The sequence below is a fragment of the Momordica charantia genome, assembly GCF_013281855.1.
Source record: "Momordica charantia cultivar OHB3-1 chromosome 1 unlocalized genomic scaffold, Mcharantia_2.0 BLBB01000001.1, whole genome shotgun sequence".
In the NCBI taxonomy this organism is placed as follows: Eukaryota; Viridiplantae; Streptophyta; class Magnoliopsida; order Cucurbitales; family Cucurbitaceae; genus Momordica; species Momordica charantia.
In genome coordinates this window covers 6,859,192-6,931,280 of record NW_028275157.1, presented here as the reverse complement: position 1 = coordinate 6,931,280, position 72,089 = coordinate 6,859,192, and the positions used below count along the sequence as shown (strand labels likewise).

The following is a 72,089-nucleotide window of genomic DNA, read 5'->3' as shown; positions in this document are numbered from 1 at the left end:
GTCTTAGAATACTAAGTGGGAGCAAAAGGGAATGTGTTATATACCACATGTATTTTTTTATATACAATGCATATATGACATATTTTTTCCCACGTTTCTCCTTTAGATTCACACTGTGAGTTCCATGCTCAGCCTCGTGTCGCCCTGGGCGCGGCCTCCTTTACAGAAGGTGTTTGCATGGTTCAATCTCGAGGTGAACGTAGATAGTATTCATAGTACGTGGGAGAATGACGTGTGACAACACATCTTACGGTTTCCACCATTGGTTTGCACCGTGAGATTTCATACATGACCTGCGTGTCGTCCTGGTGCAATTATCTCTATGGATGGTCTATTGTATGGAAACGAAAGCAAGGCAAACTCCATAAATGGATAAGGGTTTCTTAGGTTTTGCTCCAATATTTTCCTTCCCTACGGCATGAATCATTGAAGCGGACCTCTGAGATCCAAAAATGGTGGGTCACACTTACGGGGAGTTGTTAAGCTAGTTAACAATTCCCTAAACGAACAAACGATGACTAAACGTTGTAGGAATAAAAGTTATTATGGTGTAAGATTTAGTTGAGAACGTCTCAGTTCAGTGAAGGAGTAGTTGTCTGCCCTACGGTGGCTATTGCTTTAAATCACTTAAGCATCGTTGTAAAACAGTTTAGTTAGGGTGCTTAATTACTTTTGCTAAAATTTGATTGGGTTTAAAGGACAATGCATGAAACTGATATAGGTTTGTTTTTATTTTTAGCATGTCTACTTTTATAATTGCTTTGTTAGCTACTGAAAAACTTAATGGCGAGAATTACAAACAATGGAAATCGAACCTAAACAATATACTTGTGATAGATGATCTTAGGTTCGTCTTGCAAGAGGATTGTCCTCAAGCTCCTACGCCCAACGCCACTGTAACAACCGAAAAAAATATATAAATATATATATATTTAAATTATTATTTTTTTAGTTGTTTTCTTTTATTTTCTCAAAGATAAACCTTTTTGTTTTAGAAATTATTTTTGAAAGATAATTTGTTCTTAGAATTTGAAAAAAATAAAAATAAAGAGTTTTATTAAATCTTTATCTTTTTATCATCCTTTTTAAATAAGGATTCATTAGAGTTTGTTATAAAAGTCCTTAAACCCTAGGTTTTATTTTATTAAATTGTTAGACCTAGTTTTCTGTCAAACAGAAAAAAGAAAATAAAAGAAGAAGAGTTTTGGTATTTTCTCTCAAAGATCGGTAAGATTTTCTTCCTCATTATTTTAGTTTTATTCTTCTTAATTTGTAGTTCATTAATTCAGTTTATTGGGAAAAGTTTTGAGGTCTTTGTTTTTTTTGGAATAAAAGATTTTAAGGACTTTTTGCCCTAAAAATTTTCCAGAATTTTTGGTTTGAATCTTTTTGTTTATGAGATTGTTTTTGGGCTATTTTGAGGCTCTTTTTGCATAAAAAGTTTACCTATTTACTATAGTTTATTGTTCTGATTTTTACATGAAAAGTTATATGTTTTTACCAAGTTTTAAAGGTTTTCTATACGATTTTCAGATGTGATATTTCTATAAAAATTGGTAAATTGTTAATTGTTTTATAGAAAATTCTTGGAAGTTTTATTTTATAAAACAGAAAATTTTTCAGATTTAAAATCCCCAAATTTTCAATTGTTTAGAAGGTTTTTAAGCTGGTTTTATTGAGAAACTTTTTGTAAATTTAGTTCGTATTGATTTATATCGATTCTTGTAATTTTAAAGGTTGTTATTGTTGATTTTAGAGGCTTTTTAACCTAGTTTTCAGATCTGGTTTTGTAGCCCCAAATTCATACTTTCCTAATTATTTTACATAAAAAAGTGTTTTGAATGGAAAAATTGGGTAGATAAGATTTGAGTTAGGAATTGGTTGAATTTAAAATCCTTGGATAGGATTTAAAAATTGATTTTGGATATTGGTTGTTTCTAGGCCTCTAAGTTGACAACTACCAAGGAAGAAGTAAATTAGATTCGTAGGATTTCTGAAGGAGGTAAGTAATTTGTCATATCCCTTCGAAAAAGTATTGTAAGTAATTTGTCATATCCCTTCGAAAAAGTATTGTAAGTAATTTGTCATATCCCTTCGAAAAAGTGTTGTAAGTTATTTACCGTATCCCTTCGAAAAGTGTTGTAAGTGATTTGTCGTATTTCAAAAACTAAAATGTATTTTGGATTTGATAGGAAGATTTGAAATTGATATCTTGCATATGAAATTGAAGTTTTATTATGGATTTGAAAACTAATTTGGCAATTGAAATTATGTTTATTTGCAAAGTATTTGAAGTATTCTTAAATGATTTGATAAAGTTTTGTTTAGATTTATTTAAAGGTTTGAAATTGATATTTTGTTTATTTGTGAAATATTTGAAATCATGTTTTAGAGGATTGATAAAGTTTGTTTTAAATTATTTCAATGTTTTGAATTAATTGAATATTGAAGTAAGTATTTGTTTTGCATTTTATTTGAAAGATATTTTGATTGATTTGATAGGGCTATCCGGATATGCCATGATTTTGTTTTGAGGAACGTTTTGCTTATTTGGGATAGTAGCCTAATTTGAAATTGATGGATTTCTGTTCTGGCTTATTTGTGGGAAGGCACTTTTGTGGTTTGGCATTCCTTGGGAATGAAGATTCATGTGTGTGTTATTCACTCACATGGCCTCACACTTAAGTAACTATGTTCTGGTCGATATTATTTCGACAACTCTGTTCTGGTCGATATTAATTCGACAACTCTGTTCTGGTCGATATTAATTCGACAACTCTGATAGAAGCTTCTGATTGATTTGGTGTTACCGACGGGTAACCACATATGTTCTGTAGGCTACCCAAATAATACAACCTTCCACTCTGATTTTGAAAGTATGAATGAATGTAAGATTGTTTTGAATGTGTGAATGATTTAGTTATTCGAAAGTTTGAAAGTTGTACCAAATGTTTTAGAAGGAATTTTGAAAGTTTTGATTGGAAGAGAGTTTGTTTTGAAGGATTTTGAGTTTGATCAAATGAAAGTTCATTTTGAATGAATGAAAGTTTGTTTTGAAAGAATGAAAGTTTGTTTTGATTGACTGAAAACTTTACCTTATTTGAAGACTTTGTTTCTGAAAATTTAGTTTGTTTTGAAAGTTTTGAAAATTGTATTAAATATTTGAAAGGACTTTAAAAGTTTTGATCTGTTCGTATTTTTTTACGAATATTTTGAAAGGAAAATGAATTTTGAAATTCGATATGGAAATTGCTTATTGAGTATTTTTGTACTCATCTTTGTTTTCCTAAATGTTTTTCAGATGAAGGATTGAATGATCGTTCTGGTAGAAGGTGAAGTTTAGCATACTGGCATGAGTTTGAAAGTCATCCTCCTATTTAGTTAAGTTAGTTTAGAAAAATTCTGTAAAGAAATTGCTTCCGCTGAATAATTTTAGTCCTTAAGGTTTCTTGAAAGTTACGTTTCCGCATTTTGTCAGAATGACCGTATTAGAAAATATGGGTTGTTACAGCCACTGTGGCGGTGCGCAACGTCTATGACAGATGGATCAAGTCCAATGACAAGGCCAAGGTCTACATCTTGGCGAACATATCTGATGTGCTTGCTAAGAAGCACGAGGACACGGTCACCGCTAAGGAGATCATGGTCTCGCTGCAGAGCATGTTTGGACAACCGTCCTCACAGGCTCGGCATGAAGCCCTTAAGTTCATTTACATCTCCCGCATGAAGGATGGCTCCTCAATGCGAGCACACGTTATCAACCTGATGGCCCACTTCAATGTGGTAGAGTCAAATGAGGCCGTCATAGACGAGCAGAATCAGGTCAGCTTCATTCTGGAATCTCTTCCGAAGAATTTCCTGCCATTCCGCAGCAATGCGGTTATGAATAAGCTAGAATACACTTTTAGCATGCTCTTAAATGAGCTGCAGACCTACCAATCTCTTATGAAAAGTAAGAGACAAGAAGGGGAGGCAAATGTTGCCACCTCAAAGAGGTTCCACCGAGGTTCGTCCTCTAGAACCAAGTCTGCGCCCTCTTTTTTCTGGAAGTAAGACTTTCAAGAAGAAGAAAGCTGCTGGTAAGGGGTCTAAACTTGACTCCGCTGCTGCCTCTGCCAAGAAAAGCAAAGCCAAGGCTACAGACAAGGGAAAATGTTTCCATTGCAACGTAGACGGGCATTGGAAGCGCAATTGCCCGAAATACCTGGCCGTGAAGAAGAAAGCTAACGAAGGTAAATATGATTTACTTGTTTTGGAAACTTGTTTAGTGGAGAATGATTACTCTGCTTGGATACTTGATTCAGGAGTCACTAACCATGTTTGTTCTTCATTTCATGGAATTAGTTCCTGGAGGCAGCTTGAAGCTGGAGAGATTACTCTTAAGGTTGAAACGGGAGAAATCGTCTCAGTTATGGCAGTAGGAGAGCTTAAGTTGTTTTTTTAGATAAGAAATCATATATTTTAATAGATAATGTATATGTTGCTCCTAAAATTAAGAGGAACCTGATTTCTATTTCTTGTCTATTATAACAATTGTACAATGTTTCTTTTTCTATCAATGAAGTGTTCATTTCAAGAAATGGTGTTAACATTTGTTCTGCCAAATTAGAAAACAACTTATATGTGTTAAGACCAATCATAACTAAAGCAGTTTTAAATACTGAATTATTTAAAAATGCTAAAACTAAAACTAAAAGGCAAAAAGTTTCTCTCAAAGAAAATACTTATCTTTGGCACTTAAGATGAGGTCATATTAATATCAATAGGATTGAGAGGTTGGTTAAGAGTGACATTCTAAGTGAGTTAAAAGACGATTCTTTACCACCATGTGAATCTTGTCTTGAAGGCAAGATGACTAAAATACCTTTTACTGGAAAAGGTTATAGAGCCAAAGAGCCCTTAGAACTTATACATTCAGACATTTGTGGTCCGATGAATGTTAAAGCTTGATGAGGGTATGAATGCTTCATCTTTTTTATAGATGATTATTCAAGGTATGGTTATCTATATTTGATGCAACACAAGTCCGAAGCTCTTGAAAAGTTCAAATAGTACAAGACCGAAGTTGAAAATCAATTAAGTAAAACCATTAAAACACTTCGATCTGATCGGGGTGGAGAGTATATGGATTTGAAATTCCATGACTATATAATAGAACATGGAATCACGTCCCAACTCTCAGCCCCTGGTACACCACAACAGAACGGTGTATCAGAAAGGAAACCGAACCCTGTTAGACATAGTTCGCTCAATGATGAGCTAGCTCAGTTGCCTAACTCGTTTTGGGGTTACGCAGTGGAGACTGCAGTTTATATTTTGAACGTAGTTCCATCGAAGAGTATTTCTGAAACACCCTTTGAGCTATGGAAGGGTCGTAAAGCTAGTTTACGTTACTGCCGTATTTAGGGATGTCAGCACACGTGCTCATGACTAACCCAAAAAATTAGAATCTCGTTCAAAAGTATGTCTATTTGTAGGTTACCCTAAAGAGACGAGAGGTGGTCTATGATGGGATGTGAATCTCGTAGCGGAAAACGGATCGAGTTCTTGAATGTTGAAGAACAAAACCATATAATTGAAAAGGATGAAATACAGGGGAAAAAAACGTTTTCCCTTTACCTTTGAAGAACTTTTCTTCAATGAGTCCTCCGAACACCACCAAATGATCTTCCTTACTATCCTCAGGATGCGACGATCTCGCTTGTGGAAGCGTCGATTTGGAATGTGATTGAGAGAATACTGTATCTTTCCTTGGGCTTAGTTGTTCTGGTTTTGCAGAACTTTTCTACAAAAAAAAAAAAAAAAAAAACTATGACGTGGGGAGTGACGTGCCCACTCCCGTGTAATTTTGTAGGGGAGTTTTTATTATATGTAATATTAATAAAATTAATTTTAATAAAACTAATAATTAACATATATAATGATTGATATATATATATATATATATATATTTATATATATTTATATATATAAATTAAATAAATAATTAACACTTAATTATTTATTATAAAAATAGAATCATATTCTATAGCATTTCTCTCGTACAACCTATAGTTGTAATGTACATCTTATGCACTTTATTTTACACCTATAGTTTTAATATGAACCATATGTATATAAATTTCATTCAAATAATTTATCTCATAATATATAGTTTCAATTAGAATTAACCATAACACTAGCTAAAATATAACTTAAAACACATAAATGAAAGGTTTAAAACTGAAAATATAATAAAAAGATGTTTAAATCCGAGAATTGAAGTCTTGGTTACCCTTCAAAGTCTTTGTAACCTCCCAATTGTAAATGAAGTTTAACTTGAAGTAGTTTGAAGTGTAGTTCCATTAATTGATGGACGACTTGCAATAAATGAAGCTTGAAATGTACTTAAGTTCATTTAATGCAACTTGAGTTCCTTGAATTGAACTTGGCTTTATTGAATGAAACTTGAGTTAAACTCCACTTTAACTTTAGCTCCTTTAAATGAACTGAGTTCATTTAATGCAATGTCCCCCTTAAGCTCTACTTGGAAGATATTGACTTGAAAAGTTCCATCTCTCTCTTGATCATCCCTAGCCGAGCTCACCAAGTATTGAACATGAGAAAGTAAAGCTTGTTGTAGCTTCTTGGCTCTTGATCTCGTTATGTGTCCTTGAGGCATGACAATGATGCTTCCTTGGTTCACATCAAACGCTATAAAAGACTTTTTATAGCGTCTTTGGAGGGTCGTGACAGTCGATGCTATTAAAAGTCCATGACTTTTGATAGCGTTTTCCATGGGCTATAACTAACACTATAATAAATTAAGAAATTATTGCATATTTATGTTGTTATGAAAACATTTAATAGCGTTCTAATTTAATGCTATTATATGTTTAGATAGCTCTTTTTTTGTGGTATCTTAAACATATAATAGCTCTTTTGTTGTGTTATCTTAAACCTACGATAGCTCATTTTTTGTGTTATCTTCAATTTTTTTAAGTGCTACATATGACTATTAATAGTTCTTATAGCTCAAAATTTATGCTATCTTAAACTTATAATAGCTTTTTATTTATGCTACTATATTATGTATATAGCTTTTATATTGCATTATTATATATTTCTATACTTTTTTTTTCCATTGCTATAATTATCATGGTCGACTTCTTATATCATTTAGCTTTTGCTATGTAAACTATGTGTAGTTCAATCAAATTTACTTCAAAACTAGTTAATAGTTAAATAAACATAGAAAATCACTAACTTGACACATTAAATATACCATCACATCCTTTATATAAATGAAGTTTTATTATCTATTACTATCACAAAATAAAGCATTCATTATTCAATATTTCACAAGATAAACAACAGACAAATCCCATGATAATAGCAAAGAAATTGTTTCCAAAATTGAACCCAACATTCATCAAATTGCATAAGGTGACATTTGAACGATTTATATATAGATTCTTGCACCCATGAACCACAATTGCATACAAATTCTTATAGCCTCACAAATTTCTGAAAGCCATGAAACTAAAACCTTCATCTATCCCATTATGGCCCAACCAAACTTAATTGATGGTGGTTTTCATGAAACTTTAGATGCTAGTGTTAATGGGACAATTTTTACACATTAGACAATTATGCTCAATGATAAGGAAGAGAAATTATGGAATCATATTAAAACCAACTAAGCATACATAGAGACAACAGTCATATAAGAAAATTTAAACTAGAGCTTCTCTGAAAATTTCAATATCGAATTGATATTAAATAGTTTGAGAAGAAAGGTAGAAAACTATAACGTACCGAAACAAAAATAAGCACCATTAATCAATACAAAAAATTTCTCAACAAAAACTATGATGGGTAAGTGAATCTAAAGTTTCAATATTCAAATGATTAGGAGGACAAAACTTTGAAGGTATGTGCGATCAGTGTCGAGACTTTGTTGTAAGTGACTCAATCTTATTTTCCTCGTTACAAAATAATTGAGTTAAACAACAAAGCCTCATTCCAAATTAAAAACTTTCACCCCAACGGAAGTTACTCTTGGTGAATGAGAGTGTATAAAAACAGACCTTGTAGTCTTAGACATTTCAGTATACTTGAACTTGGACATAAAAGACTAAGTAAACACTAGACTTCTCATGCAAATAAATCAACCTTAAATCTGGCAAGAGTTTACCCAATAAGTGGTATTATCTCCAAGAGTAATGGAGGCAAGAAAAGCCCTATCCATTGTACTGGCAGCAACAGCCAAAATCCACGACGTATTGTTGATGATCGCCCGATACAGTCAAAATCAATGAATGCAAGAAATAGCAACAACACCTGAGATAATTTCTTTAACTTTATGGAAGCATTAGCAAGATTAACAGTAGTTGGTCAACTACAAATGAGATAAAAAAACACGTAAGCTATTATCCAAAATCCAATAAGAATGATCAAAAGAATAAAAGTATCAGCATAGTAAGCTATTGTCCAAAACCTGATTTGAAATGAGATTTTGTTATCAGTTCTTCTTGTCGTCATATTAAATAAAATATCAACACAGTAAAGTTTTATGAACTTGGATTTTTCCAATATAACATCTCCAAAATAGTAAAGTTTTTGAAATGCTGTGATGTCCACCAACAATGAAAAAAATGAGAAAAGAGAGAGTATCTATGGAGTAAATATATAATTGAAAGAGAAATTGATAGAGAATAGATAGTGTACCAATATAAATAAAGAGTCACACAAAGGTACCACTTTAACCATCTATTTGTGACCATAGAGCAGAGCATCAACTTCGAACTTTGAAATGGAGAGCAAAATCTCAAAACACTTGCGACATATCTTCAAAATTTGTGTTACTATTTATGTCTATTTCTTATAATTAACAAGTGTTCGATACGTGCCTATAACAAGTGTCCACTTTGTCCAACTAGCGTGTGACACTCATATATTTAGCTAACAAGTCCCCGATACGTAAATATCTATCTTTACATGACAGAATAGTGCTATAAAATTTAAGATACGGTAGTCCTGGAGAAACTTCTACCATTTTTTCGGTGCAATAGCTTTCTAGAAGTCAAAAAAAAAAAAAACACATCAGCTGAAATGAAAAACATGAAAGGAAAATGAAATAGCATACTTTTTTTATAGTGCTTATTCAAACTCAATCTTAAAAAATCCTTTCATCTCTTCCCAATTACAATACCCAAAAAGCAACAACAGCACCACAAGAATCCTTTCACCTCTGAGAAATTGAAGTGCTAGCTTGAAATTCAAATAGATGTCCTTAGTTTTCTCAACCTGAATTCATTATATGAGTTCCTTTGATAGTTGAGACTATCAAGTGACAATTTGCGATCGCCTTAAATATTAATTTACTGCAATAAAAAAGCTCAAATAAATTTACCTCATTCTCATTGCAGCATTTAATGGATTTAGTGCACCATTATTATGATGGGATTGTTTTTATAGAGTTCAAGACTTGGATTAAATGTAATTACAATCACAAAGAAAAGAAAGAACCTAAAACATTTACAAAGTAGAGCAATATATTAGAGGAGAGAAAAAGGAGAGATAGGAACTTATAAACCCAAAAGAAAAATGTAAAAATTCCACCATTTCTGCATATCAAAATGAGATGACAAAACTAAATGCTTTAATATCACAAAAGAATAACAAACACCAAGAATAGTTCAATTGGAATTTATTAGGACCACAAAGTTCAAACAATAATTTACATCACTTTGCATGACCCTTTGTTAAGAAAAAGGGGAGTAACTCTGATTCATCTGAGCAACTCGAGACCGATCTTCATTCTTTTCTATTCGAGTATGGTTTTAGAAGACTTCAAATGCTTACTCCAAGGTGGCCTATAGAAGAAGGATTGAAGTGTCAAGAAAAAAGAAAAAAGTTCAATCATTGTCAACGACTCATGCACCAATATATTTCCATTGGTTCACACATGCAACGAACTTTTCAATTTCATTAGTCCAACAAGGAAAAGTTGATATCATATAGATCCATTAATGCATATTTTCAAGATGGTCGTGATCAACAAAAACTTCAAAGACAAGATTTGCGATGTCCTGCTATAAGAATAATAAGAGCTCCCATTATTGAACAGTAAAGCAATCCAATCATCTCATCAAAAAGTTCATAGCATCATCACTTGGAAAATATATGGTCAATGGGATTTGCTTTTTTGACCTTTTTTACATTTCAATCCATTGTTGAACTTATGATTGATTACTAGAAGTGGTGTATTGTCTGTCTGGAATCCTTAAAGGTTTGTACTAGGCATAGTCATTAATATTTTAAAACTTTCCTTTTTGCTAAATGTATGTGATGGTATTAAGTATGAATGAAATTATATTGTTTTATTGCATGAGTAATCGTTTGCTAGTGGAACTTTACTGGATGTGAAATATATTTAAGGTTTTGGTTTTCAAAATGACATGAAATAGAGCTCCATATCCTCTCTCTCAATGAACCCTATAGAAGCCAAAGTCAATTATGGAATTCTTCTGTCTTCGTGAACATCATAGAAATCACAAAGCCAGAGCTGAAGCCAAAGTCAAATCCAAATCCAAAACCATAAATTACCAAACAAATAAATAGACAAACATCTGTCGATGAAAATTTAACAAATCATATTCTTCAATTGGCTTGGTTTTAATTCGGTGGCTACCTTCAGCACAGCCACCCATAAAATTATGGGCTTGTATAAGTTTGGTTGTATTAATTGGTTGGTGCTATGGTAGAAAGAGACTCGAATAAGTTGTTGCACTTTTTTTTTTTTAACTTGGTCATATCTTGGGTGTCTAATCATGGTTTCAGTTGGTTTTGGTTTTGGTTTGGCTTAGCTATTCAGATTTCTCAACCGACTGTTTTGTGTTGGCCCTCATTTTTCTCATACAAATTTCAGAATCCCTAAGCCTGAGCCTCTATTTTCTTAATAATGTTATTCCCCTCCTTTATCTCTATGATTTGTCATCCTTCGGCCTTACATATATAACAAAATCCCTGTCTTCTTTTTGCCATAATCTTATTATTCTGATGGTGCCTTATTTGTTGATTCTAGTAAAAGATCGATAATGTACAGAATGCATATTGATCTTAAAAGAAATAACTTATTACAAATTATCTCTTATTCGTTGAAAAATCTCTCGAAAATAAATTTTATTATTAAACTTATTTATCACAACCGAACAATGTGTTTCTAATACTATTGTCCATCGTTAATGTTATATATTTTTTGAAGTTTAGATATTTCTAAATTTAGTCATAAAATAGAGACCAAAGGAGCACATTAAAAATATAGGAATCTCAAGTTTGATTGAAACATGGAGATTGCAAATATAGAATTTATTTTATGAATGATGGATAAACATCGTCGCTTAAGGGAGCAGAACACTCCAACCCACAAACAACCCAATCAATCACCCATACTGAGAGAAACCTTTCCACCTCTTAAAAATCATAAAACACAAAGTAGAAAAACCACGAAGTAGAAAAATCAGAACACCAACTGGACAAACATACCCACATCATCTGGAAACTCCAATAAAGAAAACAAATCTAAAATCGGGGAATACAAGAACAACATAGGCGATGATTAGTAGTAGAAGTAGAAAAATAGCGAAACGAACTTCAAGAAAATGAAGAGGAGTCTGACAGCAGATACAGCAGGGTGAACCTCTGACAGCGACAACGTCAAGATTTGGAGAACCAATAAAAGTGAATGAAGAGGAGCAACTTCGTGAACACGACGATATGGGTGCCGCTGACGACGGTAGCGTGCAGATCTTGAAGGAAAGTCTGGAGGCAGCGATATGGCATGCAGATCTAGAGCAACGATAGAAGGGGTGACCACACAGTGTCTCACAAGGGCTTTTATTTTTGTTTGGCTTTTCACGAGAAGATGAAATGAGGAATAGAAATTAGTGACGCTAACAAATTTTAATGGGGAAACATTGAAAAAATTTGCCGCCCGTGTTTTACATTTTCCATCCACTCTTTTATTTACCTTTCAAAGCCTAAATTTAAAAATGATATATTAAAAAGCTATAAAAAGGTACATTTCTCCTCAGCTGCCAACTACGGCTGATTCACGTTTAGCCCCCTGTTTCGGAGGCAGAACAGTTTGTTCCAGCACAATCAGAGGAGGAAGACTCTAAAAACCCCACCTATGAAAACCCACCACCCGCCACCCCTACCAATCCCTCTCGCCCAATAACTGGTCCCCCGCCTCCGCCAGTTCTAGTTGCCTCGCCGACAAACACCAAGAATCTATCCTCCCCTGGCCCAGCTTCCTTCACAAGAACTGCCAAACGGCCAAGCGAGTGAGCTTCTAACAGCCTAACCTCTAAAAAGGCAAAAGCCACAACTGCTACAAAACCTCCAAAGCCCAAGGATGACCTATCTTCCTCCGTGCCTGAAGGTCCCATCGAAGGTAATATGGTAAAGACCGCGTCCTCATCTGAGAGGAAGCGGTATTTTTCTGTCCAATGCAGGTAACCACTCAACAGCTTCCACCGGGGCGAAAAATAGCCAATGTCATTGCTCCCGAGGATGCCGCTTTCAAAAGGTTCAGTACACAGGCCGCCGTAAAGGCGCATGAACGGTTGCGAAAGAGGGTCTTTTTCTTCGAGAAAGGATTCCAGTTGGATCTCATGCCTCCTTTCGTCAGTTATCACCAGGAACAAGTGGGACTACTTTTGCACCCCCCCGGGTCGCTGATTCCGCGTTTGGTAAAGGAGTTTTATGCGAATCTTCGCCCCGACAGCATTGGATAAACAATAGTATGAGAGGTAGAGGTTGTCTAAAGCCCATAAGAGATCAATAAGACTTTCCACCTTCGTTCTAGTCCGGAGGCAAAATTCAACAAGATGCTGGAGCAGCCTACTGAGACTCAGCTAGCTCACGCGCTGTCCATTGTGGCCTACCCTGAAGCCTCCTGGAGTATTGCTCCGCAAGGAGCTCGTTCTCTACCCTCCAACTTGCTGAAGCCAGAGGCCAATGTATGGCTTTACTTCCTCAAGTGCAAGATCATGCCTACCACACATGACTCGTCCGTGACGGAGAAGAGGGTTCTGCTCCTAGCATGTTTAATGGAGGGTGTCAGCACTGACGTTGGCCAGCTCATTCACCACGAGATCGCCCAGTGTGTCTCCAAAAAGTTGGGCCGACTGTTCTTCCCCAACCTTATCTCCAAGATGTGTATGAAATTCGGAGCCCCTATGGTCAGTGATGAGGAAGAAATAACAGAGAAGCGTATTATGGACAAAACACTTATGGACTGCCTCATGGCCAATGACACTGCGCGACACGGAGCTATTCCCATTGGAGCCATCACTCATCAGGCGAGAATTTTGGGGGAGTTGGCAGAGCTAAAGTCTATGGTGGCGGCATTAGTCGAGCAAATTACAGCTTGCGATGTTGAACTCAAGAGCCTCCTAGATAGCCTAGCCAAGTCGAATGCTCCAGGCCCCTCTGCTCAACGCCGTGCAATGGAAGATCTGCTGGAGCACACATCCAATTTGGAAGGCACAGAGGGTTAGGAGGGCAGTGGCTCGGAAGAGGAGGAGAGCAAGAGCAATCCTATATAGCCTGTAGAGCCCCTCTCTTCGTCTTCATCTCTATAAAACCGGAAACTCAACCCATCAACAATCAATCAACCTTTTCAATTCTGCATTTACTTTCTCCCAAATTTAAATTTTGTTTTTTTTTAAGTCTTTTCATTTTTGCTATCTGTTAGTCTTTTTATAGTTTGAAGCATTTTTTTATTATTATTATTTTCTTTTGTGTTTGTTGTCGCTAGGAGTGATGTTGTCATCATGCTGCCCTCCTCATATTTTATTCTGAGTGCTTAATGAAATTGAAGCATGTTTGTTCTTGCATCTGCTGTCTGCGCGTCTTTGTTCTTGCCCTACTTTCTTAAGTAATAATGCTGCCAGTAGATGTTTAGTTCTATGCTAGAGCATCCACTTGCGGGCAGCAACAGTTTTTTGTTCTGCCCTAGCTTAGGTTTCAGTACGAAGGCCCCCGCAACATCTTATGAGTACAATTCTAAAACAGAGGCCACTTAGTTGCTAGGCTTCAATAACTTACCTATCCATGCCAACCACTACCTTAGTATCACCATAGAGTCCATCCTTCTTTTTCACACCCTTTTTATGTCCCTTTACACCATCTATATCAGACTTGTGAAAAATGTCCCTCCTGTTCCATTTTTCTTAGTTATAAGTTTGGGGGTATGCGGGAGCATGCTATATCTTGCTATCAGTCGTATTGGGGACAATGCTACATCTAAGTTTGGGGGTGTGCGCGCTTACTTTGTTTTTGTAAGGATAAGCTTGTAATGTATAACTATGAATCCTTATAGTCCTGTATTTCAGCCCAAAAAAAAATTCAAGGAGGCTGCACGGCTAGGAAGGGCTAGTAGCCTATAGTTGAAAAGCTAGAAGAGTAATAAAACGATAGTGGTGTAGGCGAGTGAAAGGGAGTTAAGAAGTGTATCCCTAGGTGAATTGATATTTTTGAAAAGGAAAGTAGGATGATGCTAGAGCTATAGGAAAGAGCTTTTGCTAGAGCTGGAGGAAGGATTTAACTGCCCTCTTGTAGGTGTTTTTAGTGAAAGCAGATTTTTGTGCTATAGCAATTATTGGCAGTAGGTGTGAAAGCAGAAAGTAGTGCTTGATGCAAGATGTGCGTTCAATAGATGCAGGTTCCTTACACATTTCAGGGGTGTTACAACTGATCTTGCTTAGGGACAAGCAAGGTTCTAAGTGTGGGGTGTGATAACTCTCAGATAGAGAGTGTTTAACGGGCTATTCAGGGCATTTATGGTGCGAAAATGTGAGGATATCTAGAAATAAACCTAAGAAAAAGGGAGAATACATTGAGTGGGCTCTATACTCTTGAAATTTGTAAATCACCTTGATTTTCATGATTAAATGCTTAATAGTTATTAGTTTTTGTAGGGGCAAATAAGTTCAGATTTGGAGAGTTATGCTGCCAAGTTCGCGAAAAACATGTTAAGTATGGAAAAGAACCGCTAGTCAGCAGCATACAACTGGTCCGGATGCTCCAGAGCGCGTAACAGTGCAGTAACTCTTTGAGCTGGAAATTGTTACTACGTCCATACGGCTTCCAGGAGGTGCCCTAATTTTAAAGGACCCAGTATTTAAGGAAAAGGGGGGGCAGCCGCAGAAAGAGGGACACACCCTTGGAAGTTAATCATTTTGGGAGGATAGAAAAAAAGAAGTGATTCTCTCATTGACAGAGGAATTTTTATCGAAGAAGGAGCTGAAAGATACTGGTCGTGCTTTTGGGTTACACTGTACACTTGAGGAAGCTTGTTATTCTCTGTTTTCTCCCTTGACAATGATTTCATCTTCACTCTTTGTTATTTTCTTTTGCCATTTTAATAGGAATTAACCTTCACCTTCGTGGAGGGGATAGTCCCAACGCTTGCTGTTTATTCATTGTTTATCTTGTTCCAACTTCAAATGAATGATTAATGGAAGTGTGCTTAATTTTTGTCTCACTACGCTTGTGTGGCCTACTTGTTTAGTGTGTTTTCTCGCTTGAGGTTCGGAAGAGCCCTTGTTGAGTAGCTTAGCTTTCATTAGTTGTATTAGTCCTTGTTAAGATAGGAGGGTGGATACCTAGGGATGGGGTTTACCATACAGTGCCTATAGACCGTTTGCTATGAGTATATCTTAGTTACGGTGTGAATCGGACTAAAATACATCTAAGGTATCTTGGGAAAGAGCCGTGAAGGTTTGGGCAACAGAGTTGAAGTGATGAGTAGTGATAGCGTTTCGAACAAAATAGTAGCGCTAAGGGAATCCCCCTCCCCGATTTACTTATCACTCGTTTCTCCCGTGTATTTCTAATCTTCCTTGCCGATTGCTGTTGGGTGTGCTGAGAGTTCGCAGCAACTAATTTCTATTGCTTGTATAATTTCGTTAGTTTTAGCAACTGAGTACCCCATTGATTATTTTTCTTTTGTTTTGTTTTGGTGATTCTAAATTCCCAAATCCATTTCTTTATTTTGTAATCCCTGTGAAGACGACCTTGTTTTATACTACAACGGATTGTTTTGGTGTATACTTGCACCAATTTTCTTTTAGTTGTGAGGACGCGAAAAGAGAGCCTATGTGGGAGAGGGAGAGAAGAAAGAGAGTGGAGGCTCGATTAGTATCGGTTCTAAAATTTAAGAACCGACCAATCGCTGGACTAGCTAGAAAATAAAATTTTGACTGATCAATCAAATTTAAAAAATTTACAAATAAATTAAACAAAAAAAGCTTCTATATATAGGGAACTGCACCAACGCAACAATTCTCAACAAACAAGCTACAACTTTAAAACTAACAGTAGATATTTTTTATATTTTATTTTCCCTCGTGTAGTGGGTCGTCCCACCATTTGCCACTCCATTATTCTTTCAAATTTTTTTTATTCTTCTTCAAACTATGAACGTATTTTCTTTCTCCTACCTCCTTGAATTTTAATGATCGTTGCTGTACAACACCGGATAATTTTATTTCCTTATATTAAAATAAAAATATTATTTTAAAATAAAAACATTATTTTAAAATAATTTTCAAGGTCGTTGGAGCCTTGATGGTTACGGCAGTCTGGCCCCTAGGTCGGTTGTCAGGCATGACTTAATATTCCTCAAGTTGGTGGGATGAGACAGCTTTACTCAGCTCAGAAGTTTTGTAAGGTCAGAGTTGGATTAGTTTTCCGCTTTTGGTAATCCCAAGCTTAATAGATATGTCCACCTGTCCATTTTTAATTTTACTTCCAACATAAGTTGATTTGCAACACAACCCAACTCAACCTTTATATTTTCCAGTTGGGTTGGATTGCAGTGTTGAGAGAAATGGGGAAGGGAGACGAGGGCAGACGAGGGCAGACGAGAAAATCTGGTAGAATTAGTAAATCGATGAAGAAAATCTTGGAGAGAACTTTGTGTGGTCTCGTCTTCTTGAGTTCCAGTTGCAGCGGCACGTTGAGGGTGGATCTCGAGGAGGAAGAACATAGCAAAGAGGCAGACGGCAAATGGGACAAAGTGAACATGAAGAGGGGTCGTCGGAAAAGAGAGCAGTGCAGAGATCCGGGTAGATGGTAGTAGTGGTGCTAGAAGACGAAATAGGGGGATGGGGAGAGCAAACGGAAGAGGGAAGTGCTGGGGAAGATGAAACAGAGGTGAGGGAGACAGCCAATATGGGAGAGGGAGAGGGAGAGAAGAAAGGGAGTGGAGACTCGATTAGTATCAATTCTAAAATTAAAGAACAGACAAGTCGGTGGAGTAGCTAAAAAATAAAATTTTGACTGATAAAACAAATTTAAAAAATTTACAAATAAATTAATCAAATTAAATTAAAAAAAAAGCTTCTACATATCAGGAACTGCACCCAGGTGCAACAATTCCCAACAAACAAGTTGCAAGTTTAAAACCAGCCGCAAGTTACTTTTTTAATATATATTTTTTATATTCTATTTTCGCTCATGTAGTGGGTCGTCCCACCGTTTGCCTCTCAATTATTTTGTCAACTTCTTTATATTCTTCTTTAAAATATGAAGGTATTTTTCTTCTCTTACCTCTTTGGATTTTAATGGTCGTTGCTGTACAACAACGATCTTACTATAAATAATTTTATTTTTTTATTTAAAATTATTTTTAAAATAAAAACATTATTTTAAAATAATTTTCAAGGTCGTTGGAGCCTCTTTGACTGATGGTTACGACAGTCCGGCACCTAGGTCGGTTGTCAGGCATGACTTAAGATTTCTCAAGTTGGTGGGATGAGACAGCTTTACTCAGCTCAGAAGTTTTGTAAGGTCAGTTTGGATAGTTGGATTAGTTTTCCGCTTTTGGTAATCCCAAGCTTAATAGATATGTCCACCTGTCCATTTTTAATTTTACTTCCAACATAAGTTGATTTGCAACACAACCCAACTCAACCTTTATATTTTCCAATTGGGTTGGGTTGGATTGCCGTGTTGAGAGAATGGGGAAGGGAGACGAGTGCAGACGAGAAAATCTGGTAGAATTAGTAAATCGATGAAGAAAATCTTGGAGAGAACATTGTGTGGTCTCGTCTTCTTGAGTTCCAGTTGCAGCGGCACGTTGAGGGTGGATCTCGAGGAGGAAGAACATAGCAAAGAGGCAGACGGCAAATGGGACAAAGTGAACATGAAGAGGGGTCGTCGGAAAAGAGAGCAGTGCAGAGATCCGGGTAGATTGGTAGTAGCGGTGCTAGAAGACGAAATAGGGGGATGGGGAGAGCAAACGGAAGAGGGAAGTGTTGGGGAAGATGAAACAGAGGTGAGGGAGACAGCCAATATGGGAGAGGGAGGGGAGAGAAGAAAGGGAGTGGAGGCTCGATTAGTATCAATTCTAAAATTAAAGAACAGACAAGTCGGTGGAGTAGCTAGAAAATAAAATTTTGACTGATAAAACAAATTTAAAAAATTTACAAATAAATTAAACAAAATTAAATAAAAAAAAGCTTCTACATAAAAGGAACTGCACCCAGGTGCAACAATTCCCAACAAACAAGTTGCAAGTTTAAAACCAGCCCCAAGTTACTTTTTTAATATATATTTTTTATATTCTATTTTCGCTCATGTAGTGGGTCGTCCCACCGTTTGCCTCTCAATTATTTTGTCAACTTCTTTATATTCTTTTTTAAACTATGAAGGTATTTTTCTTCTCCTACCTCCTTGGATTTTAATGGTCGTTGCTGCACAACAACGATCTTGCTATAAATAATTTTATTTTTTTATTTAAAGTTATTTTTAAAATAAAAACATTATTTTAAAATAATTTTCAAGGTCGTTGGAGCCTCTTTGACTGATGGTTACGGCAGTCCGACCCCTAGGTCTGTTGTTAGGCATGAGTTAAGATTCCTCAAGTTGGTGGGGTGAGACAGATTTACTCAGTTTGGAAGTTTTGTAAGGTCGATATGGATAGTTGGATTAGTTTTCTCGTTTTGGTAATCCCAAGCTTAATAGATATGTCCACCTGTCCATGTTTAATTTTACCTTAAACAGAAGTTGATTTGCAACACAACCCAACTCAACCCTTATATTATCGAGTTGGGTTCCGTTGAGAGAAAGTGGAACAGAGACGAGGGCAAACGAGAAGATCTTGGAGAATTAGTAAACCGATGGAGAAAATCTTGGAGAGAACTTTGTCTAGTCTCGTCTTCTTGAGTTTCAGTTGCAGTGACACGTTGGGGGTGGATCTCGTGGAGGAAGAGCATAACAAAGAGGCAGACGGCAAGCAAGACGAAAGTCAACATGAAGAGGGCTCGTCAGAAAAGAGAGCGGTGCAGAGATCCAGGTAGATGATAGTGGTTGTGCTAGAAGACGAAATAGGGGGGATGGGAGAGCAAACGGGAGAGAAAAAGGGCAAATTTTAGCGGACGGTGCTGCTAGAGTTGGCGGTGAACTTGCTTTGGGAAAAAACGTATTAGTAGCTTTTATGCCATGGGAAGGTTACAATTCTGAAGATGCGGTACTAATTAGCGAACGTCTGGTATATGAAGATATTTATACTTCTTTTCACATCCGGAAATATGAAATTCAAACTCATGTGACAAGCCACGGACCTGAAAGAATCATTAACGAAATACCGCATCTAGAAGCCCGCTTACTCCGTAATTTAGACAAAAATGGAATTGTGATGCTGGGATCATGGGTGGAGACGGGAAACGCGGGGAAGATGAAACAGAGGTGAGGAGGACAACCTATATGGGAAAGGGAGCAGAAGAAAGAGAGTGGTGGGAGGCGACAAACCCGAAAAGAATTATATATATATTCTTTATATTTTTTTATTTAATACCTTGTTTGGTTCGGTTCGGTTTGGGTTTAATCGACCCAAAAAACATTCAATCGAAGAATCCAATTGAAATTTTTTATTACAGAAAAAAATCAACCAAACCCTTACGGATTGGGTTTGGTTGTCTAGGTTGTTTAGGTTATCGAATGTTTTGAACACTCCTAATTAATGGCATTGAAGTGGATAATTACACAAATACATGATATATGGTGGAAGTTTCACTCTAGCAGTTAATGGCCAAGAGAACGCGCACAAAAACCTATTATCAGATCTCCTGAAGTATCATATGTTATTATTCCATCATTTGTTGTTCGCCTAATTTCAAAGAATTCATGTATGTATGCTTAATTTGTTTAGCATTTATAATGTAATTTATTGCAAATACAATATGTAAGAATATATTAAATCTTTAACCCTTAGAATAACTTTTTTGGTAGAGTATATGTATGTTTTATATTTTATATACATTTTTAATAACAGGCGTGAATTTGGATATAAAAAAAATTATTTTTTATATATCGTTAAATACAACGTATTTGCTTCATCTTGATGGTTAGTATTCACAGGAGTGACTAAAGGGATTCAAAAAATCGAGCCAACCAATCAAAACCTACAAAAATAAGGTTTGTTGATCAGGAGGCTCGATTGGTATCAGTTCTAAAATTTAGGAAACGACGAGTCGGTCGATCGGAGTAGCTAGAAAATAAATTTTTTACTGATTGATCAAATTTAAAAAAAAAACTTTAAAAAACCTAAAAATATTTTTTGTAAAAAAAAAAGGCATCTACATATAAAAATACTAGGGAACTAATTGTGCACACGCAGAAATTCCTAACCAACAAGCTGTTACTTCAAAATCAGCAGCAAGTTTCTTTTTTTTATATATACTTTTTATATTTTATTTTCCCTCGTGTAGCGAGTCATCCCACCGTTTGACACTCCATTATTCTTTCAACTCCTTTTTACTCTTCTTCAAACTATGAAGGTATTTTCTTTCTCGTACCTCCTTGGATTTTCATCCATGCACCCACCCACTATACTTCAAAATTTCAAGTTTCATCTTCATTTATTTATATTTTTTAGACTGCACACTTCACAAAGTCGCAACGCCCCAACGTCGGTTGTTGCCATATAAAACATTATTTTAAAATAAAAACATTATTATAATGGTCGTTGTTGTACAACGCCAGTCTTGCTAAAAATATTTTTTTCTTTATTTTAAAACAATTTTAAAATAAAAACATTATTTTTAAAATAATTTTTAAGATCGTTGGAACCTCTCCGACCGACGGTTATGGCTGTCTAGCCCCTAGGTCAATTGGTAGGCCTGACGTCAAATTCCTCAAGTTAGTGGGGTGATACCGCTTTACTCAGCTCAGTAGTTTTGTAATGTCGGTATGGATAGTTGGATTAGGTTTCCTCTTTTGTTAATCCCAAACTGAAGATATATGTCCACGTGTCCATGTTTAATTTTACCTCTAACAAAAGTTGATTTGCAACCCAACCCAAACCTTATATTTTCAGGTTTGGTTGGGTTGGATCACAATGTTGAGAGAAAAGGGAAGGGAGACGAGGGCAGAAGACAAAATCTGGGATAATTAGTAAACTAATGGAGAAAATCTTGGAGAGAACTTTGTCTAGACTCGTCTTCTTGAGTTCCAGTTGCAGCAGCACGTTGGGGGTGGGATCTCGAGGTGGAAGAACATAGCGAACATGTAGATGGTGAATGGGACGAAAGCGATCGAGCATGAAGAGGAAGGAAGAGGGTTCGTCGGAAAAGAGTGTAGTCAGAGATCCAGGAAGATGGTAGTGGTGGTGCTGGAAAGATGAAATAGGGGGGATGGAGGGAGCAAACGGGAGGAGAGGCACTGAGGAAGACGAAACAGAGGAAAGGGGAGGGCCTAAATAGGAGAGGGAGAGGGAGCAGAAGAAAAGGGGTGGAGGAGGCGACAAACCAAACAAAAATGATGTATATATTCCTTATTTTTTTTTATATTTAATAGCTTGTTTGGTTCGATTCGATTCAGGTTGAACCGACCCAAAAACATTCAATCTAAGAATTGAATTGAAAATTTTTATTAGGGAAAAAATCAACCAAACCCTTACGGATTGGGTTGGATTGTCTAGGTTGTTCAGGTTATCGAGTGTTTTGGACACTACTAATTAATGGCATTAAAGTGGATAATAACACAAATGCACGGTATACATCTAGAAGTTTCACTCTAGCTACTAATGGCCAAGTGGACGCGCCAAAAGCCTATCTATACTATATTAAGAAATTCGAAATACTTCTGTCGTAACGTCATCGCGACGCGGAGCGACCGACATCATCCACTGAAGGGTCTCTTTCGAGATAAGGATTTGGAGTCGTCACCAATCATCTACGAGGTGTGATTGGTCACCTAAAAATAAAGACAAGGTCTGCGAAAACAGATTGTTGGTTCGGGAGTCGACTGAGCGCAGGGAAGGTGTTAGCACCCTACGACACCCGTTCGAAAACGGTACCACATTTTGTCAAAAAATTATCCTATTATTTTATTTGGTCCAAAAAAAATGTTTTTATTTTATTTTAAATGTCCCATATTATATCAATTCACATTTTGTTATAAGATATGAATTAATAGGTATGGGTGGCACGAAGGCCATTAGAAAAATTTTGACACCTCGACAATATTGGAAGGTTTCAATTATCGACTTGAACTTACAAAATGAGTGTTGACACTCTAACATCTAACCAATGTGCCAACTCCTTCGGATATAATCTATGTTCCTTTCTAATATAAAAATTTTGTATTTTTGAATTTTGTAAAAAAAAAAAACTCTAAACAAAATTTTTTATTTAAAATAATTATTTAGGATAAAATGAGACATGACTTGAACTTGGGTCATTGTATTTTAAAAACTTAATAATTTACCACTATGCCAATAACCTAAAATATATACATTTTATTCTTTTATAAAAAGAAAAGTTTTAATTTTTTTTAAACTAAAAAAAACATACGAATTTTGTTAAATTAAAACAAAAATTAAATAACTTTTTTTATTTATTTCGAAATTAACGAGATTATTTAAAAGAAAAATTTTTTTAGTTAAAAATAAAGTCAAATTTACTTTAAACAAAATTTATTTGCTAAAAAAAACAGTTTTTTTTTTTTTAAGATTGTTTTCAAAATCATAACCACCATAAATCATTAAAAGAAAATTAAAAAAATGAGATTTTATTACAGAAATACTCTGTTTTTATCTCTCTTTTTTTTAAATACTGCAGTAATTAAAAGATAAAACAAAGTTGACCAAAAAAAAAGTAAACCTTGTTAAAAAATTTAAATAAAAACTAACTTTTAAACTTTGAATTGAAATTTAAAAAAATCTAAATTTTTTTTAAAACAAGATTTATTTTATAAAACTCCTTTTTTTAAGGTATTTTTACCAAGATTTTAAATTAAAATCTTTTATTTAAACAAAACTAACATTATATTTATTTCAAAAAAAAACTATTTTATTTGAAAAAAAAAACCTTTTATTTAAAAAAAATTAAAATATCAAAATTCTTATTTTCTTTTCAAAAAGATATTTAAAATTTCTTTTATCTTAAAAAATAGGTTTCTTATTATAAAAAAGTTCTTTCCAACGTACCGTAGTGCAACGGGCTTGGAAGAAGTTGGAGTTCGTGATTGGAGGTCCTGCCACTTGTGTCGTCGGAGCTCGTGGGTATGAAGGAGAAAATGTGGTGGTGGGATAAGAAAGGAGAAGAGATTGAGTGGTAGTTATGGAGGAAAAAGACGAGTTTTATAGAGGGAGAGAAGAAGAAAAGGTGAGGGTGTGAATTTCTGTACTGTGTCCTCCGTGTGTTGTGTGCCCTTTAAATACACAAAAAATAACATAACAGTATCAATGAGATGGTTAGAGAAGGATGGGGAAGGAAAGGAAGGAGAAGATGTCACGTTACGTGCCTTTGACCAGGAAAAAATGAAAGAGGAAAAAACTGTTAAAAATCAAAGGTTTTGTTAAAATAAAATCTTTTTAAAATAAAATTATCTACTTAAAAACAATCATTTTTATTTATCTATTTTTTATTTTAATAATAATACAAAATCTAAATAAATCATTTTTCTTATTAATAAAATTAAACATTTAAATAAATCTAACATTTTAATTTTAGTTAATTTAAACTTTATATTAAAACTAATAATAAAGTAAACGTATGTTATTCTTTAATTAAAATAAATTCAATAAAGTATAATACAATAATACAAATTAAAATTAAAAATAAGTCGGACGTGTCTACAACTGCCTTTTAATTTTTTACGTTGGAATTTTAAACATTTTTTTTCACGGTAATGATTACAAAATTTAATTAAAATTATAAAAGATGATATGGCATTCAATTAATTTGCAACCAAATACAATTTTGATGGTTCATGGTTTCAGTATTGTTAATTATCAGGGAGCAGTTACAAACATCCTAAGTCATCCCGATCTAGAAAATATACGCAAGGATGGTGCATCCAGCAAGCTCTGCTAATACGACAGAACGGAGGGGTGTGAACGCTGATAATGGCACTCAGCGAGACCTCGACGCAAGAATAGTCGAGGACCAGGTCCGAGCAGGGCAAGAGGGAGATCTGCCGTGCAGATCTGCCCGCCATGCGAACCAAGAGTTACCCCCTGCTCATCTGAAACCCTCAAAGGCCAACCGAAGCCAAGGATGGACCTCGAGAAAGACCTCCAGAAAGGCCAACCAAGCAGCAGACCCTGAAGCTTTGTCTACTCTCCAGCACAAGTTGGATGATATGCGCCATCAGTTGCGCACAATGGAAAAAATGTACGTAGAGGCAACGCGTGCTAACCGAACTGCGTCTCCCTCTAGGGTCCTAGGCGCATCCGGTGAAAAGGGAGCTCCGTCTGTCCAACCTGGTGGTCGCGAGCCCATTCCTAACAATGAAGGGGTGGATTATAGCCTGCGGGATAATGATCTGAGAAAACATTTAACTGAAAAAAGAAGAGAGCATCTCGGGAGCCGGAAGACTCTCCTTCCTACTCCCGAGAGTTCTCGAACTCAAACCTAAAGGCTCGATCAAAATACAAGCCTCTGACACCAGAAGCTGTGATCACCAGGGAAGAGTTTGACCTGATGAAGCACAGGTTCGATGAACAGGTCGAAGCACTTAAAGCTAGGTGCTAGAAGAAGGAGAGCTTGTTTGACGATGGCGACTTGGGAGAGTCGCCATTCACCTCAGATATTATGGAGGCCTCAATCCCTCCGAAGTTCAAAACTCCCACGATGAAGCCTTATGATGGGTCTAAGGACCCTAAAGACTATGTTGAGGTCTTCGAAGGCCTCATGGACTTTCAAGCGGCAACAGATGCAATCAAGTGCCGCGCCTTCCAGATCGCGCTCACCGGTAGCGCACGCCTGTGATATCGAAGACTGCCGGCTAGGTCGATCTCGACCTACTCTCAGCTGAGAAAGGAGTTCATCAGTCAGTTCTCTTCTCGGCATTATGACAGAAAGACGGGGACTCACCTCGCCACTATCAGGCAGAAAGAGGGAGAGACGCTAAGAGAGTATGTCACGAGGTTCCAGGAGGAGCAGTTGAAGGTCGCGCACTGCTCCGATGATTTGGCCATGTGCTACTTCCTCACAGGCCTGGCCGATGAGACCTTAACAGTAAAACTTGGAGAAGAGGCAACAGCCACCTTCGCCAAAGTATTACAGAAGGCGAAAAAAGTCATTGATGGACAAGAGCTCCTCCGAATAAAAACTGGCCGACCTGAGAAGCGGATCGACCAGAAGAAATTGAACCGAGAGACGAGGAGGCCTGATGTTAAGTCCAAGGATAAAGGACCATCCTCCTCTAGTAGCCGAATTGAGTATCGCAGGTCGGACGGTGGCACCAACCGAAGCCGACCTTACGAACGTTATACCCCGACCACCATCCCAATCTCTGAAATACTTACAAATATTGAGGAAACTGGGATGGAAAAGCTCCTCAAGCGACCTGAGAAGCTCCGAGGAGACCCAGAAAAACGTAACAAAGACAAGTACTGCCATTTTCATCGCGATCACGGCCACAATACGTCAGGATGCTGAGAGTTGAAGCGCCAGATTGAAGACCTCATTCAAGACGCCTACTTCAAAAAATTCGTGGGCAAGCCGAGGTCTAACTCGGTCGAAAAGAAAGAAGAGAGGAAGCGTTCAAGAACGCCGCCTGGCCAGGATGACCGACCTGCGGTCATCAACACTATTTTCCGAGGGCCGAGCGGGGGTCAGTCCGGAAACAAGCGGAAGGAGCTGGCTCGCGAGGCGAGGCGCGAGGTATGCATCATCAGGGAGCAGAAGCAAACTTGCTCCATCACTTTCGGTGATGCCAATCTGGAGGGGGTCCATTTACCCCATAATGACGCGCTCGTGATCGCCCCCCTCATTGATCACGTCCTGGTCCGAAGAGTATTGGTTGATGGAGGCGCATCTGCCAACATCTTGTCCCTCCCAACATATCTAGCATTGGGATGGACCAGGTCACATTTGAAGAAGATTCCAACACCCTTGGTTGGATTCTCTGGAGAATCAGTCTCCCCAGAAGGGTGCATTGACCTGCCGGTAACGATCGGGCAAGATGCTGCCCAAATAACGCAGATGGCCGAGTTCGTGGTAATCAACAGTAGATCGGCCTACAACGCTATTTTTGGGAGACCCATTATCCACTCATTTCGAGCTGTCCCCTCAACATTGCATCAAGTCCTAAGACTTTTGCAGAAAACTGGGTATAAGCCACCTCAGTTCGTCCCCTGCGCATCCAAAAGCAAATGGGCAGGTTGAAGCAATAAACAAGATCATAAAGCGAGGACTCAAGCTAAGGCTGGACTCCAAAAAGGGAAAATGGGCCGAGGAGCTACCTGAAGTTCTATGGTCATATCGAACCACCCCAAGGGAGTCAACTGGTGAAACTCTATTCTCGCTAGCCTTTGGCTCTGAAGTCGTGGTACCAGTAAAGATCGGCATACCAACAGACAGGGTAGAACAGTACGAGCCAACAAGGAACGAGGAAGAGCTACTCCTTAACCTGGACTTATTGGAAGGGAAAAGGGAAATGGCCCAGCTGCGCTTGGCAGAATATCAGAACAGAATGGCCAGACATTACAATACCCGAGTTTGACCTCGAAGCTTCCAAGTTGGACATTTGGTCTTAAGGAAAATTCAGAGTCATGTTGGCACCCTCGACCCAAGTTGGGAGGGACCGTTCGAAGTCAAAGGTATAGTCCGACCTGGAACTTATATGTTGGCCGATCTGGAGGGAAAGGTGCTTACGCACCCATGGAACGCGGAGCACTTGAAGCGATATTACCCCTGAAATGTTAAAATAGTCCCAAAATGGGATTGTAAAATTTTCAAGGGGCGGAACTTTTAACAAATGGAGTGATTTAATTTCATAACTCCGAGTTCGATAAGAAATTAAATGGGGGCCACGGACTCCCATAAAACTTAAAATCGGCAACCTCAAAACCCACGGGTTCGAGGTGCGATGTCAAAATCAATTCCAAAATTCAATCCTTTGAACGCTCAAGTTAAAGGTGCGATGTTGAAGGTTCAAGAAATTCAATCCTCTAAACCTACGGGTTCGAGGTGCGATGTGAATGTTAATTATGGACTCAAAGTTCAAGGTTGGTTGATATTATCTTCGGACTTCCGAGTTCGATGAGAAATATTAAAGACCATTTAAAGAAACTCTCAAATTCAAACCTTAAGTAAAAAGGTGGGATGTGGAAAGAATTAACTTACGCTCAAACCTTTAAATTAACAAATTAAGAGGTGCGAGATGGAAATTGTAAGTTTACTTTTTTTACTTTTTAAAGGAAAAATTAATAGAAGAAACAGTCAGAGCTAGAAGTAGAACTGCAATTGAATGTAGGGAAAGAAGAATTCATTAAGTGGAGGACAGAGCCAAGGCTTATATACCTTGCAGCTCTGTCCAAAGGCTTACAAAAACAAAAAAAACAACAATAACGAAGCTAATGAGGAGACTCAGCCGCTCCCGAGATGAGAAGATAGCTCACCTTGAGAGCCTAGAAGGTTGACCTCCTGAGATCCGTTCTGCTGAGAAGGGACTCCTTCTTGAGTGGTGCCGACCTCAGTGGGTTCCTGACTTGGGACCTCGTCTTCATTCAGGTCGGAGTAGTCAGAGTTCAGATCTATGATATATTTGTCCACCAGGGATGCAGGACCTGGGGTGCCGTTAGGCCCAGAAGCCCATTTCTCAACGTACCTCTTCTTCAGATCGCCGAGGTCGACCTGGAGGTGTGGCATATCAGCAGCAATCCCCTTCATCAAAAATTTGAAGCCTGCATTGCTGAAGTCTTTGGCAAACCCATCAAAATCTGGGTGTTGCCTGAAGGCTGCTTCAAGGAGAGCTCTGTTGGTAAGGCGCTCCTTCTCCCCCTTCAGCTCAGCATTGAGACGCCCAATTGCAGCGTCCTTCCCTTCAAGGGCCTGGAGCATGTCGTCCTTCTCCATAAGGAGTTGGAACTTTTCCTTCTCCAACCCTTTTGTGATGGCGTGGGCAGCTCGGAGGTGGGTCTTATGCCTCTCATCCTCCCTCTTCAGCAGCTCGGTCTTGGCTTCAACCTCGGCCCTTAGTATATCCACCTAGCTCCGAGCCTTCAGCAGCTCGCCCTTGAGCGTAGTGGCAGCCTCCAAGGCAGCAGAGGAGTACTCCCTCTCCTTCGCTGCGAAGGCCTCCCTTCCATCCAGCTCGGCCTTGATCATGACTGCTGAATGGATGGAGGCGGTGAACGCCTGTAAGACATAGAAGGCGAGAATATGTTAGACCAAATCACAAAATAAGTAAAACCAAGTGCTAAAGAGCAGGTCTTACCTCGACGGCGTGGTCGATAGTCCGTTGCAGCACGGACCCTGGGTCGCTCACAAACTTGGATGCTCTCCTTACACAGCGATCCAAGCAGGCAGCCGAGATGCGTGACACCTGATCTTTCACCCCGGAGCTCGACAGTTCCATTCTGAACCGCATCTTCACGTCGAATGTCCCCCCCATCCGAGCTTCCGTGTCATCTACCAGGTCGGCGTGGCTCTAGGGCAGGGGGCTACGAGGTCCAACCTCCGAGGAGGAGGTGCTCTTCTTCTTTTTCTTCCTCCTCTTCAGAGGAGAGCCCTCTCTCACCTCACGAATAGGTGACACGTCCATGGCTTCGGACTCGCTCCTCGAGCGCTTCTCCCTGGAGCGCTCTCCAGTAGAATCCAACTCAATCATCGGAGTTGGAGCTGCAGAAGATGGACCCGTCTGGTCCTGAGCTGCATTCTGATCCACAGCAGGAGTAGATGGATAAGAGCTCTGAACTGTCTTAAGGGCGTGAGCACGACCCTTAGACTTGCGTTTCACGCTGCTCGTAAATCCACACACCATGGCTACAATACGAATAAGACGAAATGTTAGAAGTAAAAACTTGAAGCTAAAATTGAGACTGAGATCGAACACGGCTTACGGAGCTCGGAGTTTGGCCTCGAAGCTTCAATTGGACGAACTAAAGGATTGTAGTCCAATAGCCCTGATTCTAGCAGCAGCTTGTCGGTGACCAAGGTCCCGATCTTCCGGCCCCTTGGGAAGTTGTCCTTGTAGAATTTGAGGGTGTCGAAGGTGGCTTAACCGAGCTCGGGAATCGGCTTGATCGATACTGCACAAAGTAAACAAAAAGTTCGAGTTAGATGTGAATATCAAGAAACTAAAAGAAAATGAAAGTAAGAAAGACTCCATACCTAGGTTCTCAAACCTAGTGGGAACATCAAAAAAGGCACGACCTGATTCGTCCTTTGCCAACCACTCTCCAGAGGCAAAGAACCACTTGCCTACCCATCCTTTGATGGAGGTCGGCCCCTTGACTATACCACCTGCGCCCTTCCTTGCGCACATATAGTACCGACCTGGTTTTTTGGCTATCCTCTTGGCCTCAAAACACCCAAGAAGCTGGTCGACACTTAGCAGCTCGGCTTCATCCTCGTTCAGAGCTCGCAACCAAAAAAGAATGGCTAAAGCAAAAATGACACCCCACCCATTGGGGGCCACTTGAGCAGGAGCTAGTCCAGTTCGGTTTAAGAACTCCTGAGCAAAGGGATGAAGGGGAAGTCTGAGGCCGTACTCAAACATCTTCAAATAAAGAGTGACCCATCCCTCTAGAGGATTGTCAGCTCTTTCCCCTTCCTCCGGAATCCTAAGGAGGATGTCATTCGGAACGTTAAACCCCCTACGAAGGGGTCCAAGATAGTGCTCGGGCATCCTAGAAGGGTACTCCAGACCCTGGCCCGAGGTGGAGGTATCGCTATCCTCTCCGTCATCTGAGAACCTAAAGTTCTCTATTTCTTCCAGCTCGGACTCTAACCTACGAGCTAAGACCTCCCCAGAGTCACTTGGCTTGGGGGGCGAACTACTTATTGTCCGACCTACACTACCCAGGCTATCACTACTGGAGGGGGAAGACAAGAAAACTACCATGTTTGAAAGAAGAGTAAGAGCAAGGAAGAGTGACTGACCCAGAGAAATGTTTCGAGCTAGTTTCAGATCGAACTCCAGAAATTCAGGAAACGTAAGGTTTGACCTGAAGTTTCGGGACTATTTATAGTTGATCGGAAAAACCTCTGCGTCGTACACGTGTAAGGAACGAGCAGCTGGGATCTTCTCGAGATACACAACGGCGAAACGCTTGAGTGCTCCGACAACCTGGCAGGTCGAAACATCTTCCTCAACGGTCATATTCCTTCTACAAATGAAAAGTCGCCACGTGTCCAAAATAAATTCGAACGAACTTCTCTGTCACATCGAGATCGAACCTAACAGAGAGGGGGCCAATGTTTGGGGGTAAACATACCCGAGACACGTGGAGGACCCTTATTAGTGTTGAAGAAACCAAATAAAGATTGATTAGGTCCACCTCGACCCTGCCGAGGTGGCCGGGTTTGCCGTTATAAAAACTATGGGCACCAAGGTTCGACCTGACAGGTCCGATATGAGAAAAAAAACATATAACCGCCGATCGTGTGTACTGTCGGATCCATTACCTATAAATAGAGGACTTCATTTCACGCTCAAGTATCGAATCTCACCTCGAACTAAATAAAGAATCTGATCTATACTGACTTGAGCGTCGGAGTGCTTATCCTCTTGTGCAGGTCCACTCTAGGATTCAGGTCGGAACCAGAGACCGGGTTCGAGCTCGATTCGTGCAAAATCGTTGTGCAAATTCCTGCATAAACACTTAGATTTCAAAAACATTTTTAAATCCTTACCAAAATTCCAAGATACACTTGGACTAAAAAAACCCATGTTCGAAAATGAAATAAAAAAAAAATATATGTATATTTATTTTCGAGTCGGTAAAAAAGAAATCAAATGTATTGAAGGGGGCGTAGGGTAATAATTCCATATTGATCCGAACCAATCCATATGCTCCCATTTTTAATAAGATTCCGGCTAGAAGCATACAAGTACTGTAATGTGCCTCTCCGTGGGTATCTGATAACCATGTATGTAAGGGTATAATCGGTGATTTAACAGCAAAAGCAATAAGAAATCCGATATAGAATATTATTTCGAGTGCTACAGATACGATTGATGAGCTGAGGTTTCAAAATTTAAAGTTGGTTCATTAGAACCATATAAACCGATACCCAGAACTCCCATTAACAAAAAAAAAATGGAATCTCTTACAGTGTACAAAAATCTTTTAATAGAGTTTTTTATTTTAAAGATCAAACTCAACCTTCATTAAATTAATCTACTTTTTTTAACTTAATAGAAAAAAAAGACATCTCACCAATAAAATAAAATATATCAAATTTAAATTTAATTTAGAATACTTAATAATATTTTGATCAAATGAGTTAAAAAGATAAATCATTTTAAACACTAATAAATTTATAGAATTTAAGGAGGTAGAATGTAAAAAGTTTTCCTACGACATAAAATTAAATTTTTTTCTTTAATTATCGATACTAATAAATATATAGCATTTAAAAGGTTAGAATGCAAAAAGTTTTCTACACATAAAATTAATTTTTCTTTTATTGTAATTCATACTAGAATTTCAAGAGTTTTAGAATTTCAAAAGTTTTTGTAACTTTTTATTTTCTACTACGATAGAAAAAAACTTTTTTCCACGACACTTTTCACTACTTTAATTTTACTTCTCTCAAAACATCTCTAACAAATTATTCAATCTTGAAAATATCTCAAGAGGTTGGTGGCCTATTCATCAAGTTGCAAAAGATACATGTGTCAAATCTATATATCTCCAATACCAAGTTAGGTTTGGACGTTACCATTTTACAATTCATTAAAATTGTACAATCTTGGAAAAACATTTTTTTGACCATTATGTCCCTTTATCAATTTCCAAATTTGCCTTTTTTTTATGTTTTTAATAACTTTTATTAATAATAATGTAGAAATTATGAATATGAAGAGCTTGAATATGAAAAGTTTGCCTTATTTATATCAAATAATTTATGATTTTATATTTAATTGGAATAAATAATGAAATTTTGGAATCTTTTCAACTTATTTATCTCAAAGGTTTAAATCCTACACATTGTCATATTGTACACTCTCCTAGAAGGTCAATGTGTAGATTTACTAAAAGATATAGAAATAGAGTGACAGATGTTTTAGCTCGCTTAGCCTTGAAGAACGAAGATCGTTGTATCTTGCTCGAAAATTGGCTGGAGGATATTTCTTTCTTGTGGAAGAGGAGTCTGTTACTCTTTCTATTGTTTATGCTTAAAAGTAGTGTCATATTGTATAATGACCTATCATATTGAGTATTTCTATACAAAAAAAATGATAAAGTACCGTTTTTAAGTAGACGTTATTGAATCCTACAAAGTGGTATGATCTCAAATATCAACCGTGGACAATATTAGATACTATTTTGAAATAAAGGTGTCTACCTCTTCCATAAATCTTTATGAATTGTTTCGTAATTAATATTCTTATTATTTTTATTTTAAAAGTTATGGAACAAACGTTTTTTTACAGTATTACCCTTCATTTTTTAATTTAATACTATTTATGTATAGATTTTAATTTGCCTTTCTTTTTCTCTTCCTTTTTCCTATTCCATTTTGTGGAGTTTCTTCTTTCTTTCTTTTTCTTTTTGCCTTTTAGAATTCCATTTCAGGTTTTTTTTTTCCTGGAAGGCTCCATTTCAGTTTTTATTTAATATCATATATACTCTTTATTTAATATCATTTTCAGTTTTTTTTCCTTTTTATCTTTTGAAATTCTATTTTAATTTATTAATGACCTTATTAAATTATTAAAAAAATCCTTTCAATCCTACAGTTCTTCTGTCCTTTATTTAAGGATTTCTTATTTTTTATTTTTATCTTTCTAATACATGCATTTAAATTAAAATGAACCAGGATAATAATATGAAAAATAAGGAAAAGAATTTTGAAAATTTTGAATAAAATTGTTTTCAATTTATTCTTAAAATTAATTATAAAATTAATGATTTTATATTTAATTATATAATTAATAATGAAATTACAAAAGTTATAATGTTTTTTAACGGTTAAACAATGTTAAAAAATAATAACAATATAAAAATATATTGAAATGAATAATTAGATGCATTCATAAATTGAAACGACAAAAATATGAAAGTTTGAATTTAAAAAAAAATTAATTTAAATCATATGAAAAGTTTATTCTTTTAACTTAAAATAATTTGATAATTACCCCTTTAATTATATTTCACTTTTGAATAACAAAAAGTTTTAGAAATGCAACAGATTTCGTAACTCTTTCATTTTCTACGAGTATAAAATGGAGCTTTTTCTTCACTCATTTCCTTTAAAGATTTTAGCTTCTACAACTATAAAATGGTTTTTCTTTCTCATTCATTTCCTTTAAAGATTTTAGCTTTTTCTTGTGCTAAATCATTTTCACATTTTAAATATTATCACCAATCAACTAAGGAAATTTTCTAATTTTTCTCTCTCATTCCTAATTTTCAGATTGAACTCAAATGTTGCCATCAATAATGGCTTTCTCAATTATCAACTGCTATTACAATTCGCCTAAACCGTCGTTCTGTCAATCATGTTAAATTGTATGTTCTTATCTTCCCAAAGTGTCTTCTTTTTTTTTCTTTTTCAATTTAAATTGCAAAGTATTGTTGTCTAGCAATTATATAATATTATATTTTAATAAATAATTATTAGTTTGATCTTAAACAATAATAAGAGACAAAGATGTGCTTCAAGAAAATAGTATGAAATATTCACTTATATTTAAATTAAGTTACAACGTGCACCGCATGTGTTAAGTTACTAGTTATGAGATATCCTAAAATATCATATATTATTATTCCATCATATGCTGTTCGTTTAATTTCAAAGAATCCAAGTATGTATGCTCTAATTTGTTTAGCATTTATAATGTAATTTATTACAAATACAATATATAAGAATACATTGAATCTTTAACCATTACAATACCTTTTTAGGTAGAGTATATATATGGTTTATATTTTTTTATTCATTTTTAATAACGACGCGGTTTTGGATATAGAAAAAAGAATCATTTTTTATATAACGTTAAATACATCAGATTTGCTCTAGCTTGATTGTTAGTATTCGTATGGGTGACTAAAGGGATTCGAAAAATTGAGCCAACTAATCGAAACCATAAAAAATAAGTCGATTGATCAGTCATACGAGGCTCGGTTGGTATCAGTTCTAAAATTTAAGAACCATCCATTCGATCGATCGGAGTAGCTAAAAAATAAATTTTTGATTGATAGATCAAATTTAAAAATTTAAAAAAATAAAAGATAAAAAAGCCTCTACATATAACTATATTAGGGAACAATTCCCAACAAACAAGTTGCTTCCTTAAAACCAGCAACAAGTTTCTTTTATATTTATATTTTAGTATATTTTTTATATTTTACTTTCCTAGTGTAATGGATTGTCTCACAGTTTACCTCTCCATTATTCTTTCAACTTCTTTTTATTCTTCTATAAACTATGAAGGTATTTTCTTTTTCCTACCTCTTTCGATTTTGTCATTGTTGTACAACATCGGTCTTGCTATAAATAATTTTATTTCTTTATTTTTAAAATAATTTTAAAGGTTTCTGGGATCATTAAGATCCAAGGAGGTAGGAGAAAGAAAATACCTTCATAGTTTGAAGAAGAATAAAAAAAAGTTGAAAGAATAATGGAGAGGCAAACGGTGAGACGATCCACTACACGAGGGAAAATAAAATATAAAAAATATATATAAAAAAAAGAAACTTGCTACTGGTTTTAAAGTTGCGTAGAAACTTTTTTTTTTGTTTAATTTTGTTCAGTTTATTAGTAATTTTTTTAAATTTTATTGATTGTCAAAATTTTATTTTCTAGCTAATCCGATCGATCGACTGGTCTCTTCTCTAATTCTAGAACCGATACCAATCGAGCCTCCTATGACTGATCAACCGACCTTATTTCAGTTGGCTCAATTGTTTGAATCCCTTTAATCACCCCTACCAATATTATCCATCAAGCTCGAGCAAATATATATTTAAAGTTTGATCTGTATATCCAAAACCACACCGGTTATTAAAAATGAATAAAAAATATAAAACATATGTATCCTTTACCTAAAAAGTTATTGTAATGGTTAAAGATTCAATATATTCTTATATATCTATACTATATTAAAAATGGAGGATGTAGGAAAACATTTTTGGACACTTTTGTCCCTTACTAATTTTACTCATTTACAAACTAAGCCATTAATATATTATTATAAATATTAAATTAATTATTAGTTATCAATACTAATAAATACATAGAATTTGATAGAATTTGAAAGGTTAGAATGCAAAAAGTTTTTCTACAACATTAATTTTTTCTTTAATTATAATTCATACGAGAATTACAAGAGTCTTAGAATTTCAAAAGCTTTTGTAACTTCTTATCTTCTACTACAATAAAAATATGCTTCTTCCACCATATTTTTCACAACACTGGAGTTTCAGTACTTTATTCTTGGTTCTGTCAAAACATCTCTCAAAGATTATTCAATCTTGGAAACTTCTTTAGATGTTGGTGACATATACATCAAGTTGCAAGAGATGTATATTCGTCAAGTTGCAAGAGATACATATTCATCAAATTGCTACGGATGCACGTGTCAAATTATATATCTCGAATACTTGGCTTGCGACGTACCATTCCACAATTTTATGAAGTTCAATAATAGTATTTGTCAAGCAATTATCAAGAGTGATGATATCTACTCTAAAAGACCAGTGTATAGTTAGGATTTGTATTTTTTTTGTTACTATTATTATTTTATTGTTATTTTATAATTAATGTATTTTTTTTATTTAGAATGTTTTTCGTTTGAGCAATTTTATTTTACAAGCTCACGTTCTTATTGTTGAAAAAATAATTAATAATATAAGTTAATACATCAAAATATGTTAATTAATTAAATAGTAAATTAATAAATTAATTATCAACAATAACTTGTATGGAATCTTAAAAGGTGAGATACAAAACTTTCGATCCTTTCATAATGATATAATTTAAATAAATTTAATCATAATATTATTTAAATCAATAAATTAATTTATCTCAAGTTAAAAAGTTCAATAAATAACAAAATGTTAGCTCTAAAAATGAATCTTTAGTAAACAAACAAAATATTTTAAAAAATTAAGGGTCCATATCAGGTAAAACAACATTTTCAAAATAAAAATATTAAAATACCTATATATTTTTTTAATTAATATATTAAAAATGATGAAATGTAACCTAAAATTCATTAAAAAAGTGGCCTGCGATAATTAATGTAAGACATTTTATATATTTTCACTTTCAACTTATTTTATTAATAATTTATTATTTTTAATCTCATATTTTTATCATTTTACTAATTAAGAATAATAAAATAAATTATTTTTATAAATTCAAAGTACATATTAAATTTATTTCTACAATATAAAATAAAGTAAAACAAAAAATGCATGAGTTAAGAGTTAGAATATGAAAAGTTTATTTACCTATATTAATTTAATAATTATTACTTTTAATTATATTATATTTAATCTTAAAATAACAAGAATCTCAAAATGTCAAATATGATGAAATTTTATTTAAAAATACAAAAGTCTTAAAATCTAAAAGAATTATAATTTATATATACAAACTTATAAATACACAAGCTTTACAAAATTTATTTCAATTAATAATATGAATTTGAACTAAAAATTTTGAATATGTATAGTGTTACCGTTTATTTACTATAAATTTATAGATTTATCTTCTATCATAATGAATTTTAGAATTTTAAAAAGCTTTATAACTCTATCTCATTCTCTTATTATAAAAAAGAGTTATTCCACCATTTTCCACTAGCAATATGAGTTTTATTTTGTCTATTTTTTTTACTTTAGTTATCTTTCATTTCCTTCGTTTTATAAGTCTAAGTAATCGCAAGAGCAATTCAAGATGTTACGTAATATATACTAAGAGAGCACGCATGAGTTAATCTATATTATGAATTATTGATTGGAGATGTTACAATTCAATTTTGAAGTTATTTGTTGTTGTCTTGCAATTACCAAGAAGGTATATATATATATCTTAATTTTTTTTTTACAATTAGTGATATTTTTATTTATGTTATTATAAAATTAATTAAATTAAAAATCTTCGGTTCATTTGCACTTGGTAGCATACTAGTTGCATTAAACAACAGTAAACATTTCTTAAAAATTAAACAACAGAATCGTTATTAAAAACTGATAGGAAAAAAGTCTTAAAAGAACATACAGTAAACATTTATTAAAAAATTTATACAATTAGAAAAATAATACTTGGGGGTGTTGCCGAAATTGCCACCGGAAACCAACAAATAGGAACAGACTTCTTTTTTTCTGCAGTGGTATTTAGCTGATTGACTCGGTCGGTGGTTAAGTCGATTTTAATATTTTTATTTCTTTTTCAAAATTTGTTTTTACTTTTTAATAATTTTATGTTAAACCATACCCCAAAAGAAGGCCCTTTATACTACAATATATATATATATATATATATATATATATATATATAAAAGAAAGTTGTTGCTGGTTTTAAAGAAGCAACTTGCTTGTTGGAAATTGTTGCCGGTTCGTCGTTTTCTAATATAGTTAGAGGTTTTTTTATTTTTTATTTTTTTTATTTTTAAATTTGATCTATCAGTCAAAAATTTATTTTTTAGCTATTTCGATTGACCGACTAGATGGTTCTTAAATTTTAGAACCGATACCAACCGAGCCTCCTATGACTGATCAACCGGCTTATTTTTTATGGTTTCGATCAGTTGGCTCAATTTTTCGAATCTCTTTAGTCACCCATACGAATACTAACAATCAAGCTAGAGCAAATATGATGTATTTAACGTTATATAAAAAATGATTCTTTTTTCTATATCCAAAACTGCGTCTGTTATTAAAAATGAATAAAAAACTATAAACCATACATCTACTCTACCTAAAAATGTACTGTAATGGTTAAAGATTCAATATATTCTTATATATTGTATTTGTAATAAATTACATTATAAATGCTAAACAAATTAGAGCATACATACATGGATTCTTTGAAATTAGACGAACAGTAAATGATGGAATAATAACCTATGATATTTGAGGACATCTCATAATAGGCTTTTGAGCGGGTCCACTTGGCCATTAACGGTTAGAGTGAAACTTCTAGATGTATACCGTGTATTTGTGTTATTATCCACTTTAACGTCATTAATTAGGAGTGTTCAAAACACTCGATAACCTGAACAACCTAGACAACCCAACCCAATCCATAAGGGTTCGGTTGATTTTTTCTATAATAAATTTTTTTTATTCAATTCTTAAATTGAATGTTTTTTTTGGGTCGGTTCAACCTGAATCGAACCGAACCAAACAAGGTATTAAATATAAAAAATAAGGAATATATATATCATTTTTGTAGGGTCGGTCGTCTCCTTCCACTCCCTTTCTTCTGCTCCCTCTCCCTCTCCTATTTAGGCCCTCCCCTCCCCTCTATTTCGTCTTCCCTAGTGCCTCTCCTCCCGTTTGCTCGCCCCATCCTCCCTATTACATCTTTCCAGCATCGCCACTGCCATCTCCCTAGATCTCCACACTACACTCTTTTTCGACGAACCATCTTCCTTCCTCTTCATGCTCGCTTTTGTCCCCTTCGTCATCTGCATGTTTGCTATGTTCTTCCTCCGCGAGATCAGCCGAGTCTAGACAAAGTTCTCTCAAAGATTTTCTCCATCAGTTTACTAATTATCTCAGATTTTGTCTTCTGCCCTTGTCTCCCTTCCCTTTCTCTCAACACTGTGATCCAACCCAACCCAACCTAAAAGTATAAGGTTTGGGTTGGGTTGGGTTGCAAATCAACTTCTGTTGGAGGTAAAATTAAACATGGACACGTGGACATTTCTCTTCAGTTTGGGATTAACAAAAGGGGAAAACTAATCGAACTATCCACACCGACATTACAAAACTATCGAGCTGAGTAAAGCGGTATCATGCTACTAACTTGAGGAATCTGACGTCAGGTCTGCCAACTAACCTAGGGGCCAAACAACCATAACCATCGGTCGGAGAGGTTCCAACCATCTTAAAAATTATTTTTAAAATAATGTTTTTATTTTAAAAATTGTTCTAAAATAAAGAAAAAAATATTTTTAGCAAGATTGGCATTGTACAACAACGACCATTATAATAGTATTTTTATTTTATAAAATAATGTTTTGTACGACAACGGCCGACGATGGGGCGTTGCGTCTTTGTGAAATGTGCAGTATGAAAAATAAAGAAAATGTAAATGGAACTTGAAATCTTGAAGTAGAGTGGGTGGGTGCATGGATGAAAATCCAACGAGGTACGAGAAAGAAAATACCTTCATAGTTTGAAGAAGAATAAAGGGAGTTGAAAGAATAATGGAGTGGGAAACGATGGGACGACCCACTGCAAGAAGGAAAATAAAATATAAAAAGCACATATAAAAAAAAAAAAGATTTGCTGCTGGTTTTAAAGTAGCAGCTTGTTGATTGGGAATTTCTGCATGTGCACAGTTAGTTCCCTAATATTGTTATATGTAGATGCCTTTTTTTTTTTATTTTCTACGCTTCACCGCCTCCCTCCACCCCCTTTCTTCTATTCCCTCTCCCTCTCCCTCTCCCATATAGGCTCTCCCCCTCGCCTCTGTTGCATCTTCCCCAGCGCTTCTATCTCTCATTTTCTCTCCCCATCCCCCTATTCCGTCTTCTAGCATCGTTACTACCAACACCCGGATCTTTGCACTGCTCTCTTTTCCGACGACGCCTCTTCATGTTCACTTTCGTCTCGTTCGTCGTCTGCCTCTTTGCTGTGTTTTTCCTCTGCGGCATCCACCTGCAACGTGCCGCTGCAATTGGAACTCAAGAAGAAGAGACCAGACAAAGTTCTTTCCAAAACTTTCTCCATCGGTTTACTAATTTTAAAAGATTTTCTCATTTGCCATCGTCTCCCTTCCCCTTTCTCTCAACACTACAATCCTACCCAACCCAATTGGAAAATACAAGGGTAGTGTTGGCTTGTGTTGCAAATCAACTTCTGTTGGAGGTTGGACAGGTGGACATATCTATTAAGCTTGGGATTACCAAGAGTGGAAAACTAATCCAACTATCCATACCGACCTTACAAAACTTCCGAGCTGAGTAAAGCTGTCTGACCCCACCGACTTGCGGAGTCTGAAGTCAGGCCTGACAATCGAGCTAGGGGCCGGACAGCCGTAACCATCGGGTAGAGATGTTGTTGTACCACACCGGTCTTGCTATAAATAATTTTATTTCATTATTTAAAAATTATTTTTAAAATAAAAACATTATTTTATAATAATTTTCAAGGTCGTTGGAACCTCTCTGACCGATGGTTACGACTGTCCGCCCCTAGGTCGGTTGTCAGGCCTGACTTCAGATTCCTCAAGTCAGTGGGGTGAAATAGCTTTACTCAGCTCGAAAGTTTTTTAAGCTCGGTATGGATTGTTGGATTAGTTTTCTGCTTTTGGTAATCCCAAACTTTATAGATATGTCCACCAGTCCAAGTTTAATTTTACTTCCAACAGAAGTTGATTTGTAACACAACCCAACTAAACCCTTATATTTTTCAGTTGGTTTGTGTTGGATTGCAGTGTTGAGAGAAAGGGGAAGGGAGACGAGGGCAAACGAGAAAATCTGGTAGAATTAGTAAACCAATGGAGAAAATCATGTAGAGAACATTGTCTGGCCTGGTCTTCTTGAGTTCTAGTTGCAACGACATGTTGGGGGTGGATCTCGCGGAGGAAGAACATAGCAAATAGGCAGACGGCGAATGAGACAAAGTGAACATGAAGAGGGGTCGTCGGAAAAGAGAGTAATGCAGAGATCCAACGGTGCTAGAAGATGAAATAGGGGGGATGGGGAGAGCAAACGAGAGAGGGAAGCATTGGGGAAGATGAAACAGAGGTGAGGGGGAGAGCCTATATGGTAGAGGGAGAGGGAGAGGGAGAGAAGAAGGGACTAGAGGCTCGATTAGTATGGGTTCTAAAATTTAAGAATGGACTAGTCCATGGAGTAGTTAGAAAATAAAATTTTGACTAATCAATCAAATTTAAAAAAATTACAAATAAATTACATAAAAAAAGCTTCTACATATAATTATATTATGGAACTGCATCCATGTAACAATTCCTGAGAAACAAGCTGCCACTTTAAAACCAGCGGCAAGTTTGTTTTTTTATATATTTTTTATATTTTACTTTCGCTCGTGTAGTAGATTGTCCCACAGTTTGCCTCTCCATTATTCTTTCAACTTCTTTTTATTCTTCTTCAAACTATGAAGGTATTTTCCTTTTCCTACCTCCTTGGATTTTAATGGTCGCTGCTGTACAGCATCGGTTTTGCTATAAATAATTTTATTTCTTTATTTTAAAATTATTTTTAAAATGAAAACATTATTTTAAAATAATTTTCAAGGTTGTTGGAACCTCACTGAAGTAAGTAGTGCAAAGATCTGAGTGTTGGTAGTAACGATGCTAGAAGACGAAATAGGGAATGGGGAGAGCAAATGGGAGATGGAAGCACTGGGGAAGATGCAACAGAGGCGAAGGGGAGAGCCTATATGTGAGGGGGAAAGGGAGAGGGAACGAAAGAAAAGGGGTGGAGGAAGGCAGTGAAGCGTAGAAAATTAAAAAAAAAAAACAGGCATCTACATATAACAATATTAGGGAACTAACTGTGCACACCCAGAAATTCCCAATCAACAAGCTGCTATTTTAAAACCAGCAGCAAATTTCTTTTTTTTTTTTATATACACTTTTTATATTTTATTTTCCTTCGTGCAGTGGGTCGTCCCATCATTTCCCACTCCATTATTCTTTCAACTCCCTTTTATTCTTCTTCAAACTATGAAGGTATTTTCTTTCTCGTACCTCGTTGGATTTTCATCCATGCACCCACCCACTATACTTCAAGATTTCAAGTTCCATTTACATTTTCTTTATTTTTCAGACTGCACATTTCACAAAGACACAACGCCCCAGCGTCGGCCATTGTCGTACAAAACATTATTTTAAAATAAAAATACTATTATAATGGTCGTTGTTGTACAATGCCAGTCTTGCTAAAAATATTTTTTCCTTTATTTTAGAACAATTTTTAAAATAAAAACATGATTTAAAAAAAAATTTTAAGATGGTTGGAACCTCTCCGACCGACGGTTATGGTTGTCTGGCCCCTAGGTCAGTTGGCAGACCTGACGTCAGATTCCTCAAGTTAGTAAGGCGATACCTCTTTACTCAGCTCGATAGTTTTGTAATGTCGGTATGGATAATTCGATTAGTTTTCCCCTTTTGTTAATCCCAAACTGAAGAGAAATGTCCACGTGTCCATGTTTAATTTTACCTCCAACAGAAGTTGATTTGTAACCCAACCCAATCAAAACCTTATACTTTTGCAACCCAACCCAACCAAAACCTTATACTTTCAGGTTGGGTTGGGTTGGATCACAATGTTGAGAGAAAGGGGAAGGGAGACGAGGGCAGAAGACAAAATCTGGGATAATTAGTAAACTAATGGAGAAAATCTTTGAGAGAACTTTGTCTAGACTCGTCTTCTTGAGTTCTAGTTGCAGCAGCACGTTGGGCACGAGGGGGGGGGGGATCTCGCGGAGGAAGAACATAGCAAACATGCAGACGATGAAGGGGACGAAAGCGAGCATGAAGAGGAAGGAAGAGGGTTCGTCGGAAAAGAGTGTAGTGCAGAGATCCAGGGAGATGACAGTGGCGGTGCTGGAAAGATGTAATAGGGAGGATGGGGTGGGCAAACGGGAGGAGAGGCACTAGGGAAGACAAAATAGAGGGGAGGGGAGGGCCTAAATAGGAGAGGGAGAGGGAGCAGAAGAAAGGGAGTGGAAGGAAACGACCGACCCTACAAAAATGATATATATATTCCTTATTTTTTATATTTAATACCTTGTTTGGTTCGGTTCGATTCAAGTTGAATCGACCCAAAAAAAAACATTCAATTTAAGAATTGAATAAAAAAATTTATTATAGAAAAAATCAACCAAACCCTTATAGATTGGGTTGGGTTGTCTAGGTTGTTCAGGTTATTGGGTGTTTTGAACATTCCTAATTAATGACATTAAAGTGGATAATAACACAAATACACGGTATACATTCACTCTAACCGTTAATGGCCAAGTGGACCCGCTCAAAAGCCTATTATGAGATATCCTCAATTATCATAGGTTATTATTCCATCATTTGCTGTTTGCCTAATTTCAAAGAATCCATGTATGTATGCTCTAATTTGTTTAGCATTTATAATGTAATTTATTGCAAATACAATATATAAGAATATACTGAATCTTTAACCATTACAGTACCTTTTTAGGTAGAGTATATATATGGTTTATATTTTTTTATTCATTTTTAATAACAGACGTGGTTTTGGATATAGAAAAAAAGAATCATTTTTTATGGGTGACTAAAGGGAATTGAAAATTTGAGCCAACTGATCGAAACCATAAAAAGTAAGCCGGTTGATCAGTCATAGGAGGCTCGGTTGGTATCGGTTCTAAAATTTAAGAACCATCCAGTCGGTCGATCAGAGTAGCTAAAAAATAAATTTTTGACTGATAGATCAAATTTAAAAATTAAAAATTAAAAAATAAAAAAAGCTCTACGTATAACTATATTAGGGAACGACGAACCTGCCACAATTCCCAACAAACAAGTTGCTTCTTTAAAACCAGCAACAACTGTTATATATATATATATATATATATATATATAATAATATATATTAGTATAAATGGCCTTCTTTTTGGGGTATGGTTTAACATAAAATTATTAAAAAGCAAAAACAAATTTGAAAAAGAAATAAAAATAGTAAAACTGACTTAACCACCGACCGAGTCAATGTTTACTGTACGTTCTTTTAAGACTTTTTTCCTACATTTTTTTAATAACGATTCTGTTGTTTAATTTTATTTTTAAGATTTTAATTTAATAAATCCATTTTCCCTATAAATTTTTTATTTGTCAGTAGGATTGTCCTATAAAAAAATTGGTTGGGAAAATGTAAGTAAAATTCTCAAATAAAAATGGGTTGGGAAAAATACCATTTTGATTTTCCTTTAGAAATGAGTTAGAAAAAAAATTAGGATTCCCTTGTAAAATGAATTTCAATGGAGGGTAATTTCCTACCTAAAAAAAATTAGTTGAGAATCTCCTATTTTTAAGTGGGTCATTCTTCAAAATTAGGGATTCAAAAAATCGAGCCAACTGAAGTAAGGTCGGTTGATCAGTCATAGGATTGGTATCGATTCTAAAATTCGAGAACAGACCACTCGGTGGATCAGAGTAGCTAGAAAATAAATAAAATTTTGACTGATTAATCAAATTTTAAAAATTTACAAATAAATTAAACAAAAAAAGCTTCTAAATATAGCTATATTACCGAACTCCACCCACGCAACAATTCTCGATAAAAAAGCTGCTAATTTAAAACGAGCAGCAATTTGTTCTTTTTTTTATATTTTACTTTTCCGTCGTGTAGTGGATCGTCCCACGGTTTACCTGTCCATTATTCTTTCAAAATTCTTTTATAAACTATGAAGATATTTTCTTTTTCCTACCTCCTTCGATTTTGTCATTGTTGTACAACACCGGTCTTACTATAAATAATTTTATTTCTTTATTTTCAAATTATTTTTAAAATAAAATATTATTTTAAAATAATTTTAAAGGTTGTTGGGATCATTAAGATCTAAAGAGGTAGGAGAAAGAAAATATCTTCATAGTTTGAAGAAGAATAAAAAGAAGTTGAAAGAATAATGGAGAGGCAAACGGTGGGACGATCCACTACACGAGGGGAAATAAAATGTAAAAATATATATATAAAAAAAGAAACTTGCTACTGGTTTTAAAGTTACAGCTTGTTTGTTGGGAATTACTGGATGAGTGTAGATCCCTGATATAGCTATATGTAGAAGCTTTTTTTTTGTTTAGTTTATTAGTAAATTTTTTTAGATTCGATTGATTTGTCAAAATTTTATTTTCTAGCTACTCTGATCGACCGACTGGTCTCTTCTCTAATTTTAGAATCGATACCAATCGAGCCTCCTATGACTGATCAACCGACCTTATTTCAGTTGGCTCAATTTTTTGAATCCCTTTAATCACCCATACCAATATTATCCATCAAGCTCGAGCAAATATATATTTAAAATTATATACAAATAAGGTTTTCTGTATATCCAAAATCACGCCTGGTATTAAAAATGAATAAAAAATATAAAACATATGTATCCTCTGCCTAAAAAGTTATTGTAATGGTTAAAGATTCAATATATTCTTATATATTTATACAATATTAAAAATGGAGGAGGTAGGAAAAACATTTTTGGACACTTTTGTCCCTTACTAATTTTACTAATTTACAAACTAAGTCATTAATATATTATTATAAATATTAAATTAATTATTAATTATCAATACTAATAAATGCATAGAATTTGAAATGTTAGAATGCAAAAAGTTTTCCTACCGGATGAAATTAATTTTTTCTTTAATTATAATTCATACTAGAATTTCAAGAATCTTAGAATTTCAAAAGCTTTTGTAACTTCTACCATTCCACAATTTGATGAAGTTCAATAATAATATTTGTCAAGTAATTATCAAGAGTGATGGATCTACTATAAAAGATTAGTGTATAGTTAGGATTTGTACTTTTTTTGTTACTATTATTTTTGTATGGTTCTTTTATAATTAATCTATTTTTTTTATTTAGAATATTTTTCGTTTGAACAATTTTATTTTACAAGCTCACGTTCTTATTGTTGAAAAAAAAATATAAGTTAATACATCATATGTTAGTTAATTAAATAGTAAATTAATAAATTAATTATCAACAATAACTTTGTATGGAATGTGGGATACAAAACTTTCATAATGATATAATTTAAATAAATTTAATCATAATAGTATTTAAATCAATAAATTAATTTGATCTCAGGTTAAAAAGTTCAAGAAATAACAAAATGTCATTTTAGTAAATAAACAAAATATTTTAAAAGAATAAATGGTCCATATCAGGTAAAACAACCTTTTCAAAATAAAAATATTAAAATACCTATTTATTTTTTTAATTAATATATTAAAAATGATGAAATGTAACCTAAAATCATTAAAAAGTGGTCTGTGATGATTAATGTAAGATATTTTATATATTTTCACTTTCAACCTATTTTATTAATAATTTATTATTTTTAATCTCATATTTTTATAATTTTACTAATTAAGAATAATAAAATAAATTTATCAATTTGTAATATATAAGCAAATAATGAAATTTTTTTATAAATTCAAAGTACCTATTAATTTTATTTCTATAATATAAAATAAAGTAAAACAAAAAAATGTATGAGTTAAGAGTTAGAATATGAAAAGTTTATTTACCTACATCGATTTAATAATTATTACTTTAATTATATTATATTTAATCTTAAAATAACAAGAATTTCGAAATCTCAAAAGAATATGATGAAATTTAATCTAAAAATACAAAAGTCTTGAAATCTCAAAATTAGGGATTCAAAAAATCGAGCCAACTGACGTAAGGTCGGTTGATCAGTCATAGGAGACTCGATTGGTATCGATTCTAAAATTCGAGAACAGACCACTCGGTCGATCAGAGTAGCTAGAAATTAAAATTTTGACTCATCAATAAAATTTTAAAAATTTACTAATAAACTAAACAAAATTAAACAAAAAAAAGCTTCTACATATAGCTATATTTGGGAACTGCACCAAGTTTCTTTTTTTTATATATATTTTATTTTCCGTCGTGTAGTGGGTCGTCTCACCGTTTGCCTCTCCATTATTCTTTCTACTTTTTTTTTATTCTACTTGAAACTATGAAGGTATTTTCTTCTCCTACCTCCTTGGATCTTAATGATCGTTGCTGATAGGTCTTACTATAAATAATTTTATTTCTTTATTTTAAAATTATTTTAAAATAATTTTCAAGGTGGAAGCTCTCAGACCGATGGTTAGCTTTACTCGAGCTTGGAAGTTTTGTAAGGTCGGTATGGATAGTTGGATTAGTTTTCCGCTTTTGGTAATCCCAAGCTTTATAGATATGTCCACCAGTCCTTGTTTAATTATACTTCCAACACAAGTTGATTTGCAACACAACCCAACTAAACCCTTATATTTTCAAGTTGGGTTGGGTTGAGAGAAAGGAGAAAGAGAGACGAGGGCAGACGAGACAACTGGGAGAATTATTAAACCGATGGAGAAAATTTTGGAGAGAACCTTATCTGGTATCATCTTCTTGAGTTCTAGTTGCAGCGGGATGTGGGGGTTGGGGGTGGATCTCACGGAGGAAGCACATAGGAAAGAGGCAGACGGCGAACCAGATAATGTGAACATGAAGATGGGTCGTCGGAAAAGAGAGTAGTGGTAGATGGTATTAGCGGTGCTAGAAGTCGAAATAGGGGGGATGGGGAGAGCAAACAGGAGTCTATATGGGAGAGGAAGAGTGAGAGAAGATAGGGAGTGGAGGCTCCATTAGTATGGATTCTAAAATTTAAGAATAGACCTGAAGTAGCTAGAAAATAAAATTTTGACTGATCAATCAAATTTAAAAAATTTACAAATAAATTAAACAAAATCAAACAAAAAAAAGCTTCTACATATAGCTATATTAGGGAGTGCACCCATGCAGCAATTCCCAACAAACAAGCTGTAACTTTAAAACCAGTAAGTTTCTTTTTTAATATATATTTTTTTTATGTTCTATTTTTCCTCGTGCAGTGGGTCGTCCCATCGTTTGCCTCTCCATTATTCTTTCAACTTCTTTTTATTATTCTCCAAACTATGAAGGTATTTTCTTTCTCCTACCTCCTTTGATTTGAATGGCCGTTGTAAAACAACGGCGGTCTTGCTATAATAATTTTATATTAGGCCTTCTAAAGTCAGTGGTAGCTCGGAAGTTTTGTAAGGTCAGTATAGATAGTTGGATTAGTTTCCGCTTTCGGTAATCCCAAGCTTAATAGATATGTCCACCTGTCCATGTTTAATTTTACCTCCAGCATAAGTTGATTTGCAACACATCGAACTCGACCCTTATATTTTCCAGTTGGGTTGGGTTGGATTGCAGTGTTGAGAGAAGGGGAAAGGAGACGACGGCAGGAGAGAAAATCTAGTAGAATTAGTAAATCTATGGAGAAAATCTAGGAGAGAACTTTACCTGGTCTCGTCTTCTTGAGTTCCGGTTGCAGCGGTACGTTCTGGGTGGATCTCGCGTGAGGAAGAACATAGCAAAGAGGCAGACGGCGAATGAGACAAAGTGAACATAAAGTAGGAGTCATCGAAATAGAGAGCAGTGCAGAGATCTGGGTAGATGGTAGTAGTGGTGTTAGAAGATGAAATAGGGGGGATGGGGAGAGCAAACAGGAGAAACAGGAGAGGGAAATGATGGGAAGATGAAACAGAGGTGAGACAGAGAGCCGATATGGGAGAGGAGAGAAGAAAGGGAGTGGAGCTCAATTAGTATCGGTTCTAAAATTTAGGAACAGACTAGTCGGTAGAGTAGGTAGAAAATAAAATCTTGACTCATCAATCAAATCTAAAAAATTACAAATAAATTAAACAAAATAAAAAAAAAACATCTACATATAGCTATATTAGGGAATTGCACCCACGCAACAATTCTCAACTAACAAACTACAACTTTAAGACCTCCCGTAAGTTTCTTTTCTAATGAATATTTTTTATATTTTATTTTCCTTTGTGTAGTGGGTCGTCCCATCCCATCGTTTGCCTCTTCATTATTCTTTCAACTTCTTTTTATTCTTCTTCAAGCTAAGAATGTATTTTCTTTCTCCTACCTCCTTGGATTTTAATGGTCGTTGTTGTACAACACCGGTCTTCCAATAAATAATATTATTTCCTTATTTAAATTTTTTTTTAAATAAAAACATTATTTTCAAATAATTTTCAAGGTCGTTGGAACCTCTCTGACCAATGGTTAGGGCTGTCAGGTCTTTAGGTCAGTTGTCAGGCCTGACTTCAGATTCCTCAAGTCAGTGATGGGGTGAGACAGTTTTACTCAGCTCGGAAGTTTTGTAAGGTCGGTATGGATAGTTGGATTAGTTTTTCACTTTCAGTAATCCCAAGCTTAATAGATATGTCAACCTGTCCATGTTTAATTTTACCTCCAAACAGAAGTTGATTTGCAACCCAACCCAACCCAAATCTTATATTTTCAGGTTGGGTTGGGTTGGATCACAGTGTTGAGAGGAACAGGAAGAGAGACGAGAGCAGAAGACAAAATCTGGGATAATTAGTAAACTGATGGAGAAAATCTTGGAGATTGCTAGCATGAAGAGGAAGGAAAAGGGTTCATCGAAAAAGAGTGCAGTGCAGAGATCCAGGGAGATGACAGTGGCGGTGCTGGAAAGATGAAATAGGGGAGATGGGGCGAGTAAATGGGAGGAGAGGTACTGGGGAATACGAAACAGAGGGGAGGGGAAGGCCTAAATAGGAGAGGGAGACAGAGGAGAAGAAAGCGAGTAGGAGGCAACCAACTCTACAAAAAATGATATATATATTCCTTATTTTTTATATTTAATACCTTGTTTGGTTCAGTTCGATTCACGTTGAACGACCGAAAAAACATTCAATCTAAGAATTGAATCGAAAATTTTTATTATAGAAAAAATCAACCAAAACCTTACAGATTGGGTTGGGTTATGTCTAGGTTGTTCAGGTTATCGAGTGTGCTGAGCCCTCCTAATTAATGGTATTAAAGTGGATAATAACACAAATACACGTTGTACACTTAGAAGTTTCACTCTAGTTGTTAATGGCCACGTGGACGCGCTGAAAAGCCTATTATGAGATTTCCTGAAATATCATATATTATTATTCCATCGTTTGTTGTTCGCCTAATATATTTCAAAGAATCCATGTATATATGCCCTAATTCGCTTAGCATTTATAATGTAATTTATTGCAAATACAATATATAAGAATATATTCAATCTTTTAACTATTACCATACCTTTTCAGGTAGAGTATATATATGTTTTATATTTTTTTTTATTCATTTTTAATAACAGACGAGGTTTTGGATATAGAGAAAAAATGATTTTTTATATAACGTCAAATACATCATATTTGCTATATTTGCTCTAGTTTGATTGTTAATATTCATAGGGGTGACTAAAAGGATTTGAACAATTGAGCTAACTGATCGAAACCGACAAAAATAAGTCGGTTGATCAGTCATAGGAGGCTCGATTGGTATCGATTCTAAAATTTAAGAACCATCTAGTCGGTCGATCAGAGTAGCTAAAAAAATAAATTTTTGACTGATAGATCAAATTTAAAAATTAAAAAAACTCTACGTATAACTATATTAGGGAAGGGTGAACACGTAACAATTCCTAACAAACAAGTTGCTTCTTTAAAACCAGCAACAAATTTCTTTTTTTATATATGTTTTTTATACTTTATTTTTCCTCGTGGGGTGGGCCGTCCCACCGTTTGCCTCTTCATTATTCTTCAAATTCCTTTTTATTCTTCTTCAAACTATGAATGTATTTTGTTTCTCCTACTTCCTTGGATTTTAGTCCATGCACCCACCAATTATATTTCAAATTTTCAAGTTCCATCTTTATTTTCTTTCTTTTTCACACTTCACACTTTCATAGCTCCGCAACCTCTCTTAACACTGGTCGTTGCTGAAACCCCCTTGGGTCGTCTCCGTACTTGACACAACTCGTGTAAAACAAAATTTGATTTTTTATTTTTATTTTTAAAACAAAGGACCTTCTCTTTTAGGGTATGGTTTAACATAAAATTATTAAAAAGCAAAAACGAATTTGAAAAAGATATAAAAATAGTAAAACCGACTTAACCGCCGACCATTCGGTGAATCAGCTAAATACCTAAAAAAAAAGTCTGTTCCATTTGTTGGTTTTCGGTGGCAATTTCGGCAACACCCCCAAGTATTATTTTTCTAATTGTATAAATTTTTTGATAAATATTTACTGTATTTCTTTTAAGACTTTTGTCCCATCATTTTTCAATAACCATTCTCTTGTTTATTTATTTATTTTTTAGATTTTAATTTAATAAATCCCTTTTTCCCTATAATTTTTTATTTGTCAGTAGGATTGTCCTATAAGAAAAAATTGGTTGGGAAAATGTAAGTAAACTTCTCTAATAAAAATGGGTTGGGAAAAATATCAGTATGAATTTCCTTTCAAAATGAGTTGAAAAAAATAAAGTAGGATTCCTCTAAAATCAGTTTTCGTGTTTAATCATTCAATAGTAGTCAAATCGAACATAGCTCAAGTGATTAAGACACTTATCTCTAATTAAAATGTCATGACTTGGAACTCCATCCCGTGACGTGGTATAAAAAGAATATAATTCAATAGCAAAAACCACATCTAATTTTGCTTTATTCCAATAAAAAAAAAAGGTAACATACTTGTCTAGATCCACGTGACATCCATGTGACTCGTGAGGTGTCGGCCAATCCTAAACGTGGATGACTGAGTTAAAACATGAAGCCAATTTCCAAGACATTTATAAATTTTGTCTTTTTGTAATATGCAAATTGGCCACTTTGACTGAAAAGAGGGGCCAAGCACATGGTTTTAAAGCACATTGTTTTATGTTTCTGTTTTACCAATCGAGGAAAACAAACCCTAAAAAACAAGCAATACAAATATTTCATTTTTGATTAAATTATGAGTTTGGTTCTAAGCTATTGACTTCCATATCCCAAAAAATTTTGGATGCATGTGATTAATACGTTTCTAAACTTTTAATATTATATTTTATTCATTCGTGTCAGTATTATCATCGGTTTAACCTTTAGTTTGTGCCAGATGAAAATTTTATTATTCGAGATTGTTTATTAGATTTATTTTGGGTACGTTCAAGAATCTAGTGGTGTGAATATTAAACGAAGAAAATACAAAATTGAGGGTTTAGATCTTGATTTTGTTTTTAATTTAATATTTTTGAAAATCATATTTTTTTCCTCATTGTTTTTTAATACGTTTTGAAAATACATTTGAATTATTTTAAGGGGAAAAAACAGGTTTTTGAAACAATTTGTAAAAAGTATAGAAAAGAAAAAAGAAAAAAGAAAGTAGTATTTATAAACATAATTTTAAAAAATGAAAAAGAAACAAAAATGATTATGGGACATATATTAAAAATTCATTAAAATAAGATATACAGACTAAATAATTAGATATTCTTTTTTTAGTACAATATGTTGGGAAAAAGGATCGAACTCATAACTTCATTGGAGGTATACTAATTACGATTGAATTATACTCGTTTTGAACTTTAAAAAAAATATATTAAAAATCTTTCAAACCAGAGCGATTAAAACAAAAGTAGCCGCAATACTTCTCCACATACACTTATAATTTGATATTTAAATTTTTTATAATGAATAAAAAAGAAAACTTATAATTTCTCTTAGTTTATTGTGTGCCGAACTCCACCACTTGCACATTTAATGTACAAACAACGAACAAGTACACCAAAGTCCCATGTCGACCTCATCCCTCCCATTTGTAATCTTTTGGAGAGTTGCTTATGATCTTATCAAGTCATATAAATTGGAAGCAAAAGGCATTTCATAGAACATAAATCTAATAATTCGTGGGTTCATTAACTACTGGATGCACTTGCAACGTTAAGTTTCGTTGCAGTATGTCTACTTCTTCTTCCTCGTCACTTCCTCGAAATGGTTTTCTTGAGCACGAAAGTTTCGAGGAATTCTTCGAGATTTGGCTGTGTGAGCAAAATCGATACCTCAAAGACCTCATTTCCGTAGTCGAAAACCAAATGCAGCAGGATGTCGACACGCTCATCGACGATGTTGTTCGACACTACGAGAATTACTACAAGGTGAAGTCATGTTGGGTGGAGAAAGATGTATTGCACATGTTGAGGCCCTCCTGGAGATCATCCCTTGAAGACGCATTCCTTTGGCTTGGCGGGTGGCGGCCGAGCATGGCTTTCCATCTGCTCTACTCCAAGTCGGGGATGCAGCTCGAGGCACAATTGTCAGAGGTCCTTCGCGGCCTCCCCACCAACGACCTGGCCGACATCTCTTCCGACCAACTCATTCAAATCGACGAGTTAAAGAGGCACACCATAAAAGAGGAGAAAGAGACCACAGAGAAGATGGCTAAGCATCAAGAGACTATAGCGGATCGGTCGATGGTCGAGATGTCTCACATGGCGACCAAGTCTATAATGGAAGGAGAGTCACGTGAGTCCCCAATGGAAGGCAGGCTGAAGATGGAACTTGAAAGGAAAGAGGATGGTTTGCCGGAGGTTCTTCACATGGCTGATGAATTGCGCCTAAAAACACTGAAGGGCATTCTTGGAATTTTGACCAAACCACAAACGGTACATTTCTTGATGGCTGCTGCGGAATTGCACTTGAGGATTCATGATTGGGGAATACAAAGAGACTACTTGAAGCACTAAAAACAAAGAAATCCCAATAAAAATTTTTCCTACACTTCAAAAAAGTTTTTATCCCCTCTAAAGTTTTTTATCCCCCTCCTTTTTACGGTAGCATATCACTCATTACGTCTATTACTCATAAACTATATCAATAATAGATTATATCATTGATTAACGTTTATCATTGATATAGCCTATTAGTAATGTAGTATGTCGGACTATTTTAGTCTTTTTTATGAATGGATTTGATTCAGAATGTTGTTGTTTTATATATAATTAGTGGTTGTACTTGTTTTGTGATACATACCAATACCTATTTATATGGTCCAATTACAACTTAATCGTATTAATTTATATTTATTATATTACTGGTGCTTAAAATTTAAAAAGGCTATTACTAAAATGTAAAGTAATATTAACATCCTGTCTTCTTTAAACCATGTGTAGTTTTGATTTGCAATCATTTGTCTCACTAATCGTTTGAGAATACTAAAACTTGATGTGTACCTATATAATTTATGCGTCCACTGCCATCATCTTGGATGGTATGTAAAGATAAGATTCATTATAATGTTGGATACATACTGTTGTAATTATGCCCTAAAGCGTCGTAAATATCAATAAAACAATATAATCAGTTTTATGTGCACTACATATCATCTTGATAAGTTTGACTTTTTACTGTAGAAACGTTACTGTCGAGGTATGTTTGACCATGAAAACGAATATTTTTCCTTTGTATTTTATAAAAAGTGTTCACATATTCTTAAAATAGGATAGAAGGAGAATATTTTTAGATAAATTACAATATTGGGTGTTTGGAGTAAATTGAGTTGAATATGATTATTATATTAAATATTTATCTTTTATTTAAAAAAAAATATTAAGTATTTTACAGCCTAATCTTATAGATACTCATTTTATATGATACCTTCACTTGCAGGTATTTACATGAATGATTAGAATCAAATAATTTATAACATTTATAGAGTGGGTCATCGACCGTATCACAATAATGTTACTAGGATAGGACACCAAACCTTATTCATATACCATAGACACTTTAAGTAATAACATAACATAATGCTCTTGTAGGTAAACTACATATTGTTTAAGATTACATTTATAATCTTAGATTTTTACGAGACAGATAATAAATATTGTATATGATAAAAATGATCAAATAATTCAATTTTTATACAAAATAATAAAATATTAATTAAATATGAAGATTTAGGGCATGAATATCAAAACTTTTAGCGTTGATAGTGTGGGCCGAAGAGGTGGGGATTAACAATTTTGTTGTCGCAGAGCACTCTGATTTCTAGTTGTTATTTTTCAAAGTTTCATATTAATTATTGGGTATCTTATAAAAGGCAGAAGTGGAGATTAATTGGGCTTTATGTTAAACCCAGCGAATGAAAGAAAGTGGCATTCTTGGGCCTTTCTAAATATACTTACATATTTGAGAATTTACGCTTTGTCTCTATTTGTTATTCGATATTGAAAAATTGCCAAATCATATTTTGATAATAAAAAATGTTCATTTATATTCTTCTAACTGGTTTTCAACTTTCATATTTACACTTTTACCCTTTTAAAATCAAAATATTCGAACTTCCATTATCTCTCCTATATTTTATCCCACCTTGATTTTAGTTTTTTTTTCCTAACCACTATTATTATAAATTTAAATATATATGGAGATAGAATTCGCCAATTATAAGGAGACATCACATCGAGGGAGACGATCAAAGAGAGAATCTATCAAAGTCGAGTTGACGAGAGAGGAGAGGCAACAACGGTGGGCAACGTAGTGGGTTGCAAGTGGAGCGGGGTAAAGGAGAGGGATGCCTATATGTTGAGTTTTGATAGTTCGTGTCTTTTTTATTTGAGGTAGAGTGCTTTATATTTTTGTATTAATTGTTCACAAAATATATACATTATTTTTCCACACTATTTGTATTCTTTAGATGATATTGTTCACTATATTTGTTACTCTTTCCTTATTTTTATATTTTTGTACTAACTATGCACAAAAATATACCTTATTTCTTCCTACTATTTGTATTTATTTAGTTGATCTTGTTCACTGTATTTATTACTCTTTCCTTATTTTTATATTTTTGTATTAATTGTTCAAGAAAATACACCTCTCCGTATTTGTTCCTCTATTTACCATATTTGTTTCTCTGTTCACCGTATTTGTTGTATTTTTGTGTTCACCGTATTTGTTATACTTTTATTTCTCTGTTCACCATATTTGTTGTCCATACTTGTTGTATTTTTATTTCTCTATTCACCATATTTGTTGTCCGTACTTGTTGTATTTTTGTTTCTCTGTTCACCATATTTGTTGTTTATTATATTTTTGTTTGTTTGTTCACCGTATTTTTTATTTGTTGTTTTTGTTTCTTTGTTTACTGTATTTGTTGTGTTTGTTCATCAATTTGTTCTAGCTTGAGTGTTATTTCTATTTCTAACTATTTGTTTTCCTTAGATACTATTTGTTTTCCTTAAAGTTGTTAGTATAATTCTCTCATATTTTAATTGAAAAATATAGGTAGGATTCTTACAATATTTGAATTATCCTATAATGATTAGGTAGGATTGTCCTACGAAAAACGAAAAAGAACAAATTCATTTTAAAATGATTTTAGAAGAGGGTAATTTCGTACCTAATATATTAGTAAAGATCTTCCTACTTTTATGTTGGCCATTATTAAAAAGCGAAAGTTGTTTGACCATATTTTGAAATTGCCTATTTAAATTACCTATATCTATTGTTATGCCTAGATATTTTTTGAGAAATATAACAAACATTCCTCCAATCAGACCTATCCAGCGAGGATCTAACTAGTCTTCTTTTTTTATAGAATGAAGCATATAATAGTTTAATCAATAATTAAGAAAATATTTGTTAGAGATAGAAAAACAAACACTAGAAAATATACTGGTTTGCCCAAACTTGGGACCACGTCCAGTCTTCTGTAGTAGCAGGTTCAACTATGATGGAAAAATTATGATGGGACTCGCTTTTCACTTTACCAATGCTCTCTAGATACCACAACATGACTACCTAGCTTTTAGACACTATGACAATGACTAGTTAGGAGTACAAATATGAAAAATCTCACTAAAATTGCGAGAACGAGCTACCGACAACACTTTATAGACCATGCTTCTCCTTTTCCATTTTACTCTCCATCAAAGTACCACCACTATCCCCTTAAAATTCTTCTGTAACGATCACTCGAAAAAGATACTTATTTTATGTTAAAAAAGAAGCAGCAGTAGAGACTTGGCTAAGGCGAAAATAAAATTAGATTTGAGCCCAAAAAGCTCTCTGACAAGATTGAAGTGTAGCATATATTTAATTGTTTTTATTCTTGTCTACACTTTCCAACAATCTACCACTTGCAGATAAAACATTGATCTTACCTCCCACTACTACTACAATCTCTAATCTTCTTAAGGTAAACATCAACAATTCTCTTATAACAATTTATGATCTTCTTGAAAACTTAAAGAGAGGAGCTGCAAAAACCAAAAATACAAGTAATAGGTGTTTCATATGTTTTTTCCTGAAGGTCGGGCAACCTACATGAACTTGTCTCTCAGACATAAAAGACACAGTCACGTACGACCACTCAAACAAAGTGGTAATGTCGCTGCCAACGATCTTAAAGAAAGAAGTTTCTTAATTTGTTGGCTTGACACACTCAGTCAACCTTGCTGCCAAGTTTAAGACTCCCTTCTTTATCTCATCACCTACTGGTGTCTTCCTCTTTGATGCATCCTTTCACTAGTGCAACTTCATCAATTCGCAAATTTGTCTAACAATTGGGCCTACACATGACAACCAATTGAGGTCTTCTCTTTTTAACTCCCTAATTTTTAAACCTCAGTCGATGGATCTATCCTAGTTGTCATTGATGCTGATTCTGTCCTGTCTTCCTTTAAACCACGTGCAGCTTTGATTTGCATCATTTCTCTCACTGATCCTTTGACAAGACTAAAACTTGATTTGCACCTTATATAATTTACGTGGTCCACTGCCATAATCTGTGATCCTTTAGTAAGTTTCTATAGGTTTCCAAAAAAACTCAATTTGATAACCATCATCATCCAACTTACCTGTAGATATAAGATTTATTATAATGCTATGTACATACTGGTGTAATTATGCCCTAAAGTGTCGTAAGTATCAATAAAATAATATAATTATTTTTATGTGCACCACGTATCATCTTTATAAATTTGACTTTTTAATGTAGAAACCTTAGTGTCGGGGCATGCTTGACCATGAAAACGAACCTTTTTCCTTTGTATTTTCTAAAAAGTGTTTACATATTCTTAAGATGGGGTGTTTGGAGTAAAATTGAGATAAAACGTGGTCAAATTTGACAAAAACTGATAGATTTTCCATAATGTAGGAACTATGCGCCTGATGCTTTTTGGCACTACTAATCACATCCATCTTATAAAAATCCAAGGTTAGTGGGGTAAACATTAACAATATGTGGTTGATATATAGGAGGATTATGTTTAAGTAGTAACCTAAAGAGTCTACTATATAGATAAGGTTGGGTGCGTTATCTTAGTAACACTACTGATACGACTCAATTATAAATGTTACAAATGAACGAGTGAGCTATCATATATATTGAGTTTTTTTTTTTTTTTTTTTTTTTTTTAAAACTGGACCGCAATATATCTTGTATTTTCTTATAAGACTGTTGCTACGTGCTAAACTATGCGCATACACACACAGTCGTAACAATGTAATAATAGAAAATATTTCAAGATGGTTTCCACAGGGATTTTATAAAGAATAGTCAAAATGTTGTTGCAGAAATGCTTAAAAGTTATGGGGTCGAAAGAAATATGGTTTGGTGATGTAAAAGTAAAAATGAAGCAATTGTAAACATGCAAAGATAAACAAACATAAATGTAACACATAAGTTGTTAACACACAAGGAAAAAATAAAGAAGGAAGCACAAAATTAAGAAAACATCACGTCATCATAATAAAGCAACACTACACCATTATCGAAACATAGTCGAAAAGGTTCATCGCCTAGCCAAACCTTACGCTCCATAACAGTCAAAATAGCGTAATACGAAATAAAATACGGATAAACATGAATCGAAACTGAAAAGAACACAAAGTCTCCACTTTTTAAAGAACTACAAGACGCCTTTCGAGAACTGGAGCTGCAAGGGAAAGGAATGTTTGGTAGAACCTCCTTTGAAGGTATCCTTGCAACAATGAGGAGTTCCTTCAATGCAGGCCAGTCTTCTCTTGAATCCTACCCCTGTATGATGGAAGAACTATCGTCCAACTCTCTATTTCTATTGGATATATTTGTCGCATTTCTTCTTATATCTTCAACTGCTAGGTGGTCTGCAAATGGCTCGATTTAGAGTTCTTTTCGAACAACTTTGCTATGTATAAAAATCATAAAATCGCCACCATCGATTCCTTATGTAAAAAGGACTTTACTTTTGTGTTTCGGATTTGTAAGTCTGTTGCAAATTTGGGGAATCTTAGTCCAGCAAGGTTCAAAATGTAACATGAACTCTATTCTTGCATGACGTCCTAATTGCTCCCAGTATTCCTTACAACATCTACATTTAACAGAAGTTATTAAAATAAATTCAAAGTATAATGCTTTCGCAACATATACAACATTTTCACATCTCATGCCTTCAAATCATACAATACATTTAAAGTTCTAGAAATACTTCATTCAAACTGGCTTTTGTTAGCATAATTTCTCTTTTCTTTGGAAAAAATGATCTAAATATGGGATTTCACGTCTCTAAACTTAGCCTATTACTTGTAATCAAGCAATACACACATACTTTGTACTATAAATTTCTAAAATGCTGAAGCATTACCATTAACTTCCATTAACAGCTTCTCAAATTGAGTCTAACAACTTTTCTTCCTTTGGAACTTTGTACTCACTCAAGGTTCTCTACTTGGTCACTGGAAAATGGTTTTTCTCACACAAAGTTGCCCCCTTTCTAGCCCTAGTTCGGCCTATTGATAACTCTAGAAAAGGGAATTTTTTTTGGCAAAATTATGGACTAAATTAAGTGCAAATGGGGAGTCCTATTCATAAAAGCTTACTAAAATAAGAAATTATATGAGAATTAATAAAATTGTATATGAAATCATTGTTTTGGTGAATGTTGATAAATTATGGCTTATTTTAGCGATCTGAGCAGAGGAAAATGCGAGGACTTTCAAAAGCTAAGACATCTAATGTTGGAACATAGCTTCCTAGTGGCATGAATTTCGTAGGATTTCTAGGCAGCGCAGTAAATATGTTTTTACGCGTATTTTTCCCCATGTCCGTACACCTAATATTTGTTGCCCTAAAATTGACAGACCCTTTAAAAGACGCGTTCACACTAGCAGTCGTCAACCCAATCCCAACAGGATTAGTCAAATGATGACCCAAAAAGATAGATAGAAAGTACCCATTTTCTGATGGTGGAGCTAGCAGCTGCTCCTGAGGTTTTCCAGCGGGGTTAGGACTAAATTCGTGAAATCTTGGTTTGCTATCCTTACTACTCGTAATTTGCTGTAACTCTCTTCTTCTCATTTTTCTTATTGTTTTGATTATGAACTAAACATGTGCCTGTGGGAGGATGTATGTTTTAGAACGGATAGCTTGTGGTTGTAGCTTGGCACATTTTTGCTAATAAATAAAATTGTTTTTATTGTTTATGGTTCTGAACGACTGGCCACCATTTTGAACTAATTGATGTTGTATGATTTTCAAAAGAATGTATGGAAATGTAGTTGGCTTTGCTTAATGTTAGTTTACATTTTCAGTTAGATTGTGGATGTCTATGAATAAATTTCACATAACATTGCTCCTAAACTGTTTTGTATGCTCGATTCTTAGCCACAGAAGTTGTGAGATATCTTATCTAGGTATTTACGAAGGAAGTCAAGTCTGTTTGAGCAATAGCAAGTGTGTCGATGCTAAAACATAAGCTAGTTTTAGTATTCTAAATTGCAACCAGCTTCCCATGTGTTTTTTCTTTGATCTAAAGTATTACCTTGCGGTAGCATCTATGGTCCTAGCATCTACCTGTTCGTTGTTTTGTTGCCTAGGTTGCTTTTGGTTTTGCTATTCTCGCTCTTATTTTCTTTTTTTTTTTGCTCTGTTTTCTTTTAATTGTAGTTGTTTATCCACTGCATAATTCTATTGTTTTAGTTTTTAGTATTTCTAAGCTAAGATTTTGAGTAAAAGGTATAGTCACTATGGATATAACCTTGTTTGTTATTAGAACCGATTTGTGGTGATTACTTGCATCTTGTTTTCACAAGAGTCGTGTGAAGTATAACACCAACCTACCTTGAAAGCTCTTACACTCACTCTAATATTGCCCTTAAAACTTATCACAGTTTTAGGCTAACCACACTCAATTTTTCTTTAGCATTATCAATGTATAGGACATGCCCTAGTATAGACTTTCTACGACTCTTTTTTTTTTATTGATAATGCTTTTTGGCTTTCAAAGATAGGGGGATTTGTAGGTCAATCTATATGTGCTTTGAGTCATGTTGTGACGTTCTTTGAGTCATGTTGTGACGTTCTTGTTCACAAGAATGATTACTCTTGATTCCAAGGGTAAACAGATGTCAATTCCAGAAGTTGTCAGCTTTATTTCACTTAAAAATGGGTATTAATGAGTTAGTTTTGTGTCCAATTCATACATTATCACTTTATCCTAGGTTAGTTAGTAAATATAAGCTCTTAATGGCAAAAGAAATGCAAAAACATAACGAAAACCACATTTTGTGTAGAAAACACAGGGGAAGGCATCTGACACCTTGTTATTTACCAAATTTCCATTCTCTAATGAAACTAGTGTTTTGAGCAATTTGATGACTTCTTCTACTCCATGTGTCTTACAGGCATTAATGGTGATGTGTTAGCAGACCTAGTCCGTCAAAGGAGTTGGGAAATAAATGAAGGCCATAATTCTTCCAACTACTCAACAACTTCCAAGTTTCCTATAAATTCCAAAATGCTTCTCATTCATTTTCATCAAACTTTGACCAAGTTTTCATCACTTTTCCAAGCTTTCAAGTGTTCTTTCTCAGCATATTTAGTCCTTGTGTAATTCCAAGTGTTATTTACCCTGTTTACCTTTTCCCGATTAATGATTTAACTAAAATTAATTATGAAAAGATTGATATTTCCCCCAACTTAAGTAAATAAACTGCGGACAGGAGGGCTTTAGACATAAAGATTCCGCCTAAGTGGCCTAGACATAGAACCTTAACCTGAGATAATGATTGGTTTTTTCATAAAACTAAGGACTTAACTAATAGATATATTATAAAGGAACATAGTTCTTCTGGATCACTTAGATATAAGTCATTTTAGAAGTCGAATCGTTACAATTCTAAAGGAATGTGCCTGACCCCTATGTTGTCCCATTTCCATTTTTTTAGCTGACTTGAAGTAAACGAGCTTTTATTATTTAATTAAAACCAAAACTCAACTAACATTATTCCTCGTCACTTTTCCACCAACTACTAAAATAATTTCTCACTCATTATTTCCCTTTTTAAAGAAAAATGCTAAGTCCCTATGGAGACGAACTTGGATTCTATCCTAAATTACTACTTGTGACGGGTGTGCATTTGCACTCATAATTGGTCTAGATTTAAAGAACCAATATATATGCTGAACAGTAGATCGTCTACACTAATTGCTTGGTTCATCTGTGATGTAAAAGAGTACTCCTCAACTTGATAGCACGAGGAGCGACCCCAATCTGATGTTGTTAAAATTTTATTTTTTATAGTGGGTTTGAAAGGGTGCAAAACGTGCGAAAGGATGTAGTCGCCCAATGTTTGTATCATTCAAGCTTCTAAGTTACAGAAATGAAGGTAGATGTTAGGGCATGTCCTATACATTGAAGGTAGTCGGATTACTCGACTGCGTGAAATGCTATAGCCTATATAAAAGCAGAGTAATCCGAGCTGCTGTAGCCCAATGCTACAGCACTTAAGAGTACCGTATAGCCTAAAGGATATTCTAGTACAATCTGATTGGTACATTAAACTTTAGCTCACGGATGTACCATCATCTATCTTTCCACTTCATGCATAACGACACACAATATATTTTTTGGAATCGGTGAAGCCAAATCAATGTCAGAACGAGCCAATATCAAGTTTGGACGAAGAAGGATGAAAAACAATCGAAAAAACGAAGCTGCAAGCTAAGAGAGCCAAGGAAGCAGCACTGCGGCACTACTACAGAGCGCCACATCACTGGATAACTCTGCTGCACGATGGGGTGCGCAAAAACTTTATTCCGTCTGTAGTGCCATGGCGCTATGGACAAGGCCATGGTGCTGTATAGACGTTATAAATACAGCAAAATCGGGTTTAGGTTTCCTTGAGCCATTTTGAGTTGTTTTTTGAGCGTTTTTGTGGTAGTTTTAAGACAAAGGCTTAGGGTATTGGCAGCAATGTTAGGTAGATCAAGATCAATGTATTATGGGTAATTAAATCTTGATTCTATTGTGAATTTTTCATTCATGTACCTAAGTATAGCGTGTTATAGTACTTATAAACTAGAAGAGCTTTTGTTGGGACCTCTATAGAGTGAATATATGAGGGAGATATTTGAGTGCTTGTAAACAATCTCATATTAGTGGAACCCGCATCTGAGCGAAATACTAGACGTAGTCATTGTTAGGTAAACCAATAAAAAAAAATGTTTCTATCTTTTATACTTTCCCTTTAATCTCTTATTGTGTTTGATTGCTTTTATTTACTGGATATAGCTGTGGAAGGGGAAATTGTTAGAGCCTTAATTTCCCAACAAGTGTATACGAGCGAAGGTTTCAGTATCATGGGGTCAAGTCATAAGTCTCATTGCTACTTCAACGGGGTTTTGAGATTCGATGGGGAAAACTTCGAGTTTTGGAAGATGCAATTGACGAATCTTCTTACATACAAGAAGATACATACAACTATGAAGGAATGATAGGAAGGGATAACAGAGAAAGAATTGACAGAGATGCATGAGCAAGTGGTATCAATCATTATATTGTGTTTATCGATGAGCGTAGGGAGTCTCGTGGAGAGGTAGAAAACAACAATGGGACCGATGAATGCTTTGACTGATAGGTATAAAAAACTTTATGCCAATAATAAGGTGTATCTCATTATGAGATACTTCAACATCAACATGGAAGAACGTACCTCAGTGAACTCCCATATAAAACAGGTCACTTATCTGATGAATAAGTTGGAATCAATAGAGATTACTTTTTCAGATTAGGTGAAGGCTATAAAATTGCTATCCTCTTTGCCTGACAGTGAAAAGATGATGAAGACGAGAGTTTCGAATTCGTTGGGTGACAAAAGTCTAAATTTTTTTCAAATATATGTGATGCTGCAATTGTTGAGGAGGTTCGTAGAAAAGGGTGTGAGAAGAATTCCGCATCCACTTTCGATGGGGAGAACAATTTGGAATTAACATTGATAGCTCGTAGCAAGGGCAAAGGAAAGATGAACAATAAACGAAAGTAGCAATAAAGCAACTAGAGATGTGGGAGCAGTAGTGGAGATGTGGAGTGTTCTTATTGCGCGTTTTTGCAAGAAGCTGTAGGAGGTTCCAGAGAAGGGTGATTATGCTAATGTTGTAGAAATAATAGAAGGGTTTCCAGCATGTGTCGAGAACGACTCAGTAGATCGATCATCAGAGTTGGTTATGGATATTGCAGCATCGGCACATGTTTCTTTAGACAAAAAATGGTTCACATCTTTCACTAGTTAGCATGGCGAGGTGAGGATGGGGAATGAGAATATCTCCAAGGTTAGAGGAATTGGGGATGTATGCTTGAAGATCGATAGGGGAAAAGAGTTGGTGTTGCGAGCTGTCATGTATGTTCTAGGTTTTAAAATGAATATGTTATATGCTGGGAAATTAGATGATTACAGTTACAAGAGTGAGTTTCCAGAGGGTAGCTGGAAACCTCTGAGGGGATCTGATAGTGGCAGTGAGCCACAAAGAAGGTTCAGTTTATGTGTCTAAGTTTGAGGCTGCCAGAGGATCACAAAGACAAATGATGCACATAGCTGCAAATGGTTCAAGGTGAGACTTGAAAAGACCAGCAACAATGATAACCAAGACAGAAAAAGAAAATCTACCATAAGTTAAGTTCAACAGGTTGTTAGTTTCAAACCAACTTGAAGCCCTATATAAGGGGAGCTCCCCTTAGCTATTCAACACTGAATTAGCATCCATTTCACTTCAGTCTCAGTTTTAAAAGATAGTTTAGTTTTGTTATATTTTTTTCCCTTTGTTATTTTAGTATTTTTTGAAACCCTAGCCTTGTTATATTTCGTTCTTGCTTTACTTAAAGTTAATTTTAGTTGTTCTTCATCTATTTCAGTTCTTTAAAGTTTTTTAGCGAGTCTTAAACTCCTTTCAAGCTTGAAAGATAAGAAGGTGAAGCTCTGACTCATTGTACTTTGTTATTCTTTGAATTAAATCAATGGAAATTATTTCTTCTAAATTTTCATGTATTTTCCTTTCATTAATTATGCACTGATTTAGTTTCAACCTCTCTATAGAATGCCTTAGCAAAAATTATTTAATTTTAACACGGTTGGAAAACTGCCTAGATTGCACCTATCGCATTTCTAGGTTGGTTTCCAAAAACTTTTCTTTAAATCACTTCTTAGGTTGGCCACTGGGAAATTGATCTATGCATCAAAGACTAATACTGAGAAGCTTAGGTTAGGTAAAATAATAGGAAACTAATATGTTATGTGACTTAGACATAAGCACATAAACCACGGTCATAGACATAGGCCCTCTGACCTATAAAGGCAAATGAGTTGATAAATACATTATAGGATTGTAACTACACATAGATATATGATAGTAGGTTACCCTAGGCTCTAAAACAACCAAAAACAGTTTGTGAAAGAGTAGAACTCAGATTTCCAAAAATTGCAAAGTAGAGCCTGACACTTTTTTCTCAAGTGTGTATTTTCTTTCAAAACTAATGCACAAAGCAGAGAAGTTGTGTTTTATAAAAAAGCTTGATATTTTCAAACCCAAACCACAACTTTATCAATCATTTTTACCTATAAACTTTGATTGCAGTTTGAAACATTTCATTTCATCGAATTCGTTTTGAAAGCAAAAAGTCCAGTAGGATGCGACCTTGGAATTACTTCCTTGTATTACTTGTGATCGTGTACGCTTGCACATGTTTCTTATCCCTTGAGATAGAGAATATTCTGAACAAGCTTTTGGTGCTGTTGCTAGGGACTTATTTTTCAAAATTATTTTCATTTTAAGTTAATTGTTTCATATTGTGATTGTTGCACACCTATATTATTTGGAATTTAAATATTACATCTAATCTTTAAGGGTTGAGTTACGTGTATGAGCACAGGATTGGGCTTATAGAAGTTTGATCAAGAATTGAAAGAACCCTTTGAAGGATAAGACGTGAGCGAAGGTTAAGAATACAAAGAGAAAATAAAAAAGAGAACGAAGTTGAAGAGACCATCGAGATTAATCCAAATCTACGCAATCCACTAAATCCACAAAGACCTTTGAATGGAGACGTGGAAGGCCAAAGAGCAAACCATGCAAGAGAAGCGCCTAACTTTTACCCTGTTAGCTAAATAATGTAGATGTAGCCATGCAGAACTATGTCACTCATGTGTTCAACAATTTAAATTTGGGAATAAGTAATTCACTATTGCAAGCCGTACAGTTGCAACTTAAGCTGGTCATGTTCCAAATGTTACAAACAACGAGACAATTTGGAGGCTTAACCAATGGAGATCCCTGTTCCCATATGAAATCTTTTATTGAAATTGTAGATGCATTTTATATATTGTGTTTCTAAAGATGCATTAAGGCTTAACTTGATTCCCTTTTCTACCATGGACATTGCTTAATGCACTAGAACCAGATTCGATGACCATTTGGGCGCAACTGACGAAGAAATTTTTTAAAAAGACCAAGGAAAGCTGATTTTCAAAAAGACATTCTATTATTCTGACAAATGGAGAATGAGGCAGTACAAGAAGCTTGCGATCGATTCAATGAATTACTGAGAAGATGCCTGAGCCACGGATGTCTCACTTGTTTACAAATTGAGCATTTCTATAGAGTACTGGATCGCCCATCTAGAATGATGTTAAATGCTGTAGCCAACGATTCATTGTTTAGAAAAGTCAGTCAATGAGATTATAACCATAGTGAAGAAAATGACGAATATTAATGATCAAGGAGAACCAGGACGATCATTGCCAAAGAAGCAAGCTTCAATAGGAATTTTTAAGTTTGACATTGCAGCTTCTATGCAAGCATAGATGGCAGCCATATGTCAAATGTTGGAAGCACTGACAGTGAAGAAAGCCAACAAAGCGCCTATCGCTACTTTCGCGGCTATTTCTAAATTCTCTAATGAAAATTTGTGATATATCTTGTGTTTATTGTGGTGATAACCACTTATATGAAAATTGTCAAGCTAATCCAGCATCTGTTTATTATGGAGGTCAAGGTGTCCAACGAAGTTTCAATCCATATCTGAACACCTACAACATTGGTTGATGCACTAATCAAAATTTTCTTATAGTAATCAAGAAGGAGCTAGCAGCAGTACACAAGCACCTGCTCAAAAATTCAAGCAAAATTAAACTCCTCTTTGATTCCCCAGCCAACCTACGTTACCGCCACAGCAGTATAACCAACAAATAGTGTAAAATAATAATCATCCAGGTGGAAACAATGGAAGTTTGGAGGCCTTGATGAAAAAGTAAATGAAAAGGAATGACATTGCCATGAGAAATTTTGAGATTCGAATGGAGTAGTTGGCAAACAATTTGAAATGAAGACATCCAGGCACATTGCCAGGACACACATAAAATACTAAGCGAGAAGATAAAGAGCAATGACAGGCAGTCACCATGAGGAACAAATTGTCCTATGACGAACCCACACTTCTATGAAGGAACCGATGCATCTAAACCTATATCTGCATTCGTGCCTGCACCACAGTAAGAAGAGAAAGTTGAACCAGTGAGTTCAAATGAGAATGGTAAGAAAACCAACAAAGGTAAGTAAGTAGCGCCTGGTGCTACTTTGCAAGCATGTAATTTTAAAATAACCCTACCTTTTCCTCAAATGTTAGTTAAAAAGAATTAGGATAATCACTTCTTTGAAATATTGAAACAGTTGCATATTAACATCCCATTGATCGATGCGTTAGAGCATATGCGTAATTAGAATAATCACTTTAAGAAGTTCTTGAAAGACATCATTTCTAGGCATAAGAAATTAGGTGAGCATGAAATGGTAGCCTTAATAAAATGCAGTAGCGATGCTATAGGGAAGCCATTGCCTGTCAAATGTAAGGATGAAGGTAGATTTACTATCCCTTGCTTGATAGGTGGTAAGAAGTCAGGAAGAGCCTTGTGTGACTTTGGAGTGAGCATAAATTTGATGCCTCTTTGTGTTTTTAAAGAGTTAAACATAGGAGAAGCTCGCTCCACTATTATAACTTTGAAATTAGCCGATAGGTCTATGAAAAAAAAATCGGAAGGGAAAATAGATGATGTGCTTGTTAAGCAGATCTTAAGGTGTCTATCATCCTTGGGAGACTGTTCTTAGCAACCGGTGACACTGTATTTAATGTTAGGAAATGATAAATCACCATGAAGGTCAATGATAAGCAAGTCATGTTCAACGTGTTTGATGAAATGCGTCTCCCAGATGAAATTAAGGAGAGCTATGCAATAAGGGTGACCATGGAATAACTTCAGGAGTTGATTGCTGCAAACTTAGAAGCAGATTTGGAGGTCAAAAAAAAGAAAGTGATAAAGCGCTTGGCGCATTTTTGACGAGGATGGAAAAGTTCGAGTTTATGCACTCGACAACAGTTGATCTGAAAGCCTTGCAACCATCCATCATTGAGCCTCTAGAATTAGAGAAGAAACCCTTACCCTTTCATATAAAATATGCATATCTGGCTTTGAATGATACTTTTTCGATTATCATTTCTTCATATTTGACCAATGAACATGAAATTTCTCTGTTGTAGGTATTGTCCAAGTATAAAGGGATATTGGATGGACCATAGCAGACATAAGAGGAAGTAGCCCTGCGTTTTGCATGCACAAAATCATATTGGAAGAATGAGCCACCAACTCTATTGAGAGTTAATAGAGACTCAGTCCCAAAATGAAGGGGGTGGTAAATAAGGAGATAATTAAGTTGTCAGACATCGAGGTGATCTACCCTATTTTAGATAGTAGCTGGATTATCCCGTTTCAATACGTTCCCAAGAAGGGTGGCATGACAGTGATCACCAATGATGACAACGGGTTGATACCGACGAGAACGGGGACTGGTTGGAGAGTATGCATGGACTACTGTTGGTTGAATAAGGTAACTAGAAAAGATCATTTCCTACTTCCACTTATTGACCAAATGTGTGATCGACTTGCAGGGAAGAAATGATATTGTTTTTTAGATGGGTATTCTGGTTACAACCAGATCACGATAGCATCGGAGTATCAAGAAAAGACTAGTTTTACGTGTCCCTATGGGACGTTTGCATTTTGTAGGATGCAATTCAGTCTTTGTAACGCCTCCACTACTGTCCAAAAATGCTTCACTACAAATTTTTTTTTCTAATATGGTTGAATAAACGGTAGAAATTTTTATGGATGACTTTTTTGTTTTCAAGGAATAGTTTTGGGTTATAAAATTTTTGGAAAAAGAATTGAGGTAGATAAGGCAAAATTAGGTTTTATTGCTAAACTACCCCCACCCGTACACAAATTTCTAAACCCTAGGACAATTGCTAGAAGTGGATCGCCTGTTTGACTTTAATGAAAAATTATTTAAAACATTTTGAGAAATTGAAAGAAGCACTTAGTTCAGCGCGCATTATAATTGAACCTGACTGGAATTTTCCTTTTGAGCTTATGTATGATGCTAATGATTTTGCAGTTGCTGCTATGTTAGGTCAACGAAAAGGTCAAATCCTCCATCACATCTACTATGCGAGTAACATTGAACAGTATTCAATTGAATTATACCGTGACTAAAAAAGAACTTCTAGCTATAGTATTCACATTTGATGAGTTTCGATTGTATTTAACTGTGACTAAGGTAATAGTGTTTATACATCATTGTGCATTGAAATATTTATTTGCAAAAAAAAAAAAAGAGAAGCGAAACCTAGGTTAATTAGGTGGATATTACTATTCCATGAATTTGATTTAGAAATTAGAGATAGGAAAGGTACTCGAAACAAAGTAGCCGATCATTTGTCTAGGTTAGAGTCATCACTGTAGCATTATAATTTTGAGATTAGAACATTTCATTGATGAACATCTGTTAGCGATTTTTGAAGTCCAATGGTATGTAGATTATGCGAACTATCTAGTTAGCAATATAATTCTTGATTACTTAAGCAAATACCAAATTAATAAGTTATTTCATGACATTAAGTTTTATAGATGGGATGAGTCTTTCTCGTTTAAATTGCATGATAACATTCTTCACAGGCGCGTAGCGGAGTAGTAACAAAAAATGATATTGGAGGTGTGCCATAAATCACCCTATGAAGGACATTTTGTTAGGTGTAAAACCGCAGCGAAGATCCTCCAAAGTGGTTTCTTCTGGCCTTCATTATTTTGAGACGCGCAACTGTTTGTTCAAAGCTGTGACCAATGCTAACGTTCAGGTCATTTGACTCGGAAACATGCGATGCCCCTCAATCCAATCATGGAGGTTGACTTATTCGATGTTTGGGGGATCGATTTCATGGGTCCATTCCTGATGTTGTTTGGTAAGAACTTATACTTTTAGCTGTTGATTACGTTTCAAAAATGGATTGAGGCTTTGACTACCCTTACAAATGATGTAAAGATAGTCTCTCTCTTTCTTCAACAATTTATTTTAATAAGATATGGAACTCCAAGATGTTTGACCAGTGACGATGAAACTCATTTTCTTAATAGAGCGATGAGCAATTTATTAAAAAATATAATATCCATCACAAAATTGCAAGTACTTATCACCCTCAGACCAATGGTTTAGTAGAAGTCTTCGATAGGGAGATAAAATGAATTATGGAAAAATCAATAAATTTAAATAGGAAAGATTGGGCAATTAGACTTGACAATGCACTATGCGCATATACGACTGCATCTAAAACACCTTTAGGTGTTCCCATATCGTTTAAATTTTGGTAAGGCCTGTCATCTTCCTCTTGAACTCGAACATAGAGCTTTTTGGGCTACCAGAAAACTAAACTTTGATTTTTCTATTGCAGGTGAAGTGAGAATGTTGCAATTGAATTAGTTCGATGAGCATAGACAATTTTCTTATGAAAATGTCGAAATGCATAAATATCAAACTAAAAAAGAGCTTTATAAGAAAATTATGTCTTAAGAAATATGAACCTGGTGATTTGGTATTGTTATTTAATTCTCAGTTGAAGTTATTTCCAGGTAAGTTAAAAGCAGGGCCATTTTAGTTGAAAAAGTTTACTCACATGGAGCAGTAGATTTACTACCGTGGATTTGAGAGATAGTAAAGATAATAACTTCAAGGTAAATGGGCATAGAGTAAAAAAAATATTTCAATGAGTACATTGATAAAGGTAAAACCTTCGTGTCGCTGCAAGATTTATAAAAAACAGTAAGGGTAGTCCCTCTCTGCTGGTATTGAGGGAATCTTTGTATAAATTATTTTTATACAATTAGTTAGTTGTTTTTGATGAAGATTTAAATTATTGTTTTTATTTTGTCGTTTGAACTTTGTAAGGTCGAGAATTTTATGGGTTGAAAATTGTGCCCGATGCAATTTAAGAAGTGAAATTTGAATTTTTAATCTAAATTTTTGGCTTAGTTTTCTTCATTTTAAGTGGGACTAATGGAAGAAATTAACTTGTAAATACCCACATTATAAAGCCTCTTAAAATCCACATGCAAAACAAAAGAAAAAAAGAACCCTAAATCCGGTTTATGATTTGGGAAGTTCTCTCCAAAAAACCAAGCTCCCATTCAAATTTCTTCTCCAAAATCTCCAAGATTCCTTAAATCTCTCC

The 72,089-nt window shown here is 35.0% G+C and overlaps 1 protein-coding gene and 2 long non-coding RNA genes across 3 annotated transcripts; 2 read left to right on the top strand and 1 right to left on the bottom strand.

Moving 5' to 3' along the window:
• Positions 1 to 8,141: 8,141 nt before the first annotated feature.
• On the bottom strand, positions 8,142 to 11,968 carry LOC148213196 (uncharacterized). Its single transcript, XR_015791639.1, has 3 exons — positions 11,637 to 11,968; positions 9,231 to 9,857; positions 8,142 to 8,322 (listed from the first exon to the last, which is right to left on the bottom strand). It is a non-coding gene; the product is annotated as an uncharacterized LOC148213196 (long non-coding RNA).
• A 40,981-nt stretch (positions 11,969 to 52,949) lies between these two features.
• On the top strand, positions 52,950 to 54,249 carry LOC111023643 (protein DOG1-like 4). Its single transcript, XM_022301116.2, has one exon. The coding sequence runs from the start codon at positions 53,181 to 53,183 to the stop codon at positions 53,964 to 53,966; it is 786 nt and encodes a 261-aa protein (XP_022156808.1). The 5' UTR covers positions 52,950 to 53,180; the 3' UTR covers positions 53,967 to 54,249.
• A 5,968-nt stretch (positions 54,250 to 60,217) lies between these two features.
• Positions 60,218 to 62,119, top strand: LOC111023644 (uncharacterized). The gene is made up of 2 exons (XR_002603174.2): positions 60,218 to 60,533; positions 61,888 to 62,119. It is a non-coding gene; the product is annotated as an uncharacterized LOC111023644 (long non-coding RNA).
• The last annotated feature ends 9,970 nt before the right edge of the window (positions 62,120 to 72,089 follow it).

Coding starts and splice junctions, on each gene's coding strand:
- LOC111023643 (XM_022301116.2), top strand. CDS start 53,181: ATGTCTACTTCTTCTTCCTCGTCACTTCCTCGAAATGGTTTTCTTGAG.